Below are 60,948 nucleotides of genomic sequence, written 5' to 3'. Positions count from 1 at the left end.
ACTGCAGACAGGCCAGTATTAACTACAAACACAAGACGGGGCTTCAGTGCCAGGCATTACATCAGGATTCAGTGATTAACAGACTCTCTCCAAACCCACAGAGTGGAAATGACTGAGTGCCTTTGCCAAGCAGGACTGGATACTTTAGAAAGACTGTGGCATTATCTATCTCATGGACTCACTTCCAGATTAAATAAGAAATGTGAGTATATAGCCTGTGGAAAAATGTTGGTTTCAGAACTGCAAAAACAGAAAAGAAAGCATACAGTTGTATTTCATGTTAATACCACTGAAAAGAAGTTTACAAACATAAAGTACAGAGAAGAAATAAGACCTATTACTTCTGAATCATGAGCAACACACACTGTTTAAAAAGACTGAGATGGCCTCTTTCAAGAACTTGATTTGTGACTCACAAGTACAGTACACTATGTTTTTAGAGAAAGTTCCTTAAAATGGTTCAATGGAAGTGGGACTTTTTTCCTTACTGCTGAAATCATGGCCGTTGATGTGGAGGAACTGCTCTGCCTACTTTACATTATGGGTGCTAGCAATGGAGTAAAAAATTAAAAAAAGATCTTGCTGCTGATTACCAAGGCATTCAGTAAGACTTCCTGGCTTTGGAGGGCACCACTGAAAAATCTCTGTCTGAAGGGCAATGTGCCCCTCCTATTTCACCTTACCCCGTCATTCCTCCACGAGATGTACAGGAACAAAGCCTTGACGTTTTTCATATGCCCTTTTAATCATCATAAAAATGATAGATATGGGGATCTGACTTCACATTATTTGTAATAAACCATAACTTTACTAGAGCTTGGAATATGTTGTCTATCCATCTCTATTCTATATTTGTTTAGATGTGCCCAATTACAGCAGCGATAAGCTGCTTAGCATGCAGAATTGTGTTTTGCATGTTGGTATTGCTTACAGAAATGTGTAGTGGTGCAAATAAAAGCCAACATCATCACTGCAAATATTCTGTATTTAAAACACAAAGCCAAACAGTTGTTACATAGATCAGTATGCATGTCAAATTTATACACAATGGTTAACTAAAAGAACGGATGCAGAGAATAAATCTTTTTAAAGGAATTAAGTAAGATATGTAGTAGTTATGTTTTACAAATCTGTACAGAAGGCAATATATTTAAGACATAAAAGATGGCATTATGATGTTAACTGATTATATAACTCATTTATTTTACAGACCTCCTCTGGGATCAGGTATGGTCTGCTGGTTTGATTTAGCACCATTCTATCAGTACTTTAACATGTAACATTATGTTATGAATAACAGGCAAGCATAGTCTGCAGCATCCCTATAATCCTTGCATGAGCTATGAGTGTACTCTACAAAAAGCAATGTCATGAATGCATGTTTAAATTCAACACAAGTATAAGTTCAAAGTACAGTACATTTATAGAAATGTTTCTGACCTATTGTTTAAGTGGTGAGATTAAGAGGAACGTCTATTTACAGAGTGGATTACAGTAACAGCTGGTTAGATCAACGCTGACATGAATGGAGTACTCTCAGGATTTCTTGCAAGCCTTAAAATCTGCAAGGGAAAAGAAAGAAACTTATTAATATAAGAAAAGTTTGTTTTATATACACATTTAGACTTTCAATCATCCATCATTTATTATCTATGCTGCCTATGTCATTTGGGATTTAAAGGGGGGGAGGGTGTCAAAGTTTTTCAGGAGTGGAGAGAAATGTTTGAGTAGACACAAGTTAAATATATATATATAATTTACACTTTAATCCAGAGAACTCAAAATATTAGAGGCAACTGATTACATAAAATTCAAAATACACTGTGGAAACTTTCCCACATTTAAGAATTCTGTTTAAATCCAACTCAAAACAACATGTTCAAGTACTTTTCATCCAATGTAATTTCCTCTTATTCATATCACGTACTTTAATCTTGAACATTTATGTCACCCAAGGCAGACACACCGAAGGAAGTGACAACTACAAAAACATGCACCCTGAACCAGGAAGTCCACTTTTATCATGTTCAGAAAATAAATGAGTCAGTAACTTCACTCATGGTGCAAAAGTGTCTAGCGCCCAAAGGCAGTCTGGGAAAACTTTGCAGATTAAAGAACAATTGCCAAATAATTTGAGTGCAAATACAAAATAATAATACTTCAAGTGATTGAGTAATGTTTACTTAAAACTATAAAGTTATCCTTTCCATTCAGAAAAATAGAACTGATATAGCAGTTCAGGATTGTGATGTTACCAGAACTCGTTTTTTAGTCAACCTCAAACTGTTCAGTTGGACATTAAACGACTTAGAGGTGCAATTTATCCAAAAATTACTCTTCCATAGAATTAATTTATTTATCCAAGTCATGTTAAGGATGGTTCCCACAATCGGAACTTCTCTGAGTCAGTAACTTCACTCATGGTGCAAAAGAGTCTAATGCCTGAAGGCATTCTGTGAAAGCTATGCAGATTAACCGTTTAACTCCTAGCGCATCGACGGCGACACGCTGTTGAAGCACACTTTGCATGACCATAATTGTATGACTGTTTGTGTTATCGAAAAAATTCAAACAGTTTCTGAAAGCTTAGAAACTGTGCTTCACAGCCAGCATGTGGTTATTACTGTAATTTCCCCTTTTCTCACTAAGATTCTAGCATAAAATTCCCCAGTTTTTTGTGTTTTTTCATTTTAAACTGTTAAAACACTCTTAACATGCAGTAAAATGTGTTTTATCCATGTTAATTATTTTTCCATCGTCGAGTTATGATTATAATGGTTTTCTCCTTTTTTTAAACTTATTCGGCCGGCAGCTCCTCGTTTTAGCTGTCTACAGTCTCATCTACAAACCAGAAGTCCCAACATGCAATAAAATGTAAATAACTGCGATATATTAAAAGTTCTAAGTATTGTGGAAAAATGGGCTAAAGCACGTACTCACAGGACATTTTCTGGGCCTTTTATGGTTAAAATAAGAAAAGAGTCCAGAAACTCAGGTGTTAAAGGGTTAAGAAACTCAATAATTGAGTACAATCGCAAAAAATACTTAGAATGATTGAGTACTGTTTACTAAAAACAAAAAATGTATTCAATCAACTCAGAAAAAAAGTTGAAATTGCTAGTTTGGATTTTTAAGTATAAAAGTTAAGTAAACTCAACATAAATGTACGAGTAATGCTTACTCAAAAATGCTATTTCCACTACTTACAAACTTTGACGTGATCAATTTCAACAAAAATTTTGAGCAGTTTCAGCTTGTTCAGTTTCACAGTGTTGTGAGGTGACAGCACAAATCACTTTACCACTGAGCAGCCCCACATACAAACTTATTCTGTTAAAATGCATTGATGAAGAAATAAACTTACTGAAAAATTTAAGTGGCACATAATTACATACCATGCATATACAGAAGAAATGCACTGTACTCACATTGTACCGTAACTCGCAGGTCAAACCTCAGTGGTTTTTCCAACATTTGTGTTCTGAACCTGAATAATGAAATAAATATTCATGTATAATATTAAGGATAAACAGAAGAGCAGTCATTGTCAAAATGTTCAGTGCAAAAAGGACAGGCAAAATTTACTGAGCTATTGAGAAATAAGTCTGTGTGTAATTAGCTGAGTGTTTGGCTTAGATACTGTAAGTTGTCTTTCTAACTTTTAAACCATAAAAACACTTATTTAATCAGTGGTAATTGATATTTCCTGTACCTGGCCACAGGGCATTTCCTTGGCCTGGTGTTGTGGTTTTGGTGCCACTGGTGGTTGGGTTTTTTCTGGGGATCCTGCCAGAGCACTTGGTTTGTGGATGACTTCAGTAACATGAGCTGCTGCTGCCTCCTTCACAGCCATCGAGGAGGCGCAGAGAGAGGAGGTGTCCTCCACCTCTCCTCCTACTGCAGAGTGGTAGCTGTGACTGGAGCTGCTGAAGCCGCTCACACTCTCTCCTGATGACTCTGAGCTGTCCACTGCCACAGAGAGAAAACTTGATTCAACCATTGAAAAATAAAGGTATAGATGACATAAGGTTAGACAGATTTCTAAACTGAAATGAAAAGATCCAGCAATGAAATCTAAAAAAATCCTTGACCTTAACCTATGGCCTGTGATCTTAAAACTGTGAAACTGTTTTCAGGCTGTAACAGGATACCCAGCAGAGAAGAAAAAGAAGCAATTTAAAGCAAAGTGATATGGAAATGTTACAATACTGGCTTTGGCAGTGCACCTACAAGTGTAAGCAACCCTTCAGTCACACACAACATCACATAAAACTTACACAATAAGTTGTGACTCCCACTCTCATGGTCCAAATCATCCTCCTCCAAAACTCCATACCCTCCAAGGCCTCCTGACACTACCCTCCTCTTTGGCCCACACAGGTACCCAACTGGGGGAAGGGAGCCCCTTCCAGAGGAAGAGGACGAGGATGAACTGCTCCCTGAACCGACTGATTTAGGCCGTCCTTCGAGTCCATCCTGTGAACTGCATGACCCTGAAGAGGACATCACCTTGTTTTCTGCAGAAACCAGGGGAGGATTTGGTGAGGAAAGCCAAGGTGTGATTGAAAAGTAACACAATATGTACAGATAAAATTCAAAATGACAATTAAGTAAACCAGTCACCTCTTCCCATCAGAACATAGTTGACGGCTCTGTCATGGATAGCAGCATCACTTGGCTTGATGTCCATGAAAGGCTTGTTCCCAATACCCATGAATACTCGCTCCTGCATACGGACCTCTGAACATAGCACACAAAATCACTAGGCTGAAAATAAATCACATTAAAGATAGGACACTGAAGCACTTTGTAATTAAGATTGATTCTGTATTTTAAACTCTATTCTGCTCTTTCTGATTCTTCATATCAAACATAGAGGCACAAAAATCATGACATGTAAACTCTTTTAATATATTATCTTCTGCCATTGCCAGGAATAAACCTTTCAGAGTAATTATTTATTTTATTCTTACCAGGTTTTATCAGTGAACTACTCTTACAGCTACCTTACACATTTAAGTACCTTAGGGTGCTGTCACAACCAGTGTAAACAATGAAATAAAGTCCATGTAGCCTGTTCTCTGCAAACTAGTGTTTAATGGTTTTGTGTCCTAACATAAAGAAGCCTTAAGGTGCTTTTATTTATTCCTTTTCCTGTTTTTAACCGTTGCTGCCCATTTGGATTCTTGAAATCTCAACTTTATTTTTCTTAAAGCTTGTTTTCTTGTGATAATGATGTGATTTTCTGGTATTGGTATGACCTCTTTTAATCTTTTTCTTCAGTATAGATACATTTGTGTTTGTCTAAATACACAGGAGGAGGAGGAGGTACCTGTGTTTGCCCATATGTCTTGTTTCTTTAGACTCCTATTATCCAGTCCACCAAACAAGAGTCAATGACAGAATAAGTTGTTTGGGATTGGCAAAGAAGATCTGACAATTTTGTCATTGTTGCAACCCACATACTCAGCTCTGCTGCTCATCCCACAAATGCATGTTCCTTATAAATGTGGCACCATTTAAAAGGGAAATAAACAGGCTTTCCAACAGTAGATTTATTGCCAAGAAGCATTGTTACAATAAAGAAATCCTAACATTTTTGCTCAGTATCACAGAGCTGTTAGCTGCCTGGAGATTTAGTATTTGTATGTGTGTACATGTTAGTGTATATTTGCCAGTACCTCTGTTGTGTACTGCCTGATCCCAAAGGATCCTCTCCAGATCTTTGGTCCAGGCCTCCTTAACCTCTCTGCTAGCTGCTTGCAGCGTGTAGGTGTCCTGTGTTTTCCTCTTCCTGAACCAGATCTCAAAGCACAGGCCGCTGTCGCCGCTGTTTTGTGTCATGCCTATGTCTGATGTCTAAATAAAAAGGGAAAAACAACAATTGTATGCGTAATTATTCTTGTAGATAATCATGCAGTGTATCAGGAGGTTCACTTCACTTCTGGAGAGAACAGTAGGATAAAAATTAGTAAGTGTTCAGCAAAAAAGGGGATCAAATGGATAAAGTTTGGGCAGAAAAGCCATCTGGAGTAAAGTAAAAAAACCTGATCGGTGCCAAAGCAAAATTGTTACTGGCACTGGAGTATTTTACATTAAACTATAATTCAAAGCTCATTAAGGGCTGATTTGTTTTATTTTAATTTTGAAATAGGGATTTTGATGTATGACATGAAGTCAAAAGTTTAAGGCCAGTTTTCCTCCCCGGTCTTTTTATCCATCTTAACAGTTAAAAACTTTCCCCTATTGTAGCCAATAGTGGAAAAGTACTTTTTTTTCTACACAAGATGAGTAAATGTACAAACAGACAGCAGTAACTGACAGTTGCATCATGCACACGTATGTAGGAAGTGATCCTGCACTGACTTGTCATAAAGAGGGTGTGGTAACAATGCACAGACTTTCTATTGCTGCATTCACTGGTACTTCTGATCTCTACGTTTGCAGTTCACTAGAGTGCATTCATAAGTGTACCTTGAATGACTGCTTGTAGACATATGTGTCATTTCCTACATCCGTCCTCCTTGTCTTGCTAAAGAGGATGAGTTCTTGAAAGAGGAATATATGGCGGAGACACTTCTTCTTTCTGAATGTAACCAAGAACTCGTCCTGACGTATGATTTGCCCCTGCTCCTTCAGATTCACCTGCAAGTCAGAGAGCAAGAATTCACTGGAACTGGTAGGTGTAGTCCACATAGTTATCAGAAAGAGTCAAAGAACATTTGCAAGTCAATATTTTCAGAATTTCACTGTACTGTGATCTCTTTGAGACCACAAAATTTGTTGGATAGACATAAATTCCACATTTATCTTACGCCTCAAGATTAAAGCACTCCAAGCCCACCATCTTCCCATAAACACACCTCCCAGTTCATTCCATGGAAAAGATATAACAGTTACAGTGTTCTCTGGGCTGTTTCTTAATCTATCTTTGATTAATAATGATGACTAAACAAATTCAATGCCAAAAGTGCATGATAAATGTTTTATTCCTCTTTCTACTCGTCATCCTTTATTGAAAGATTTCTTGTCTGTGCCTGTTTCTTCATCACTGAAGAGATCCAGATGTGAAGCTCAGCTGGATAAGAGGCTAATAACTAATTCTTATCACAAAGTATTTGCACAAAGTCTATCTGTATTAGGATAACAAAGAGACAGAAGTTTAACAAACCAAACTCTCTTACATCACACTGGTGGATGGCATCCATGGCCAGCAGGTTGTTGCCATGACGAAGCTGGAAATGGATGACCTCCAGTGCAGCCTTAACCTCAGCCATCTCTCTGGTTTGTGCAGGTCCACATTCCCTCATCATGTCCTGCAGCAGCAAGCTGTACTTACTGATCCGCTGCACTGGCTTCAGCAGGTACGACCACAGATCCATCTTGTCTCCCAGCTTCTGCTGCTTTTGCTGATGGACGAGGAGAGGAGACAAAGCTTTGTGTTAACCTGCAGTTAGGTGAGATATGTGCTGATCATGCTAGCAGGATAAAGCTTAAGGCTGAGATGGAGAATAAGGGAATGAGGATGGGCAAGCATCCATTAGGTTCATTAGTGTTGTAAAGGATGCATTTTCTGAGCTAAGCTGATTTTTAAGGCTTTTTTTGATTGCATAAGTGAGGAGAGACAGAAAACATGGGAAAAGAGTAGGGGGAAGACAAGCACCAAACAGCGCTTAGACCGGGAATCTATCCTGCGTCCAGTGTGTTGAAGACTTTAGTCTCTGTATATGGGCACCTGCTCTATCCGAAGAGCTTAACTGGCACCACAGAAAGTAACAGAGAGCTTCAGTAGAGCTTGTAGTTTAGAGAACAACTTTGTTCTCTGAAGAACAAGCGTTGCTGGAGCTTTCTGTTCCCTTCAAGACTTTTTCATCCTCAATCCACCTTGGAAGTTGGTGAAGTTGTGCCAGATATCTAGCCTGCCCACAGAGATGGCTGGGCCCCTGAAAAACCCAGTGAATGAGCCCTCCTCAGTTGTGATTTATTAATGATATCAATACATGCATGTTGGATCAGTTGGATCGGTGATTATATCCTAGCTAACAGTTAATTCATCTTGGAGCTAAAACAGTATTACTACATTTTAAAATTCAGTATTTATTGGATGCCCTTATTTGCTGCTTCTCATCACTGTTTTCACATACTTTTGCCAAATTTGTTTCCCCATTTAACCAGCTTTTGCCTCTTTTAACAAATTTCTGCCAATCTTTGCCACTTTAACCCATTTTGCTACTTTTAACTGCTTTCACCATTTTCCACCTATTGTTTCTCATATTGTGCGATTTTAACCCATATTTGCAGCCTCCAACATATGTTTGCCACTTTTAACCCAGTGTTTTTCTACTTTTTAACTGCTTTCATCATGATCTGCCTATTTATGGCTCATCTTTTATTACCTTTTAATCCATATTTGCTGCTTTTAACCAATTTCTGCTATATATATATATATATATATATATATATATATATATATATATATACATATATATTTTTTTTTTTTTACTACTTTTCAACATTTTTGCCTCTTTCTGCCTTTTTTAACTCATATTTGTTGCCTTTTTTAGATTTATTTTTGGGCATTTTTGTGCCTTTATTTGATGGAGGACAGTGGATAGAGTCAGAAACAGGGACGGGGGGGGGGGGGTAGACATGCTGTGCCTCAGGCCACATTTGACCCCGGCTGTTTGCATACATGGGGCACGCCTTAAACCACTAGGCCATATGCGCCTCCATATTTGCTGCTTTTAACACATTTTGCTACTTTTTGACTGCTCACCATTTTATGCAAACAATTTTTTTTTTTGCCATTTTTAAACTATTTTGCCAATTTAGGTCTTAATTTTGCAATTATTTATTTAAATATTTCTCTCTTAAATTTGTTTAAATCCCTTCTACTTTACTTTCTGGTACCCTGATGTCTGTGCACACCATGGCCTAGCTATGAAGTCCGACATTATTTTCCAAATGGTAGTCAATGTGCTTATCAACATTGTTAACATTACACATTAAAATGTCCTTATGTTTCGGTAAAAAGGGTTTACATTTTGAAAATGCTTTATTGTACTACAGCATAAACAAATTAACACAATTTGTTTTGGTTTCTTTTGATAAGAGTGGTTCATATTCAGGTGAAATATAAAATATAATGATCACAACTTAAGTTTACAATGGACCATGATTTTCCTGACCTTCATGGGCCCCCCAGTTCGGCTGGGCCCCAATAAGCTCTCCCCTTTCCCTCCTTATGGGTGGCATAAATGCCTACTTCAAGTAAACCAGCACCCCATGAGGGATGCTTTAATTATAATTTTTTTCAGAAATTATCATGGACTACTTTTGGGTGCTGATTCACCACTAGAGAACCAGTGGCCTCAGGAGTGTTTCATGATGACTTGAATATATCTCTTTCATTGAAAAATTTGTGAAATTATGTGAAATACCTACAACTATAAATGACATGACATATGGTGCATACAGCCCTGTAGAAAGCTTAATTAGATGTAACCATTTCTGACTTCTTCTGCTGCCATCAAATGATTTTATGTGTTTGATGTTCAGTGCTTTTAATTATCACAGGATTTATGCAAAGCTAAAGACATTTGATTTAGTGTAGCTCTTGTTTTAATTTGCAAATGTTTACATTGCTGAGATTGAAATGAGATTCTGAACATGGCTAACAAAGTAACAAGCATCTGAATATTGCACAGTGAGTGTCTTTGCATGGCTAACTTTGCTGATTTGATTAGCCTACCTAAATGCTGCCTCACAAAGCTGCATAAAGAAACTCTAATATGGACAAAAAGAAAGTTTATGAAGTGGTTTTGAAATGAGAAGTTGAAGAATGAAGGAAAAAAAGCAAAAGGAGGCTGGCTACTGTTTCTCACCTTGAAGAACGCCTGCCCATGATTAATGAGAAGACTATCAGACTGTGGTTTGTTCTTGCTGTAAAGGGCATACAGAGCAAAGCTCTCTCTCTGAAATAGAAACAACAATGAAGACCATTAAAAACACAATTATCACAGACAGCAACAAACAAAGTTTGTGTCGCAAAAAGTGCAGACTAAACAGCTGTGTGAAATTAAGTTCACACTCATTTCTGCAGAACCTGCTCAATGAATCATAGGAGGCAAGGGCATAGCATCAGTCCTAGACAGACACATCTGGAGGAGATTAAAGTTACTAAGGATTTGGCCAAATTATCTCAGTGTTGGTCAAAACAGGAAACAATGCACCACATTAGACAGGCTCAAACCTGGTTTCATTATGAAAACAACAACTTCTCAGGCCTTACAGGAAGGTAAGTGAATCTTTAGTTTCTTTTTTTAGTCTTTTCATCAACTTTGTACCTCCCGTCATGGTACCTACATGTCTCAGGAAGCAGCGTCCCACCCTGAAGGGTTCATTCATGCAGCTCTCCAACTCATTCAAGAAATGATGTCTGTGGAAGTCGTGGAGTTTCTCTAAGTTACCAAAGATGCTTCCCCTCTGGCCTCTGAGATCCTGGGGGACGTCGGCCCTCTCCAGCTCAGGGAAGTAGTGCTCTCGAACATAGCCCAGAGCCTTTACGTACTCCCTCTCAGTGGAGAGCAGCTCCTCCATGATCATCCGCAGCTTCCTGAAGGAAAGAAGAAAGAACCATTTTATATACACAATACACAATGTTATTATTACAGCTAAGACCTGTACTGTTTGATATGAATGTGATCATATCCATCAATACAAGTCTGGACTGTTCCAACTGATCTGAAAACAATATTTACTTTAACACTCTTTATTTCAACAGGAGGTGCTGCTGTATGCTTTTGGCCACTCCTGTTTGATGTAGTAGAGGTGTACAGGCACGGCAGAAGCCAGTAAATGTTTTAAGGTTGAGGCTAAGGCTGCATTCATAGTGCCATCCTAAATGCTTGACTCTGATCTTTTGGTCACAGGAGACACCATCACACTGTGAAGTCAGAGCTAGTGAATCATACTTACACACAGTCAAACCTTATTTAAGTTTTGAAAAGATTTGTGTTTTATGAAAGTAAAAAAGGCACCATCTATGTTTATTCTGAGAGATTATCTCCTTTTGTTTTATGAACTGTATGTTTAAATATGATTTGAGATAAAAATCCTTTAAAAAAAACCCAAAAACATTCAATAAGATCTCCAGGATTCAAAGTTTGCTCATTTGTTTCATAAGACAGGTGAGTAGGAGAGCAGAAAATTCCCAGAAAACTCCCACACACGTTCCAACTTGTCTTCATTATTTGATCTATGAGTTTTCCATAGGCTGGTGAGTCCTAAGTTCTAGGCATATTTTGGACACATATGGAGTTAGCACACTAACAGTCAGCCTCCTTTTCTATTACCTACTAGCTTTTGAGAGAATTTAGATGTATATGACTTTACATTTTCGTTTTCTTAAAGGTAGGCTGAGTCTTATTTTTAGGGTTATTTGCAGGGACTTTTAGGGTGATAAACTAGAATTATTCCAAAATTACTAATTCACTCAGGAACACTCTCATCATACATTTAACCATTTATTGCAAAATTGATATACAGTTTAAATTGGCAAAGTAGGCTCTGTTTAAAGGATTCTCCCTGGGTCAGTCAAGCAGCATGCTTTGACTTTCCAGGGCGCACATAGCTTGAAACCCCCTGTATATAGTAACATTTATGACATTGCATATTGGATAAAATGAAGCAATTAGTCCACAAAAGCATGAATCTGATAAAGCAAGCTTTATGCTATGAAGGAGGTGGCTGGGGTGGAGGAGATTAAGCTTTGCCAGCAGCAGCAGCAGCAGCAGCAGCAGCAGCTTGGTGCATCCGCATTCATGCAAGCAGGGATCAGTGACAAGGGTGTCATATTAAAGGGGCCGCTGTGTGGAGGGAAAGAGCTGTGATTGGCTGTGGGAGCTGGGAGATGATAATAGGGATCAGCTGGCCATCAGCTGATGACAGCTGGAAGTATAACTTCCCATTGTATCATTTACTACTTTACATCGCAATTTATTTATTTTTTCTTGAGTACTTTGATTTAACTTTATAAATTGCAGATTTGTTTAAAATAGCCTTTGAGGGTTTTGTTTGTCCTTTATCATATTTGTTCTCTAAGACAGGAAGCTAATGTTTCTTAAATGTTTTTGTTTCACTGTAAGAGAGGTGAAGGTAGCTGAAAAAATAAGTTGTGTTACTGTATTTCAGCTCTATTTTTCTGAGTTGACTGAACACAGTTTTAGTTTTAAGTGAACAGTGCACAATCACTGAGTGTTTTTTGTTACTCAAATTATGTGACAATCATCTCTTGATCTGCAGAGGTTTCCCAGAATGACTTTGGGCATTAGACAAGTTTGCACCATGAATGAAGTTAATGACTCAGTTAGAGAAGTCCTGACTGAGAAACTATAATATACAGTGGGTGATATACTGAACATGATGGAAGAGGCTCTCCAGGTCAATGTGCACTTTTCACTTATTGCCACTCATAGTCCCTTAGGTTGGGCTGCCTTGGATGGAATTAATGTTCAAGTTTAAAGCATGTGATAGAAATAAGGGGAAAACTGAGTGAATGAAGAAAATGTAGCTTTATGAAAAGTACTTAAAATTGTTTTGGATTGGATTTAAACAGATTTTTTAAGTGTAGGACTGTTTCCACTTAGAAAGGTCAAGTTAATTTGATATAAATATACAAGTAAAATTTAATAAAAAAATCTATTTCCTCTACTTAAAAACTTTGACATCAGTTTCAGCAAAAATCTAGTGCAGCTTCATCTTGACTGGTTTGATGGTATGGTTTGTTAATTGATAAGAGCAACCCATCCTAAGTATGAAAACTGTACAGTTTAATGATATTAGGACCCAAATAGAAACCATCATAAAAAATGATGACTCTTCTGAACATGGACCTGCATCTCTCAGTCAGTCTGGACAAACTATCCCATCTTATCACCAAGGATGTCATAAACAATCATTATATACCTCATGTCTGTATTGTAACCATATTAAATGGGCTGGATCTTAAAGTTTGAAACTTTGTTGCAGTGTTAGCAAAAGAGAGAAGAATCTGTTAAAAGGCTGACAGACTCCTGCTGCCATTGAGCGATCGCTGGCTTAAAGTTAGTTGTAACAATACAGGCTGTGCCCAAAGCCATAGGGCTCTTCTTTAACACTCCTTTATCATTAGGAAATGAAAAACATAGCATAAAATATTACTTTTAACTTTTCTGAAGCACAAAATGCAACTCAACAGAGTTTAACATGTTGGTCCAACCTTTCTCAATCTGCTGACTGAGATCTGACATCATGATTATGATTGGTTGTTTGAAGATTTGTATCTACTTCCTATTTACAATGTTCTGCCTTTTATTAGCAAACTGTCTGATGTGTTGCAAATAAATCACTTTTACAACATGTTAGAAAGTGTGTTGGAGTTTTTTGTTTGTTTGTTTGTTTGTTTGTTTAACAGATTTGAAAAAAAAAATTCTTTCCATAAATTGACTTAAGTCTTGATTAAAGAAATATACAGTTGTGGAAATTATGATAAAATGATATCACTGACTGTATATTGAGATAGGTATTGTCTTTTAAGTTAAGTTCATTGTTACACCCCTAGTGTTTTATTCCCAATATTTGTTTGGATGATGTGTGACTGGTGAATAATTGTGCCATTCATGAGTGAAAACCTCTGCCATATGAAAGCCCTGGAAAGCATCTAAATGAGCTTCATTTTACAGAAAAAGGAGGGGATTTTACTCACAAAACATTATCGCCATTGTTCTCTGTTGGTGTGAGTAATGTCTCTGGAGTCCTCAAATCTGTAGAACCCTTGTTGAACTCTTTACTCCCTTCATCCGCCTCCTCATTGCTGTCTCCTTTTGCCTCCCAGTTCAGGTTTCCTGACCATAAACTCTTGTTCTGGGACGCTGGCAGGTTTTGGATGAAGTTGAGATTCTGTTCCAGTGGTTGTGTCCTGTTCTGACAGTGTCTGTGTCTCACATTCAAAGGGGAGAAGCTGGAGAGAATCGACAAGCGAGAGCTCACACATGAGCCCTCGCTCAGGGACCGACCCAAACGTTGGTGCGGGGGAAAACCATCGCCCCCCTCAGGTGGGCCTGGACTCCTCAGATCTGCCTCGCTGTGGTGCTCCCTTGGTTTTTGTTTGGTTTCTGGACTCCAGTGGTTGTTTTGTGGAGATATGGGAGTTATTTTCTCCTTTTCCACACTTTTTAAATAGTGGTTGATGGGTTCAGCAGTAGTGGTTACTCCTTCTCTTTCTGAGGTATTGACTCCCTCTGTTTGAGAGGTTAGCTGCTGGGTCACGGAGCATTCGTCCTCCCCCCTCTCTCTCCTCCTCTCCATCTTATCCGGTCCCCTGTTTTCCCCTTGAGGGTTCCCAGCTGCATTCTGCTGGATCTGGTTCTTATCTACGCCTTTCTTATTCTTCTGAATCTCCTCAAGATGCTGCCTGACTTCTTGGCACAGGACCCAGGCTGCATTCCACATTCTCATCGCCCCTGAGGCCCCCGATCCCACGGCACAGGCCTGAGCTCTCACAGCCTGGAAGTGTTGGGTGGAGAATTCACCACCTAATCTCTCCTCAAACATCTGGAGTGTGCTCAGGGTCTGAGCCGAGTAACACCCCGGCTCTACCTTCTCCAGAAAATGACTGCATTCTTTGGCCAGGGCAGAAGCCTTGAGGGAAAGAGAGACATTTATCTTACCAAATCTGATTTAAAAGTTTAGACATATTAGTCAGAAATATGTAAAGAGGCAAAAATAAAGGAGGAAAACAAAGAGAATTATCTGATCAGTGAAAACACATGGGCAAATACCTGTGCACAGAAGCGCTGCACATGCATCAGTGCATTCAGTTCTTTCTTTCTCTGCTCTGCCCGCAACATAAAATCCTCCATATTGGATTTGAAAGTGCTAATCAGGGTCCGAAAAATGTCTGTTGCAGGAGAGGAATCCCCGGTGGCAACTATCCCCTCTGCCTCCGTCACTAATGCCAAGGCCTGCTGCTGCTTCTCCTGTGACAAAAGAAAATATCTCAAGAGATCATTTTTTTTACTTTAGAAAGAGGGCTTGTGTCCACTGACAGAGTTTTCTGTGCTGATAGAATGTATTCTTAACCTATTCTTAAAATAAAACCAGTGCTGTTCAGTGCGTTCAGCACCCTGAGCATTAAAAGGGTCCTTAATGTCTACAGCTCTTTTAGTCACTACGCTCATACTTTTCTTGCCAACTTTTGGAATATTGCTGCTCTTATTTATTTTTCATCTACCCAAGCAGTCAAAATCAAGAAAAGCTGCCTTTTTTAAGTGTTCATAGCTTTTAGTCATGTGACCATGTGGAGGCAGAAGGCAAAAAAACAGCTAAGAACAGAGGCAGCTACCATCCAACACTATGTGGTGTTGCACCGGCCTTTAACTCTTAATCATTTAAGAACAATGCATGTTTATATCACCTGACAACTGAGGGAAAACTAATATGAATTTAAACTTTAAGCTTTTGTCCCTGTAGACCCTTAGAAATAAACTTTAACTGAATCTAAATCACTAAAATCAGGGAAGACTGAGCCAGAACTCAGATTCAGTATCGTTTAAGTACTATTGTATTTACAGTTATGGAGAAACCTTCTCCAATAAGGATGACCAATGGTGACCCCCTCGCTTTAAGATTATGCCAGCTAAGACCTACAAGTTATCTGCACTTACTGTCGATGTGAATTGAGTTACCTGGAGTTTGTTGAGTCTTAAATACCCCGTACCACTCACTTGCCAAGCACACCGCCAATGCAGAGAGCTGCCCCGCCCACCCATCCCTAGTCAAATGCAGGCCATGCTGGATTGTTTACAACAGAGATGCTCAGACAACTCTGAAAGCAAAAAACTTTCAACATTGGTTGCTAAATGGGTGGCTACAGATTGCAGGCCAATAATTATTGCAGAGGATGAGGTTCTACTGGAAATAATTTGCATCCAACAACTGCACTTATGAACTTTCTTCGAGAGCAGTTATTGGAAATACTGAAGGCTCTTTTGTCTTGTGTGCTCTCATTGGAGACTTGACTTCTCCCGGTAATCTATAGTGCAATCCTGTAACTGTTATCTCTTTTTGGCATCATCCTGTTGTTAGCCCTCTTGGTGTAAATGAATGTTTCTGTGAGCTTCTCCGCTTTAAGTGTGAAGGATCGAAGGAATGATCCTTAAGTGTTTTAAACTTAACTGACCGTGTACTTTAAGTGTTATGTGTTGTTATGTGTAAAGGTCACATGTTTTACTCCTTTAAGACAAGTTTATATTGGCCTCTGAGGTCCCCAAAACATGCCGGTGATGTTTGTTTCTGAAGAACAATCCAGTATTAGATTTTATTTACTGGATTACATCTAAAAACACTCTGTTTCACCACTACTCAGAGCAAGCTGTTTCTGTGTCTGTGGCTTTGAATGTTACTGAGCTGTCTGGCTCGGCCCCTGGTTGCACCCCTCTCAGGAAATGGATGTGGCTTCATGGATGTGGCTCTACTGATCCTCCTGTCAGGAAGATCAGGAGAGGAGGGCGGAACTTTCTTCCAAGCTGGGGGGGGCAACCGAATCTGGGGTCGGTGCTAACTCCGCACATGACATCATGAGGGGAAAATCTGAGAAAAGCCTGAGAAAGTGTATTTTATAAATTCTATAAGTCTTGATTAGAATGCTATATATCACTACAGTGTCAGTTTAGAAAAATGGTTGGTAAAAACATGATTCGAAAAGGAAGTGCTACAGGACTACCAGTGAAGAAAACCTGCAGTTCTTTTAATGTCCACTTGAGGCTTGCAGCAAAACCCTCCAAAGTCACATGCACAATCATATAAAAATACAAGTTCAAGCAGAAATAAACATGTGTACACTTTAGTTCTGGTCTGATTGGTTCATATCTTTATCAGCACACACTGCCGCAATTTAACTAATCCTTTCTGATGGTGTTAAAGCTGAGGGTTTTTTTCCCCCCGGTCTGACTGATCCGACTGGCATGGGGTGTGTTGTAGCTGTTTGTAAGGAGGCTTTAGGGCTGCCTCAGCTCCAAATTTAGCTCTAGACAACATTTCTGATATTGCAACCACCATCGACAGACTTTAAAAATCCTATTCTATGCTATGTCACCTAGCAACAGTAAGCGCCATTAAGAAGCACTTTGACACTGAGATTGTGGGCACTGCCAGTGGAAAAAAACATTGCCAGTTGACACAAGCCTTTATAAATGACAACTGTTGCTATGTAAAGAGAGACACATATTTCCACAGACACAGCAGCAGGACAAAAATGCACAAATTGTAATTTCTGATGATAATTATAAGAAGCTACGATGTCCTTTACTGTGTCGTTACTATAAATTGATAATAGACTAAACATTTATAAATGTATAAGAATATGGTCTGATTGTTGCCAGTGTGTTATTAAAGTCTAGATGAAAGGGTCCAAGGGACCACAGTGCCATTCCCAGTTTTCTTCTGCTGCTTGGTTGAATTACCTGGTAAGAGGTAAAATCATATTCTCTGTTGAAATTACAACCTAAACTAAAAATATAAGTTAATCTGCTGCATCATTTTGGATCCCACAGATGGACAAAGCTCATCCTCCCACCAGATGACCTCTGGCCACATTGTTCTCCTGCTGATCTTTGTGTTTTGGTTGGGTTAATGTAAAGCTAGAATAACGAAGGTCTGTAAGTGTCTTTGTATTGCAGAAAGCCACACAAAATCTTCTAAGCATTGGGGTTAACGGTCTGCTTTCATGAAGCTGATGTGACGTTTAGTGCATATTGTCTTGAGCCAACTGTATCTATACAAGGTTACCTTCTCTCACATCTAAACCACTCTTGTTAGATTCCTTTAATACCTTTGAGTCTTTGAGAAACAGATCAAAGTGCTGCATAGCCGTTTCAGTGCACACCAGGGTATCATCTGTTGCATAAGAGTCCTTCAGCCTCTGCTCCCCGTCTGCACTGAACCACATCCCAGCCTGAAAGATGTGATATAGAATTATGCAATGTTGATTTAATAGCTTGGCAAGCTCTGAGCGTCTCATTTTCCACATCGAGTAAACTAATGGATTTCAGCTGTTCTGACACATATTTCATATACAGTGAGCTGGATGAATGCAGTCGTACCGTGCTAAGTTTGGCCTCCATCTCTCGGAGTCTGAAGAGGAACTCCAGCTGCTGCAGCGACTCGTTTGATCTCATTACCAGCATGTGGAGTTTCTCCTCCACCTGGTTATACAGACTGGTCACTGAGTCAAGAGAATCTCTGCAACAAACATGGACAAATTTAAAGACAAAAACACCAGACATGACCATGTTATTTTACTTTAATAACACACTGGGAGGGAGTGCTTATTGTGTCACTAAAGCTAAATGTGTGACTTAAATAAAGCCACTCAATTAGGTGTTTTTTTTCTAGTCATCCATGCTTAAATGTTGGTGCACAACACAATATATGATGCAAGAATCACAAGAAAACCAGCTTGAAACATGTTGTGATACCTGTAGTCCTCAGACTGTGGGAACCTGAACTCCTCTTTTCTCATCCTGGCCAGTAAAGCCCCTCCCTCCCTCTGCAGAGTGACCAGCCGAGTGTCTTCCAGCACTTCTTTCATTGAAGCCCTCTGTTCATGAATGCACTGCTGCACCTCCTGTACAAACACCGGATAAAAGCCAACAAGTCTGACCATGTCCACTACATAGAAATGATTTAACATCACTCTGCTGTTTAATTTTACCTGTGCAGTGTCTAAGGTTTTACTGCCGTCCACCTTCTTGATGGCCCTCTGCAACAGGCAGTCAGCCCCCCGCAGGTCAGTCATGAATGAAACCAGCCTCTGAAATGATTCAATTCATGACTCAGTGGGAATGAACAATAAATATGACGCTTTGTTATGACCCCTGGAGCTCTAGGGAGAACAGACACTGCATATTTGCTCTCTGTATATGACAGAAAACACCACAGGTGGTCAGCCCTGAACCCAAGAGCAGATGAACTGAGATATGTTTTTTATTGGGGGCACTAATTTTCAAAAGTGGGGGTAAAAACCTCCCTGAAGGGTCACCAGGGGGTGCTGGAGGGGGTCATGGAAACTATAATGGGGAAGGGGGACAACATATCATTTTGGATGTGACTGATCTATGTGCTCATCATTCAGTTTAATTATGACACACACAGGAAGACGTGATGAAATTTAATGAATGTATAATGAGGAAAATCTAAGAACGTGTTGACTGTAACTCTTCTTTTTGATTATTGTTAAGACATAAATTATAGTACTGTTACCAGAAGAGACATTGAAAATGAAAAATTAACAAGATTATAAATTGTGGACAAAAATAAGTAAACAAATTAGAAAGCTGCATCCTTATTTTTTTGCCATTGTATTGTAGAAGAAATACCAACATTTTGCAATAGAGGGGTTGGCTCCCATCAAAGGTCCTTGGTGTGGTCCTTAGCACAAACTGAAAGTTCCTCACAGAAGACTTAAATGCAGCGAAAGCAAATTTAAATCTTGTCACATAAACTGGCTAACTGACAGATAAATTATTCTTTAAAACCAAATTTGTTTACATGACTCATGATCAGTGTATGATCATGCTTTTGCACTGCTGGACCTGAGCTTCTAAAATTAAAGGATCCATTGTTTTGACCATTTGCAGAATATCAACCTTCTTTGATTTGTCAGTAATTCTCATTATAGAGAATAATCTAATAAATCTTCTGATAGGATTGAGCTCTCTCTCCATATGACCACATCCTCCCCTGACTCACTCACAGATGATGGATGTTTGATGTGGGTGTGTTAAACAGCAGTCTTGGGGAAACTCCAAAGTAAAGTAAAGCGAGGGTGGGCTGTGCTATCACAGCTGCAGTGGCTCTGTAAACATTCATATATTACCTGATGGAACTGCAGCCAGTCGCTGTGACTGTAAGTGAACGTCCCACCCAGGTCAGACGTCAGCTGGGAGGCTTCCACCGTCTTATGGAGAGATTTCATAGACGTCACCATGTCCATCTTAAAGACAAAGGAAAATCTAGGCTTGAAAAATTCTTCTGTAGAGTCAAATAACTGTCGAAATGTTTTCTTCTAACCTGTAACCCTGGCTGTTTCTCTGGTCGGGGAGAAGTGTCTTTATCCACCAACATGATGATGCTGTGGACAGCATGGAGAGCTTGCTCCTGTATAAAGAAGTAAGACAGAACAGCAAAATCTAACATGTTAAGTAAAAAAATGGCACTGTTTACTGGATTAAGATAAACATGCTTTCTTATAGGCTTCATATAATGTGTGTGAAACCTGACCAGCATGACCCTACCACAGACTTCTGACCTCAACAAGTCTTGGCACACATCGCCATGAATAAAAAAATCTGCTATTTCATTTCAACTTTTTGATTTCTGAACCAAAATATGACTCAAGATGTAAGTTGACAACGTTTTTTATGAGGAAGACTGGACCTTAACAAGCTAAAAATAAATTTTGAGACTAAAACTCTGACAAAACAAACAAGCAGAGATGGAGAGAGCATTCAAGTTATTTCAATATTTTTATCACTATATTTTAGATTAATAAAAGTATGGTAGTCAATTGTTCTGAATGTTTTACAGTTAGAGTAATTATAAAATTTGTTTAATTAAATAACTGTAGTTCAGAGGGAAAAATATTTTGATTAAAAGTAATGACTAAAATGTTCTCATTTTAATGGGTTGATAATGGACTAAAATGATTTTGGGTTTTCAGTGACAAAATCTATTCTATAGCTGTAAAACAATTAATTTTAAAAATTAAGGTAAATCACAGATTTTTTTTTTTCATGTTTGAAGATAGTTTTAATTAATCTTGGGGGCTTTTTTCATTTATTAGAGAGGTAGAACAGTGGATAGAGGTGGAGAAAGTGATGAGAGAGTTGGGACATGCCATGAAAAAGCCACAGGCTGAACATTAACCCCGGCCACCCACGTACATGGGCTGCAACCTAATCAAGGCCATGTGTATGCCAGAATTTCTTTATTTAATCACATTTAATTTCCTTTTTTCTTTGGATGCAATTTGCAGTTCAACAATTTTATTTATTTGTTTTTAAAACTGCTCTTGTTACATCCTGGATTTTTAATATCTTAAAAAAATAAAAAAGGAAGAAATAAAAAAGAAACTTCGGGAGCAGTAGATTGACGATTCTGACATGAAGCTAACCACAAAAATAACTTATGTTTGACAACAAAAGGCCAAGGTGATTCCTGATGTGTCCACAAAGCTGTCCATGATTTTTTACTGAAGTGAAATGAGACATTTAGTAGCCGTGGTGGACTTATTTTACATCACTGTGACAGCCGGGAGACATTGCAGTGGCGTACCAAAGTGTACTGACAGGGACATTAAACAAGCCATTAATGGGACTGAAAACTGTATAGATTAAATTAACAATAATGTTGTATTTATAGACTTTAATTTCATTAATGTTTTGATGCTAACATTCCTAATCTAGTCTAAAATTTTGAGAAATGAAAGTGACAAAAATGAGACTAAAACTGATGAAAATTTTAATGGAAAGACAACACCCAAAACTAAATTTAAACCAGCTGCCATATTCACAACACCTTGTTTTTAAGGATCAATATTCTGTTATTTTTTACCTTGTTAAATGTACTATTCTTTTATTGATTAATAGTAAAGCTATATATATATATATATATTTTGGGAATATTCAAAGTTGTACTGTCGACGGTATATTATTTTAATCTTAACTTTATTACCCATGATGTAACAAACTGTGAAAATTGGTGTAATTTATATTTTAAAGACTGATGGTTGTATTCTTATTATCTATCATGTATTTACTAATCAATGTTAAATTCCCATCTTAGCTGTTATATTGTTTTTTATTGATTGTTTTCACTGATTGAAAGTTTGATTTAAAGTCTTTTTTTTTTTAAGATTTATTTTGGGCCTTTCATGCCTTTATTACATAGGAGGAGGACAGTGGATAGAATCAGAAATGGGAGAGAGACACGTGGTAAAGGGCCACAGGCCTGATTTAAACCTGGGCCGCCTGCGTATAAGGTTTTAACCTTGTTTTACTAAAGGATTATTTTATTATTGTCTTTCCCAATGCTATCCATTCAGGACTAAGCATGGTTGTCATTTTATAATTTCATCTTATGCATTGCCCTGCTAAATGTGTGTGCAAAATGGAGGCTGGCTTGGGAAGTAGATGGCCTACTGCAGAGGTGTCCAAACTATGGCCTGGGGGTCAGAAACGGCCCTTGGCCCATTTTGGCAGCAAATGCCAAAACATAAATGAAAAATGTGTTAACCTGGGGGCTCATCCAGGAAGGTAACATAAAACTATACTCGTCTGTCAATAAGAAAACACAGAAAAATTTTAATTTGTGAAGACGGCATTAATTAATTTAGATTAGTGTATATTTTACTTTCAGCACTAGGCAGTTCTACTATGACAATTCTGTAAACAAAAATATTAACAGGATTATTTATTGATGTGCTTTTTTCATGACTTAAACTGAGGCAGCACTGTTCATTCTCTGGTATGGAACAACATTCTCATTCTGACCAGGGTGGAGTTAGTGATAGCCAGAGCCAACCAGGGCCACCCTGAAATCTGACTAGCCTTATTAAAACCCAAGGTTATTTGCCTTGTCAGCTAGTAATAAGCCTATGCAATCATTTAGCACATCTTAACTAAAAGTAGACTGGATTTAGTGGCTTCAGTACTATAAAAGTGAGGTATAAGACAGTGCCCCCACCATCCATCCATCCATATTATTGTATGTGGCCCTTAGTGGAAAAGTCTGGGCCACCCTCCCCTAGTGCTAAGGTTGACCCCCATATATGCAGGCAGCCCAGGTCTGTGAATCTGATCACTTGCTGTGTGTATGAGTGCGTGTCCAGTATTGTTGATTCTGACGTGTGTGTGTGAAGGTTAACCTGGGCCATCAGCAGAGCTCTGTAGAAGTAAAGTGAAGGAGGCTTCTTCCTGGCATTGATGACTAAAGTCATTCCCAATTCTTGAACTTCTTTCCTACAAAAACAGAGTGTCGATTCCAGTTAAAACATGTTCCCTCTATCACTTTCAGCAGCACCCACTTATTCCACTTCTCTGATCTATATGTTTATCTTCTTCTGTCTTCATCACACACCCTCTTCCACACTTCAACGCCTTCACGCACTCCTCTTTATGGCCTTTTCTTGTGTCACTGTTTTGCGAGCCCTCATCAACAGACGTAGCTGCTAATTCTAGCGAGACTCTGCATACCAGACAGCTGGCAGCCAGCCTGGCTACAGCCTGTTGTGGTATGGCTCTTTGGTGGGGACAGGGAAATGCCAAAGTATTTGTTAAAATAGCTTTATTTGAACTTCAAAGACCCCATTAAACCCAGTACAAACAACAAAGCTATGAGCGTTTGTGAGTAGACCTGTGAGGTCTGAGTGCTGACACTGGTCTGGCAGAGGGTCGGCACAGGTCAGTGGAACTGCCGTCCATCTTGAAGTGGGACCTTTTTGGAAACATTTTTGTTGTAATATTGTAGTTTTATATTTGTTTAATCACAAGATATAAAAGAAATGAAATGTGATGTTCATATAGGCAGGACACAAGATATGAAGTTGTTCTCCTCTGGACAATGGAAGTATTTCAAACAGTCCTCTGTTGCCATCCTGTGGTCAAACCTTTCATTACATACCAGCATATATGGGAGTTATTGGGTAAGCCAACAACAATAGCTTCCTCTACTTGAAAACTAAAGAGCTCCCCAGTCAATACTTGAGTCAAATATCTCAAAAACCCATCTCAAATACAACATTTGATACAGGGAAATCATCTTTCTTTGTTTCAGTACCTTGGAATGGAGTGTAGGTAGAGCAGTAATTCACAAAGACTCTGGGCGGACACCAGAGGGGAATTCCACTCCTGTCTGCCAGCATGGACCTCCACGACCGCCCTGCCTGTCCTGTCCCTGCTGCCTGAAGACAGAGACAGGACAGAGAAAAAGTTAGTAATGAATAATGAATTTTTCAAATGCTTTTTAAAAATCATCTCTCTGACATTAAGACAATACCATTAGTATTGCACACCACTCTAAAACTCTGTTCCTTTTGACTCCTCTTTATTCAACTCTATGATGAGCAGATGTAGAGTACTTCTAAGTTCTAAGCCAAGTCTGACTCTGCTGCATTCCCAGTGGGATACAAGAATCTCTTTTACATGAGAGTCCTGAAAATATTATATCTGCATGTCCACTAGGTGGCAGCTTTAAAGAAGCAGGAAGTTCACCTAATGGTAGACATGACCTGACAATTCATGTTTAAACAGTACAAGTCTTGACAAATGAAGCAGTGGCCCAGTTTGAATTCAGTTTCAAGCGTTGTTTTAATATCTAGTATTTAGAGATCAGTTACTTAGACAATGTAACATGTTGGATAACGACTTTTCATGATACTGCATTACATACTGAAAAAGGTAACTCTTTGGAGTACTTTTGGATTGCATTATTTGCCACTACAACGTAGTTGCAGTTTAAGATTTTTAAAAACAAATTCAACATAATTCAAAAACAAAGTCTGACAGTTACATTCATGAAATAACCACATTGGAAACATTTTAGACCGAGAAATATTTAATACATAAAACAGAAATAAAAAAAGTTCAGAGGTCTTATCCAATGTGAGCTTTAGCAAACCTAACTTAGCTACACAGATAGCGTACCTACTTAGCTAATATAGCTGCTTTGTGAGCTCAGCTTTAGTTATATTAGCTATGGAGCTACGTTAGTTAACAGAGCTACAGAGCTAAGGTATGTGTGTAGCTAATGTAGCTCAGATAGCTAATGTAGCTCCATAGCTAACACACCTCTGTTAGCTAACGAGAGCTCTGTACCTAATCCAGCTCTGTTAGCTATGGCAAAATTAGCTGTAGCAGTGTGAGCTTTTGCAATCATCGCTAAAGCTAATGTAGCTATGCAGATCCTATCGATACATAGCCTGTGTAGCTGCTTTGTGAGCATTGCTATAGCTACATTATCTATAAAGCTCTAAAGCTACATTATCTATGTAGCTTATTCAGCTAATGAAGCTACGTAAGCTATGTTTTCTGCACTGGAATGATTTCATGGATGACAAGCTTTTTCCTCTAAACAGACTGTTTATTCCAGTCTATTAAATGTTTTGTAATCAGGTTTTGCAGGTCAGGTTTTTGACTCATAACTTTCAGTATCCTAACTCTCATTTCAACTCTTACCCTGACCCTAAACAGACAGAAGTTTAATCCCATTTTTTTTAGTTTTAGCATTCATTTCTGTTCTGAGATATACAGCGTCCCAGATGAACAGTCTGCAGCCGTATAGTCTTGAAATATTAGAACTCTGGGCAGAAGCATAAAGTATCACATAGAGGTTGTGACTAACAGTGATTCCTTTAGTACAGTGCTTATGATGTCCTCTCTGACATCTCACAAGCTAAATAAGCTAGGGACACTTACACTTTTTTTTCTTTTTTGTTTCCAACGAAGAATAGGATAGGATAGTAAGGAAGTGTTTTTGTAGATTTTTTTTCAAGACTGGGGTTAATTTGATTTAAAAAGTGTTCTAAAATTAGTTTGTGTGAGTTTCAAAATTCCTGTTACATTACTTTTTAAAACAAAAAAGTAACCCAAGGGCAAATTAATTGATTATTTTGTAATGCATTAACACTAACACTGACTGTGATCCTTACATTGATATCAGAGTCATATTTTTGGTATGGTGACAGCTCTAATACACACCAGTGATGCCTCAAGCAGAGGTTTTTGCATTAAGTTGATTGCTCAGGTTATTATGAATGAAATAGCCTACCTGGTAAACAGATAATGCCCAGTTCAAGCAGACCACTGATGCGGCTGAAACTTGATTCCTCTGTTTGAGTGGAGAGTGGCGTGTCAGAACTTGCAGACGGATGTGGAACTTGTGGAGAGGGTGGCTTTTCTATCTTTAAATTATGGAGCTGGTAGTCTGGTCCATCTGCAGTGGAAGGAGTCTCACTCTTAGGTGACTGAGAGTCTGCATGCAAACAACAAAAAACGTTGTTTAAAGGACAATCAAATGTAGAAAGTTATAATGAGAGCATTACATTATTGCTAATATTAAATCTTTAGGAGACTGTAAATCATGGAGACTTATATTAAACCACCAACTCTCAACAACTGTCTTTTCTGTCTAGTTGTAGTTGTTCTTTTTTTTTTCAATTTCTCTTAGTTGTCCTCTATCAACAAGGATGCAGCTGCACATCTGTGTGCAGATAGCCTCCAGACACTGGACACAAAACACTATGGTGGCCCAGCTACTAAGCCTGGCTTTGATTTCAGACGTCCTAATTGGCCTCTCCTTAGAGCTAACAAAGCCTTGTCTGTACTTTCCCCCTTCCTACCCTAATAGTCCATGACAAGCATGTCTCCAGTCAAGATCTCAGCGTGCCCCTCTGAGAGTACAAGGGAGCCTGCCAGTGGAGAGCAGGGGATGCAGAAACCTCCTTCTTGCATGTTATTCTGTCTTTTTTACAGTACAAGAATGTCCTGCTCTTCCCCTTTACACATTGAGTTCAGGCCCTTCCTTTCTTAGGGGTGCAGCATGATATTTCCGTTTACTCCCTGGGTAGAGGGGATAAAGTGCAGGAGAAAGCAGACAGCAGTGGGAGAATCCCTCGAGGAGGATCATACCCAACCCTGCTCTCTGAACTCTGAACCCTCTTTCCAGAGAGCCTTTATGATCTGCGTTCCCTGAAGCATGCGAGGTCATGGTCGAGTTTCAATCAGTCTGTCTGACTTGAATGTTCAGTGGCCCTTGAAGCATCAAACAACAGATCATGACAAACGACTGTGTGTGCAGCTAAAACAATACTCTGTGTGAGGATGGGATTCAAAGACTGTATAAAAAAGAATGACAGCTCCACAGAAGTGAAGCCAAATATTTAGAAGTTCCCCTGCTGACTGACAGTGTAGGTTTTAAGTTCTGCCTTCTCCATGTTAACAAATGGGACATGAATCTACACAGAAAATCCAAATACTGCCATTTTACTGAGCTCTTACCATGCTTAGTTATTCCTTTTGGTCCCTTTTTCGTAGAATTTTAGTATGAATCTGTTTCTGATGCTAATAAGAGCTCTATTGACATCCTAACCGACCATTGGTTGGCTCTCTGATCGCTCCACTGACCATTGTCAGAAAGTCCCTTCTTATGGCTACTTTTGCTAGGGTACTGCTAGTTAAACTTTTACTTGATCTAAGTCTTTGCTTCATGGGGAAATTGTGACTTTAACACTGTCACTTCAACATAGTTAGAAGTAATGTTAATAAACATTACTTCATGGTAAATTTATTCTTTATATTAGCATTAGCAAATAATAGCAAATAACATCATTTCAACATTTAATGACATCAATTTAATAATTTAATACATCAGAGACACAGTCTGTCAGAACTGAACTGCCATAATTTGCTGGTATAATGTAGTTCCAGTTTTTGAAAAAAAAATTAAATTAAATTAAAAAAAAAAGAATCCATGTTATTAAAAAAGAAGTCTGACAGTTACATTCATAAAATATTGACATTGCAAACATGACAGACTATGCAACATTTTATAAATGAAACAGGGAAAAGGTCAGAGGTCTAATCTGGGATTAAATGATGTATAGACTCATTTAGAAGTGGTCACACAAAAAGTCGCTTGCTTAAGTTATGTTAGCTTTAGCTGAAGCTAACATAGCTGGCTATGTAATAAGAAAATATAGCTAAGTTTGCTTTAGCAAGATAAGCTCAAGCAACGGAAGCTTTAGCAAATGTAGCTTAAGCTAACTTTGCTTTGAAAATGATATAGATAATGTAGATTGATAGCTTGTGTAGCAACTTTGTGACTAGCTTTAGCTGCATTAGCTACATAGCTAAAGCTTTTTTAGATACGTGGATAACTTTGATACACAGCTTACATAGCTTGCATAGCTAAGTTTAGTTCTCATTAAGGAGACCAAAACAAGTCTACAGTGTTAGTGCTGGACTGTTAGACATTCAAACTTCATTTCTGCACTGTGCATATAATCTGTGACAACACAAACAGTGGTGAATGGTGGTGATGGTGGAGGAGTGTCATCCTTAATCTTATCTAATCAATGTTTGGATTGAAAAGAAGAAAGAGAGGGATAAGATATTGTATCAAACAAGTAAAACTCTGGCTTGCTCACCTTTTTTTGCTGACTTTCTCTTCTCCAGTTTCTGAGTCACCTGATCCATCACTTCCCCTTTCTTACACTGCATCATGCTGCTTATTGTTTCAGGGCAGATGTCGCTGTGGCTCCTGTTGTTGAGTTTATAGAGAGGTGGACTCCCTTTAGAGGTTTCTGACACAGTGGACAGAGACCTGACCTTAACTTTGTGTTTCCCTGATGGCTTTACAACCTCTACATTTTCATGTGGCTTAAAGTCACCATGACAGTTCTCCAGAAAGTCTTCTGGTCCTGGATAAGCAGGAGGATTATGTCCAGATTGGTGGGAGATAAGTTTCATGTGAACCTTCTGGCTGTAACTCAAACCAGGGGTGGATTTTAAAACCATGGGTGGTTCCTTCATAAGGTTTTCTGTCGGATGTGGGTCTTGGAGCTGGGAGGCAAAGACTTCTGGTTTGGTTTCACATCCATGTCTGAGTCCATCACTCATCAGAGGTTTATTACAGTGGTTACAAAAGTGTCCAAGTTCATGCTTTTGTGCATCAAATGCACCTTTAGATCTTAACTCAACCTCTTCACAGAGGCCGACCTCCTCCAAAGCAGCCAGGAGGTCCATGCTCCCTCTCTCAAAAGCTACAGGGTTTTTCAGTGCTGCCACATATGAGTCTCTGTACCGACACTTCAAATCTTCTTCTGTTTGCTCATGTCCCAGCTTTGTGAGTCCACAAGGGTTCCCAAGTGGCACAGGTGGAGGAGGTCTGACTGGTTTGAACAAAACTGAACTGGGTGGATTTGATTGGTCCTTCTCTTTTGCGACATCCACCAGGTCTACGTAATCACCCTCAATCTCTCGATAGCTGGGTCTGTCCCAGGTGTTAGGAGAAACCCACCCCACTGGTTTGATTAAAGGTTTGGCGCAGGACTTTGGAAGTCGTCTTGCCTGGTCCATTTTGAGGAGTTTTGAAGAGTCTGCAGGTCTCAAAGAGGCGGACATCCTGTCTTTTGAAGGCAGAAATATGGCTTCCACAGGGAGGGTGGAGGAGTTAAAATGGGAGGGAGCTGAAGTCTGTTTTGGTTCAGGAGGAGATTCCCGATACATGTGCATCACTTTAGGCTTATCTAAGAACTCGGGGATGGCAATTTGAGCCCAGGGTAACTTGATAACTCCTTGATCTGTGCAAAGCAGGCAGCGTGACAGAGGAGTCCCATGCCGTCCTTCATTAATGTCCTGCAGCCATTCTTCAGTGAAAATGCATGGATAGGAAGTCTCAGGGACAGGGGTCTCCTCCACTTCTCGACAGCCCTCCTCCAGAAGACTTTTGAGGACAATACGAGCCGCTTGGTCTCCGAAAGGTTCCACCTGCAGGTAGAAGTCTCCTGGACGCAGTAGCAAAGGGTTCACAGGGGCCAACTGGATGACGGTTTTGTCATGGAGACACAGAGGCCAGCCTTCACAGCGGAAAACCACATCAGAGTATCCAGCCTGGAAAAATAATGTGAAAATGGTTTGAGTTTAATTTTCTGTGGTAATGCACTTAGATTGTCTGAAGAATGCATGGGTTTTCTCAATACACCTATTGAGACAATCAGGGCCTGTACTGCCTACAATGTCAGATGTTTTTCTTCAAGTGTTGCACATTTTTAATTTTAGGGTAGCACTTTATTTCAGTGGGTCCCAATTACCTTGTAATCTTAAAGTAATAAGTGGTAATTAGCTAGTAATTTCTCAAGAATAATTCAGTAATTACCTTGTAATAAGCTTTTATTTACTAATAAATAACTTGGTAATATTAAAGAAGTATTAACCAAGTAATAATGTATTATTTACCAAATAAGTCCTTGTAACAATTCTCTGGTAATTAGGTAGTATTTTACCCTAAACCTAACCCTAACCCTGGTAATATTGTTGCAGTTCTCTGGTATTTAAGTGGTATTTTACCAAATAATATCCTCTAAATAAGATGATAATTTTCTATTGAAGTTGATTGATAATTCCCAGGTAATTTCTTTATTTTGGCCCGCTGAATCAAGGTGAGTCTTGCCTGAATAATTTTTGAGTAATTTTTAGGGTTAGGGTGTTAAGGTAATGGAAGGTTAGGGGTTAAGGTAAAATACCATCTGATTACCAGAGAAAAGTGGCAATATTGCAAGGAAATACTTGGTAATCACTGCATTATTACTTAGGTAAATACATATTACCATAATACCAGGTAGTACTTGTAAAATTCAACTTATTACAGGGTAATTATCACTTTATTATGCCATATTCTTGTTAATTACAACTTATTACTATAAAATGACTAGGTAATTAGGGCCCACTCAAATATTAATTCTCTAACTGAACCATTCAGGCCTTCATTACACTATCACTGAGTCAGCGAAGACTCACTTGGACAAATTTACAAAATAATCTTTAATTTAACCTTAAAAAGACTTAAAAGCTTATTCAGCCTCCTTCATAATCACAAACTCAGGGGTTTTCCAGCATTGAAAACTTTGAGGCAGCTGCCTCCACCTTATTTCATTCTGTTCCTGGACTCTTCAAATGTTGCATGCGTATTTCCATGAACACAGTCTTCCAATGGCATCATTTGCTGCATTGCCATTTCTAACAGAAATTATGGCAACATGCTGATGTGGTAGTGGTAGGCTTCAAACATAATCAGCCTATCACACCAGAAGAAAACGGAATGTAGAAGACAGTAAAAGTCTCTATACAGTGCTTAAACAGGGTTTATCATTAAATGTCCTGTTTTTTTATTTCATTCAGCTTTTCTGTTCTTTTGCAAATACTCTGTTTTTCAGCCCAGCTTTCTCTGACACTATCAGCGACTTAATATTATAACAGTGTGTTCAGAAAGTATTTAGACCCTCTTTACTTTTTTAAATTTTGTTGTGTTGCAGCATCATGCTACAGTGAAAAATAAAATCATTTACATTCTCATTAATCTACACTCCGTACCCCATCAGGCCAAAGTGAAAACAGGATTTCAGACCCTTTGCAAAGACACTTGAAATTTAGCTCAAATTTCTTCAATTTCTCTTGATCTTTGCTGAGATGTCTACGCCTTGATAGGAGTCCATCAGGCCTCTCAGCTGGCAATGCATATGAGAGCAAAAACCAAGCCATGACATCAAAGGAACTGCTGGCAGAGCTCAGAGACAGGATTGTTTCAAGGTACAGATCTGGGGAAGGATACAAAAAAATTCTGTTGCGCTGTAGGTTCCCAAGAGCTCCATAATTGTCAAATGTCAGAAGTTTGGCACAACCAAGAGCTGGTAGCCCTGCAAAATCTGAGCAATCAGGGGGAAGGGCCTTACAAAGAGAGGTAACCAAGAACCTTATGGTCGCTCCAGAGATCCTGTGTGGAGATGGGACAAAGTACCAGAAGGACAACCATCACTGCAGCTTTATGGCAGAGTGGCTAGATGGATTATTCTACTCTGTGCAAAACACATGAAAGCTTGGCTTTATATGGAGTTATTGGCTAACTTAAAGCAGGTTTTCACATGCTTTGCACAACAGAGAATCATGTCCATTCAATTTCATTCACTCCAGGTGGACTCCCAACTAAGGTGCAGAAACACCTCAGCAACGATCAAGAAATATGTGAGAAGCCTGAGCTAAATTTCAAGTGCCAAGTACACAGCATAGGAATACTAGAAAAAAATTCAGACATAAAGCAAACAGAAATAAATAAACAACAAAACAAGCACATTAGGGGAAAGCCAACAACCAAAGATAAAAAAGAGAAAAAGAAAAAAAAAACCTGGTTAACTTGACCATGTTTGAGGTATTAGTAAAAAGAAAAAAAATAAGAGGGATAAACATGCATTTATAAGCTTCTACTGTTGGAGTGTTTTTGTTGGTGTAGAAAGGAAGGGGTCTCCAGAGGGATTTGGGTGGGGTTTAATGTGGATTTGGAATTTGGTGGAGACTAGAGACCAGAGCTCTTCAGCAGATGAAGAGAGGGTGTGTTTTTTAATCATTCTTAATCTGTCTTTATAAACTTTTACCCACTCAAGTGGATAGTGATAACCCACTCTAAATGTAAACATATGTGTATCGTGTCTGTGTGTCATAATATGACAAAGTGATGACTCAGAGAGAAAGTATGATTTCTGACTCCAGTGTTGACAGTTCAGAGCAGATATGCTCTGAAAAGTTGTATGTACTAGGAATGGGCGATATCCTATTGTTTGCAATATACCTCAAAAAAAAAACTTTCCACGATGAGAAAACGGCATTCAACGATAGTAATGGTAAGCTATGGTTGAGGACGTATGTGTCTGCGATTGTCGCGCACACATAAGTCATCAAGTGCGACGCACTCGTAACTCACACGCAGAAGTATATCAAACATGGTGGAAGGCGGAGATGAAACAGAGGAAGAGTTTGTTGCTAAACGAGGAGCTACCTCCATTATCTGGAAATGGTTTGGTTGCAGGAAATCAGACGTGGAGCAGACAACGGATTTTTGCACAGTGTGCTTTATTTTACGATCCCCTATTCCTCCGTTTCACAGCCGTGCAAATTACTCATGGCCCCACCATTTACACGAGGAAATGACGGAGCGCTTAGTCCAATATTTAGAAAGATATGAGTAATAAACTCACATCTCAATGTAGATTTTCTATAAAGTTAGCATAATATAATTTTTACAACAATATACACTGTACACAGTATGATAGATAACATGATGCATGTTTCTTTTTATCAGGGCTGTGGGTTCTGTCTTTTAGGTGCATAGGTGTCTATCTACAGTACTCACCTCACAGACACAGACAAATGGACAGAAGTGTATGGTGGAGGGACAGACAAATATTAAAGCACCACACTGTATGCACTATATCTGAAAATATGACTATGACAACTACTACTGACTCTACTTTCCTCAGTAGTATTCATATAGTTGTTTAGTTTTTTTTTTACTGAAATATACATGAATCAATATTGAACTGAATCGAGAACTGAATCGATTCATGCAATCAGTGGCAGTACCCAGCCCTAGTATATATGTAGCTAATGTAGTTAAGCAGCTTTTCTGAATAAATTTACCTACCTTTAATATTTGAAAATGAACTGCTCTTCATCAGCTTTCTGGATGATAAGTGTTCACAGGCAGGTAGTACACAGAGACAGCAGTAAAATCAGGGATACGTGCAGATTTAACTGTACTCACACAAGCTGCCTGTTGAACGCTCTCCAGCAGGTGTTTAGAGGGGATGAGGAAGTCCAGGAGGCACTGTAACGCATCACCGTGGTAACGTTCATCGATTGTGCGAAACAGCTGGCTGAGGACGATGGGAGCTGTGGCATCGAAGGGTGGGAAGAGGGCCGAGAGGGCGCTCTGGATGGACGAGTCCAGAGATTCTGGATTCTGAGGGGAAAGAGGAGAAGGGGGTCAGTGCAAGGGGGTCATGTTATAGAGCATTGTTATGCCTTTAGAGGGACAGTAGATAGAGCTGGGAAAAGAGGATGACATGCAGGAGAGGAGCCATGGGATTCGAACCCGGGCTGCCCACTTGGAGGACAACGGTATCTGTGCAGGGGACACATGGACAGAACCACTAGACTACCAGAGCCCCTTCTATTACATGTTTTGTATTTTTTGGGTCCAATAGCAGATTATTAGACATGCACATAGATTATGAGTTTGAATGCTCAAAATGTAAAATCTACGGGAGCTTCACCTGACCATAAAACTACACAGCAAAATCTTGAGTGTTAAATCTCTTACCCTTACAAGTAGATTTTAATTCCCAAAGTGTAATGTTAACTCCATTTTAAATTAAATGTTCTTTAGTTTTGGAGTTATCTGACAGTGTTGATGCATTAGTCCAACACTGGTAAATTAACTGATCTAAGCTCTGCCCACTGCCATTTCAAATCTGGGGGTTGGAGTTTTCCCATCATGCCCTTGTACAAAGTGTTTAGATGTTTTAAGATGTATTTATTTGTGTTTAGATTTGTTCAGATGTTGTTCAGTCAGTGATCACTACTGGTATTCTTTTGCTCTTGTTTCTGGTGGATTATTGTTGTTTTTAATGTTAGACACCTCTGCACCATGAGTGAAGTTAACCACTGAGTTACTAACTTGTCATATTTACACTGTATGATGTCAAAATAAGGATAACACTTTGAAAGTTTCAAATGATTCACTTAGAGAGTAAATTTCTACCGTTACAAAAAAGATTTGAGCTTAAATAACACTGACCAGTCTAAGAAAGAGTCTATTTAAAACTCCCAAAAGAGCCAATAATTACACATAATTAGTGTTAAGGTACCAACTTTCCAAAGACAAATCAACCCTCTTTAGTGAAACTGATACAGATCCTACAGATACTGTAAAAGTGCCAGTATTAACACTGATTACAGTATGCCAGTTTTGCTGTGTACAAATACAGACGTTTCATTTAAAAAACAAGTTTTGATCATGAAAACACAGCTGTAGTAAATAATAAAACAATAACTTCCAGCGTATTATGAAGGGTTGTGATCAGCTCACAAGAGAATTGTCCTTCCAACAATAAAATGTTCAATCTAGAGTAAATCTCTCTTTACAGACTACCCTGTCTCATATAATTAAAACTGCTGCCCTCAAACTGAAACTCTGGTTTTGCAGTTATTTAATAACCCTCACTGCCATCCAAATCTTTATTGAATGGCTTTTTAATGGCCTCTTTATTTCGCAGCTACATTAATTTTTATTTTACCAGAAATATGAATATGCTCTGACAAGGTTAACCAACCTGCCAGCATTTTAATGTGAGTGGAAAATGTTGGCCACAGTTGAAGAAGGGAAGAGTGCATAAAGAAACCCGTCGACAGCCAGGTACAGGCTAATTTTTTACAGGATGCATAGAGAAGCAAACCTGCTTTTGAAGCCATGTTTTTTTTTATACTGGCCTGTGCAATATTTGGTGTGTCAACGGTGGACCATTAAAGCCTTGCCTTGTTCTCACACCTTAAACATGGTCTACATGGTTAAAAACTCTTAATAACAAATGCACTACAATTACACAGAAACAGTACCAATATTTTTGGCCTTTGCTCATTTGGAGATCATTAAGGGGTTTTAGATCCGGGGGATTGAGAAGAGGAAAAAATGGTCCACTTTTTCTATCATCAAAGGCAGCATCATCTCTAACAGAAAAAGAGTTTATTTGCCAAAGTCTTAACATGGTGAACAAATTTGTGTTTTATCTAAGGCTTTGAGGGAAATCAAAAACTGTCATGTTCAGGCGATCAAGAGGTGGACTGTGGTTATGGCTTCACTAAAGTTTTTGAACTTGATCTGGAGATGATTAAGGTTGTCCTGCATGAGTGTGCACATCTTGTTTCATGTCTGGCCAGAGAATTCTTCATTTGAATTGTGCATTTGTAGCAGAAGAGGGTCAGCGTCTGATCTAACACAGTGTGACAAGAAGAAAAAAAGAGAGTAGAAACAGTCCCATCACAACTGCCCATTAGGATGCATTTGTGTAAAACGACACCATGTTGTGTCAAGAGGCATACTTAGTTCTGATTAGTGCATAAACAGATGTCTGCATGGGAGAGGCTTGAACCTTTTGAGCCATGAATGTCCACTTTAAAACACACCGGCTCCTTTCTGCTGATGAAAAGAGTTTGCTTATTCATTTATTTTTTGCAGAAATTTCATAAAAGGACCCCCTTTCTTTGCCTCTAAATTATATATTATAAACAGGCTTCACCATTATATGAGCTCATGTCTTTTTTTTTGTTGATCTTCCAACAGGAAAATGGTTTAATCTGTCTTCCTGCACAATAATTTCTACTGTGTTCAGTCCATAACATGCAATTTCCTTGCTGTGTAGCTCTTTCAGTGCCACAGACAGTTTGCGCCTTTGCTCGCTATGACACAGCAGTAAGCTGTTATCCTGCAGGGATTGCTACAAAGCTGACAAGTTGCCTCCTACTGTCTCTGATCATAAAATGTCTTTAATTGAGGAGTCTCTTCAATCAAACCAGCACTCTGCAAAGTTTCTATACTAATCAGTACACCCTTGTTTTCTTTAAATGCAGGATTATAACCTGATGAGGGGCCTGCATCGCCCACGCATGCATCGCTATGTATCCCAGCATGTTGTGAGCAGTAGAGTGACCACTCACGCAACACAATGAACGGGAGCAAACGTTTAATACAGTCTGGTTTGTTGTAATGTGTGTGATGTGATGAGCAGCTGCACTTGCAGACATGACAGCACTTAACATTGGTATAATGGTTGAGCCAGTATGTAAGTTTAGGATGAATTAAAAAATGTGCATAAAAAGTGCATCTCAAACACCAAATTTTATGGTAAATCCTTCCTGTGTCACTTTACTGTATTATGTTCAGGGATATTCAATACAAGTAAAAGGTAAATAGGGCAAACAAGCATATCCTGTTAAAAGACAGTACTCCTGTATTAACAAAAGACATGGGGCGACTTGATCCACATTAAAACAAGACAGCCTGGCTGCGACCGTACATCCACTGTCCACTGTCCACAGGATCCACTGTCCTTCATCTATCAAATAAAGGCACAAAAATGCCCAAAATAAATCTTAAAGAAAAAAAAAACCCAACAATGTTAGCCTCATGATGAAGTATCCTTTCTTATTTTAAATATTAGTCTCTGAGAATATGTGCACATGGATGAACAGCACGCTGTGTGCTTTACGACTTATCTTTTTTGTTATTTAGTTCTTGTACAGTGAATTTGAAAGTACAGTTTCATTCTTTTAGCCACATAGAGCAGGCTTATTGTCTAATAAATGTGTCTTTGTGATTACAGTAAAAGGTTAAATAAAGATGTTAAAAGAGACTTTAAACTTGTTTTGGATCCGGACAGGTCTTAGCCGCTAACCACAGCAGGCATGCTATTCATAAAATGAGTTCACAGTGGCCTGCTGTGTTGATCTCCCCTCCCCACAAAAGGGTCTGTTTTTAGCCCCGTCCTCATTTAGCTTGATGGCCTAACCAAGAGCAGAAACCAGCTCTGGATAAACACAAGTCCAGCAGCTTCAAAGACCACTCACTGGTTAGCTCTGGGACTGCTCTCACTGTTTAGCTAACAGAGACGTGTTAGCGCCTTGGACCGTCATGAAAGACGGAGAACAAAGGTCATGAAGCTGTTTCATGAATCATTAAACGTGAAGATGAATTTTTTTGTTTTACTGCCCAGCTCAGAACTTGTTCTTTTTGGCTACAAATAGTTTAGTCCAACTAATGTGTTAGCATGAAGCTAATGTTAATTACCATCAGTTAATGAGGAATGTTGGATATACATCAAAATCAATATTTGAAGACTTCAGCAGGGTTTTGTATCTCATGTAGACGTTGAATGTCTTCAGTGGAAAAGAATTCTTTCTTTCTCTGATTGTGCACATCTGTCACAACAGATTAGGAAATGGAGAGCAGAATACCTCGGAGGCTGGCTCTTGTGTGGTAATGCATCACAGCTGTTTTAGACTGACTGCAGCCATTCAAATCTGGCTTCTACTGTATCTCTCAGAGCAAACGATAAACCACAGGTCACGTTATGTTCAGCTCTGTGTTGTTACAGCACAGGCCTGAGACGTTCAATTTCCCTGAGAAAGAGCTGTTTAATATCGCTGGTTTTAGTGTCTGTGCTCAAACCAAGACCTTAAACCAAGACTTTAGTGACTTATTACTATAACACTACTCCAAAGACATTTGAAATTTAAACCTCTTTATGTTAACAATCCTACTGTTAAGGCAACTCTGACTCCTGGACAAACCTCTCAAATAAAGAAGGTTAAAGCGTGAGAAGGTTTCCTTGCCCTGACTTTAACTCTGATCTGTGGGTGGTTTGGCTGGTGATGTTCATATGAGCAGGAGCCTCTTAGGATTTAACAAAGCACAGCTCAGCTCAGGCATGCCAGGATGCCAAATAAACTGGGGGGCAAGGAGGGTGGCCGCTAGTGATGTGAGTTCATGTGCACAGAATTCATTACCTTTAATAAAATATAAGATAACATGCCAAACAGGACTCAGCTGCTAATGAAGGTTCTGAGAAAGGAGACATGTTCTGAATATGTTTTATTGCTTTAATAATAGCTATGGGTACAACTATAATAACTGGCAGATTTGGTGGCAAAGGGTGGCAAATCTTTCTGGGGTCCAGCCAAATGGGGGGGCCAATGGAGGTCAGCAAACTCATGGTCCATTCAAATTAAACTGTGATAACCACATATATATTTTAACGGAATAAGGATCACTCTTATCACAATCTTTAATTTATAAAGCCTTCTTTGAAATTTAAACCTATTTTCTTAAAACAGATTTATACTGGGTTACAAGTGGCAAAAAGGGGTCAAAACGGAAAAAAATGGTTAACAGGGGTAAAAAATGGCAGAAAGTGGCAGAAAGCTCAGTGGTTATATCCCTGACATTGTCTAATCCCAGTCAGGGTCCACAATGAATACTCACTGTGCACTGACCACAAACCTTTTTGGGGGCTGTAAGAATTAAGCTAAGAAGACTTATCATGTTTTGATTCTGTAGAGCTGCTTTTTTAAAACCTGAACTGTCAGTAGTAGACACCTGCCAATCATTTTGCAAGAAGTTTGAAACATAGCATAGGCATATTACTGTACATAGCAACATGTCATTTGCAACAGAAGCACAAAATACACACTACTGGTAACAAACAATGATGTTATGGTTTAAAATGTGACTGTTTACTGGCAACTTTCAGCTGAATACATGTGAAAAACTAAAAGAATACTCACAAATGCCTCTTTGAGTATTGTTTTAATTTAATACAAAAAGCAGATTTCCACATTTTACTGACAAACTAAACAAAGAGGTATCAATGACACCTCAATGATGACAGCTACATACGCATCAAGGTCTCTGTATGCTTTCAGATCACTGCCTGTGTACAGAGAAAGATTCTGGGCTTTAACTACATCTATAGAGATCCCAGGAGGCATCATACATACTCTCTCTCAGTCTTCATAAGTTTCTCTGATTGTGAGGGCCCTCAAGGTGACTCACCTCATCTGTCAGAGTCACTGACAGTAGTGTACTACTTATACTATATTGCTTCCTATTACTTATGTAGCTCCAAAATACACTATGAACATAATCAATAATTAAAATGTACAGTGGTCCAATACAACACCAGGGCTTCTGCTTTCTACTTTACTGAGTGAGAACTTGGAAGTCACATGATCAAGAAACATCAGTTAACAAAGGATGGATATTTGTGTCCTAGTTGTTGAAAGTAGATAGGGCTAGAATAAGAAATCAATGCCAATAAAAAGTATTCACCCCCATGGATATAGTACCCTTTGGCTAATTCTATAAATCAATCAGAGTCAAAGTAATTTGGCTTTTTGACAAAAAAAAAAAAAAATCAGTATTTAGTAGATGCACCTTTGGCGGCAATAACAGCACTGAGTCTGTGTGGATAGATCTCAATCAGGCTTGCACATCTGAACAGAGCAATTTTATTCCATTCTTCTTTGCAAGTCCAGACACAAGTTCTCTATTCGACTGAGGTCTGGACTGTGACTCAGCACCTTGTTCTCTTTAAACCATTTCTGTGTAGCTTTCACTGTATGCTTCATTCATTGTCTCACAGACTGAATAAGATTGTGCACCCAGATTTTCCTATATTCTGCCACATTCATATTACCCTCTACCTTCACAAGCCCTCTAGAGCTGGCTACAAAGACGCATCCCCACAGCCTGATGCTGCCACCACCGCTGTGCTTCATAGCAGGGATGGTGTCTTTGTGGTGATGTACAGTGTTTGCTGTCCACTTAACATAGTGTGTTGTCTGCTGGCCAAAAAGTACCATTTTGGTCTCATCAGACCAAATGACTTTCTCCCACTTGACCATGGAGTCTCCTACATGCTTTTTAGAGAACTGCAGTCCAGATTTAATCTGAGTTTTCTTCAACAGTGGATTTCTCTTTGCTACTCTTTTCTCTGAGCTTGGAGTAGCTTGAGTGTTCTTTTGTCCTCATGGTGTAATGGTAGCCAGGAATACTGATTTACCAGTGACTGGACCTTCCAGACACAGGTGTCTTTATACTGCAATCAGCTGACTTACATTCACAGTACTCAGGTGATCCACATTTCACTAATTGTGAAACTACTAGCACCAATCGGCTGGACCCTTTTGAATGAGGTCAGTCACTTTAAAAGAAGGTGAATACTTATCCAGTTATGTATTTTACCTTACATATTTTTATTTAATAAACATAACTTTGTAGAAATCTGTTTTCACCTTGACATTGTTGATTTGTCAAAAAAGCCAGCTTACTCTGATGATGATTGATGTATAAAATTGATAAAAGGATAAACCATTCAAAGGATGGAAAGCTTTTTATAGGCACTGTGGGTGCGAACGTCATCCTACTTCTTTCAAGCATTTACTTTTGTTTGTGTTAACATGGCAGTTGGTATTGTTTGAATTCTCTTTCCACATCCTCTCTTCACTTTCCTGTTTATTTGTCTTTGTTAAAAAGATCAATGAAATAAAGACATCAATAAATCAAACCATGAAAAATGACATCATTTTTCTGTGTTAATATTTCAGTCCTGCTGGTTGAGATACCAGGCAGCTGTAACATGTGTGAAGTGTGTATTGTGACTATTATGCTCCATTAAACTGAGTGTTGAAGGTTTAGTCTCTCTTTGTGTTTGTAAAAGCTCCCCCCATCACAAAATCTCCTGGTTAACAGCAATTTGTTCACAGACACAATCACTCCCCTACATCATTATGATAACAGTATATATAACAGTATATCAATGCACAGATCTGATTTGTTCTTCCTTATGATGACAGAGATAGAGCTGCTACTTGTTCAGGTATTCCACACCCAGGACCAGCCAGTTAGGAACATTCAATAAAACATAAATCCTGAATTCTATCTTGGCGAGCAGAGACGCTGGTTTTGATTGCTGTCCAACTGACGATCACATTCCACCGCCGCCTGCTCAACATGGTCCACACAAGGGGATTCCCTCTCTGCCTTCCCAGCCTGTGATTTAACCCAAGAAATATCTCCAGTCTCAAACAAAGGTCATTGTTTGACCTGAATTGGCATGCCAGGCTGGACAAGAGGCATTTGTTATAAAAATGGACTCCCTCTTTGTCTTGTCTCGCCCCCTGGGAGTGTTAGGAGTGTTGGGTCTTAAGCAGATAATTACAGGTTTCTCCATGTTGCCTCGGGCTTTGGCTAAAGAAAGTCAGGCCCAGACTTTGGCCACAGTATAAACAAGATGTCAGTGTATATAAAGGTGTGTCATCTGTGAGAAAAGCCTCAAAAGATTAGAGCTGGCCAGGATGTCTTCATGAAGGAGATTAACTAAACAGACAGAGCTCCTTATGGGACATGCTGGATGTTACAGGTCTGTCTGAGCACCTCCAGGGTTAAAACCAAAACATGTGCAGAAATGAACATTTCAGTCATGAGCTGCTGGTTAATCCTGAAGTCAAAAGCTGAAATCTGCATGTTTGGGCTTGCAAAAATGTGCCAGAGTCTCATATGACACATCAAAAATCCAGCAAGAACAATAGCCAATCTTTGTGCTGTCAAATAATCATCACAGGGAGAGGAAAGAGTGTATTTCAAATGTGTTTTTATCCTAAATTGCTTCATTGAATTAATCGGAGGCCCGTTTTCTACAACTCTCAAACAAGAAAAACAATGCTGGCTCTTGGATTAATCATATCATGAGGAAAAAAACCTTCAGTTAATACTCATCCCTCTCCACGTTTTCCTCCTTTATCATTCAGTGTCTCTTGTTTGGCAGCGAGACAGTGCTTCCTTTGTGTTCAATCCACTCTTGTAAAACTCAGCAGAGGGGCTCTCCATTCAGTTAAGCCATCCTAAACTCTTTTAACCAAAAAAAAAAAAAGGCCTCAACAAGACCAAACTCCTACATCGTTTGAAGAGTCACTCCTGGCAGAAGTAAACAGGGTATCTGTGTGCTCGGGAACAGATCTTTAATCTTGCGCAGCTCTTCAGGATTCGTTGATGCTTTCATTCATTCATCTTGATCTGGAGCTCAAATGTGTTTAAATAAAAGACCTCACATGAATACTGTTGTGTTTCAGGGTCTCTGATTTGGTTCATCGTGATTTTACTGCACAAACTCTGAACTTTCACATTGTTCTGAGTCAGAGCATGCTGTTTCCTTAGTGACTCAGTAAGCAGTGAATGATGAAAAACAAAGGCTGTGCTTGAGATCCAATATCTATCTTTCATGATCTCAATGAACAATCATTCAAGTGTGCCCGCATGCTACATAAATCTCTGCTGTCTTCTCTTTGTAAACAAAACCCCTGACTCACAGCTGCTCAGACAATGTGTTACGAAATGTTACATTTACTAACCTGTTCTGTCTGAATGTTTTGCTTCTGTGAACTGAAGATGCATTCAACAAAAAGACTGATTATCTCACTTCCCATCATGCCAGATGAGCACATTTGCTAAAGGGTAACTCAGGATCACACAGGTGCAGTTAGAGAAAGAAGTTGCCAAATCCTTGATGGAGTGATAAGAAAGGAAGAAAAAGCAGAAAGCATTTTTGAAGACACTCATAAGGTTATGAAATGGAAATTAAAAAAATTAAAACAAATAAAAATAAAAATAACTAATACATATGTGTATGGTGGTTATGATCACTATGTTCTTAGCTTTTTTTTCTCTTATTTAGGATGTGTTTCAGTGGATCTTGTGCAATATCGGTAGCCCAGTTTTTGTCATACAGACTATAGTACACACTAGTATTATGTCGTATACTTACTGTTACGTCCGCCAAGGAGGTTATGTGATCAGCAGGGTTTGTTAGTTAGTTAGTTAGTTTGTTTGTTTGTTAGCAACATAACTCAAAAAGTTATGGACGGATTTTGATGAAATTTTCAGGAAATGTCAGAAATGGCATAAGGAAGAACTGATTGGATTTTGGGAGTGATCCAGATCACTGTCTGGATCAAGGAATTTTTAAAAGGATTCTTTACTATTGGGAGATAGGGCTAATGGCTGAGGTCTGCACTCCCCGAGTGCTTTTCTAGTTTCCTGTAATTTTGTTTCATATCCTTTTGTTTCATATTATTTGGTTTAATAGAGTATCAAACAGTATAATTTAATCTCACATTTAACGATTTTATTGTGTCACGTTATCATAATGCACCATTCTGTATCACTTGTATCATACATTTCATATCTTATCTCATTGTTTCACATTGCATAGTATTATGTGATATCATAAGGTGTTGTAACAAATCAGCTGGTATTATATTTTATGGTATGACATATTATTTTGTATTGTAATGCACCATATCGTATCATGATCTAATGTGACATAACTTGACATAACGTGAGTAATGTAAAGTGGCGTAACGCTAGGTGAAGTGATGTGAAGTATTGATTGTATCATATTGTATTGTATAGTAACATAATGGATCAGCTGGTATTATATCTTATGGTAGGGCATATTGTATTTTGGATTGTATCATGATATTTTGTATCGTAACTCATCATAATGTATCATGATCTAACGTAATATGGCGTAGCATAAGATGATGTAATGTAATGTATCTGATTAACCTTGCAAAGCAGATAGATTCGCCCATTTCCATGTTTCTCACTGGCGAATCCATCTTGCAAAGTTCCCATCTGAACAGTCAGGGCCCAGTTAGAAAGTGACAGGACCAATCAGGAGTCAGAGGCAGTACTTTAGGGTGTGGTGAAGTCGGGGCGTAAGCAAGCAGCAACAAGATTGCGATTATGGCGGGAGAGATTAGCGTGGATGCTGCTAAAGCTAGTTTTATCAGAACGTGGCGACATTTCTTCAATAAAAGAACAAAGAACATTGTTGAGTTGTTTTCTTTTCGAAAACAACAAAAGTCGTGTACTGACATGTCTACAGTTGCCATGGTTTGCATTATGCAGTTCTCTATGGAGTTTACTCCTCAGTAGCAGCCCACACCTACAACGTCACATGATTTGTTGCTCTGATTGGCCTGCAAAGATGTGACAGACACATTATATAGCTTGGCATTTTAGTGTATGTAACAGATGATCTGGTATTATATCATGTGTTTTGTATCCCATCACACTGTTTCATTATGTATCATACAGTATCATATTATGTTGTTACCTATTGTAACATTGCTTCTTTTCATCCCATCTTGTGTCATATTGTACTGTATTGTGTATTTTTTACAGTATTATTCTGATTGTTTTCATTTGTATCGTATCACACTGCACTCTTGTATCGTGTCATAAAATCTCATTTTGTTATCAAATGCTATGTTATGGCGGGGTATTGTGTGGTTACTTATGGTATCATATCATATGGTATCATATCTTATTGGATGGCATCATTTGTGACTGATACACAAAACACTGTCATTTACAATGACAGCACACATTTTTCTGGATCTTATCTTAAACCGTAGTAAATCTTTTAGAAAGGACTGCAATTGTATGACTTTTAGAGAGGGTTAAACACCATTATAAATTAAATTATAAATTACATCATAACACATAATTTTAGATTGAGAAATTGGAACGAGTCATAGACTTTTTCAGTCTTAGCACAAGGAATTTACAGATGGTCAGAGTGTTAGTTTTCACAGGGTGTGTACCAAAACTGATACATGCTGCTCATCTTACCAAAGCTTTGCAAAGTTTTCTATGAGTCCATGCATGACATTGCCTATGAAAGTACTGTATATAAGATGGAAACATAACTCATCTTTAAAATAGAAATCCTTCGATGTGATCTTAGAGTAGCAAGTAAATGTTAGACAGATGTCCTGTCATGTTCTGCCAAACAGGTTTTGACTGAAGCTGTTCAGCAAGTTTAGGATTTAAGCAAGACAAAACTTATCTTAAGTCTGGAGACCAGTATCTTTTTAAACAAAGTCTGGGAAGGAAATGACAGTGTTGTAGTCACTGTGATTCCAGAAACAATGCTCACTGAAAGCACTCACAGACAGCCTATAGCTGCACAGACATTTCCCCTCAAATGCTTGGCAGGGACTCTGTTTTGAAAATACACTGCCGAGCCTCTGTTGAATTTGACCCACTTTTGTGAAACAGAGATAATAAACATAGTGAAATATGGCTTAAAGCTCCACGACAGCTTTAAGAACGCTGGTTTGCTGACTAGAGGAAAATAGATGTGATTTTGTTAATACAGTTCATTGAAGCAGATGTCTGCAATTATAGATATTTTTTCTATAAATCAAATCAGATTATTGTGCAGATTGTCCCTGATTGTCTGTTGAAATGCTCACAGCGAGTGGAGCAGGGTGCAGGATGTCTGGTTAAAGGAGCACAGATGCTGGTATTGTAAAAATGTGTTGATTTGCTGCAGGCAAAGGAAGGAGCTACTGAAGACTGAGCCATGGCTGTTAAGGAGAAAGAGACACAGATGTGACCCTCAAAAGCACAGTCAGGACCTCTACTGTCAGCCAGTTGAAATCAGGATGCTCTCACATAGTGTGTGAGAGTGTGTGTCCACATATAGTTTGTATGAAATGGTCTATAATTAAAGTTTTAATATAATGCAACATTTAAACCTGAATATAGCAGGTATTTCATTTAAGTGATGCCTATCCAAAGAGAAAGTGAAGTAAAACTCCTTTGAGGTTTGTTGTTCCCAGCTCTGTGTTCACACTGATGCGACGGCGCTTCCTTCAGTTTGATATTTTATGCTCTGGAGCTCAAACATGCTTCATTCATGCTTTTCTGGCACTAACCTGTTTCTCTCTAACAGTCATTCCTGCCATCAGTTGAGGGAAGAGACACTGCACCACCTACTCAGACACATTGTAGTGGCACAATGGTGAAGTTTCATTGAAAGAGCGCAACTGAAGGAGAACCAGAAGACTTTCCACAGAGAGAGACTTTGTTTGGTCTAAAATAATTCAAACATGAATGAATCATCTTTGGGCTGCATATTTGAATGGAGATCAGTCTTACAGATAGTTGTACTTGGCTGGAACACAGGGGGACTGGTAGAGAGCTTTGTTTTAGTTTAAGATACAGGTAGGTGACTGTATATTGTATATTAGCTTATTATATCTTAGAGATGAACTTAAAGGGAGATTTTAAGCAGATTTAGTATCTTTTAGCTTCTTGTTTTGGTTTTATGTCAAGTGCCTAAAATGTATATTTTTTGTGTCAGCCCTTAATTTGTACCGTTTCATTTAACCCTTAATAGGGCACTTAGGGAAATATAATTTTATATAAAATATTTAAATATAATTTCTCAGGGCACTTAGGGAAATATAATTTATATAAAATATTTAAATATAATTTCACTGGTGGACCTCAAAACTTTTCTACATTTGTCACTTACAAATAGAGTATCAATAACCAGTATCAATACTGTCACCGGTAAATATTTTGCCACGGAATGGATTTCTGCTACACCTTCATCACTGGTTTAAATGCCTATGTTTTGCTGTGATGCACGCGCCAGGCATATGCGCTCCCACAGCTGGCGGAGAGAGTGATTTGTGACACACAGCACAGGCTGAGTCCAGTCAATAGCACATTTAGCTCTAGCATTACATGTAGCCAGGTAACCAAAGTTGAGTAGTTGAGGTTGTTGAGCATTGACAGTTCTGTCAGGCTGACCCCATTATGTGATGGTCTCTCTGGAGGAGAGAGTCCCAGGTGTAGGAGAGAATGAATTTCCATCGTGGACGGGGACAACGCAAGAATTATTGGATCTGAGAATAGCACACACAAGCGCCGGATCAAAGAGGCCAGGAATCGGGATAAGGGAGCTTTCATGCTCTCTTATACCTGGGACTCTCTCCTCCAGAGACCTTCAGGCAGCAGAGCGGCATGGTCAGCCTGATAGACCTGTCGGTCTATCACCTGGGACCACACCTGGGAAGAACAGCTGATAAGGGCATGTCACAGCAGGTGAGGTGACGCTTCTGAAGAAGACTGCAGATGACAGTTGAAACATGTCAAACACACTGATTTGTCTAAAAAGAGAAAGAAGAAAAATGATACACTATAGAGTACAATTTTTCTACATTATAAAGAGTTAGTTGTTCAGAAATGACCTTAAGTATGGTTGCTAAAGGAAATAGCTATATGTCTTAATACAGACATCATCATACTTATCTAAATAGGCATATGTCCAAATATGGGGCCTCTATTTTTCACACTAAAATTTTAGTAAAACTACACATAACATCTATATGACAGAAAGCACTACTGTACACCTTTATAATGTGTGAGTCTCATCAGCTTTATGTAAAACTGCATTTCGCAAGTTCTGGATGAAACAGGAAGTCTGAGACACTCTGGGCCACTGCTGTTTGATCGGGTGGTGTGATGTCAAATTCCATGGCTTGCACTAATTGGCTAATACAAAGATTCTGGTTCTATTGTATCACAAATAGTAGGGGGAGGGCAAAGTGACCACATGGTTTCTTGCCCATAGGGTTGCTGGGAAAATGTCCACTGACTGCCATGTACTCCACAGCAAACAATGGACAGACAAAATTAGCAACTAGCTGGTGAATTCTACTGGAGCGTTGAGCAGCTTTGGCTGAATATTTCTGCTGGTAGTTAGTGGAGAGAAAATAAAGATAAATGGAGTCAACTTTGGACTGACATTCATCAGGTCGACACAAACATAACACCAAACAAAAGGGAATGCCATCCAGTGGCTTGATGTTGAAACACATTGGTCGTTTAATCTTTGTACGGAGATTCTGTAGTAATGTCTTTTGTGGTGCTTTTAAGACTTGCCTGGACGGCTGCAAAACCAGTCAATTCTGCTTGTGATGAATTGACAAATGTTATAAGTACACTTTTCACCTCATAAAAACTAAATCTACCATTTTGTTTCTATTCTTCTTGAACATAATTGCTAATTACTGTTTTACTGTATCTGCTGAATCACTGAAGAAAGAGACAACCACATCCAAACCCCAACAACAACCCTCATGGGCTTTCTGGTGATTTGCATTCACTTTGAATAACTTTGACTATTGCAACAGACTGAAAAACACAGCATGCATGCATGCAGCACATTGCCTTGTTTACAGTAGAAAAGACGAAGACTTTCTACTAAGAAAAATGCACTTCACCTTGCTGGTGAATAAATGACTCCCAGTTGTACTTGTCACACAGTAACCAAATGCAAACACGATTCACTTCAGCAAGCAAGGGCTCTGGATTTGGTATTATTGCTGAGTGTTTACCCAAGATAGACACATACGGTCACACACGGTGCAGTAATCTAATAATTTAGACTCTGCAGGCTCCTGACTGGAAGTTGGAGGGTGGTCAGGGAAAACAACATCAGTCTGGTAATAAGTTAAACAAACATCTGAGGCTGTAAAAGCTGCTCAAACAAGTGCTGCTAGGAAGGACAAAGTACAGTGGTGGCCATCTCTAGACGTCTTTAAACATCCGTCCTGCTCTCCCTAAATTAATATGACATGCCTGGGAAGATTTTACGAGTCTAACCGCTGTCCATATAAAGAAGAAAGATGCAACGAGTAAACAGAAAGTTACAAAAGCCCTGAGGACATACATTTATTGACTCAGTTCTCCTGTGTTTTCTCCAGATCTCAGCTTATTTACCCCACATCCATAGAGTTGTGAAAGCACAAAAATAAAAACTAAAAAGATGAGTCACAATAAAACAACTGGAATTCACTTATCACAGGAGAACTAAACGAAAAAAATGCATGGTTACTAGGAGTGTGACGAGACGCTTATCAAACGAGAGGAGATTTGAGTCCACGAGACACGAGAGGAGTCACGATTTTAGACTTTTTTTTAATTTGGGAAAAAATTACATAATTGCAAAGCATTCAGGTCTATTCAGAAATGTTTAAATTAACTCCTCTTGTACTGAATAGGCTATCAATGCTTACAAACAGTTTTTCTTGTGTAACTCTGACTCAAACTGTTCATTTTAATGCTCTTCAAATCAGACCTTTCATTTTAATAGTCTACCACATCTTTTATTTACTACACTATGCACTCATTGCTACAATTACAATACTAATAATAATAACAATAATAATAATAATAATAATAATAATAACAATAATAGCATTTAGATTATTTTGAAAGTACTTCAAAAACTATTTACAACAGACTGAAATATAAAGAGCTGCATCAGTAAAATAAAATTTTTTCTCATCCTCTTTAAGGACATCCATATTTAAAACACTCAACAAAATATTTCTGTCAATAACACATTTGCTGAAATTTAGAGAAATTGATTAAATTATCGTTTTGTGGTCTTTTTTTCTCAGATGAGCTTTGACAGTGTTGGACACGATCCACAGATAAGCGTGTGTGTTAATGTGGGGGTGTGTTGGTGAGCGAGTGTGTGTCTCTGCTCTGTCTGCTGTCAGACAACAAACAGGGCACATTTAACTGGAGCTAGAACTTCTTTTTTGGAGCTAACAGTGGACTCTATTGCCTCAAACCGAGTTAGTTCAGCTAAGTTTACCGCTGTAGCATTCAACGACCCATCATGCTACACATGTTAAGCTTCTGATTGATGATATGCACAGCCGACAGCTGATGGATGTGTGACTGACAGACGGTGAGACGAGAGGAAGACATGACAATGCAGTGACTGAATTAAAGTTATTAAGTAAACATATAGCGGCACTATGAGCGAGACTGTGCGCATACACGAACTCGTGGAGACTGCACAGTTTTACAGCAGCAGAATTTCATCATTTCTATTATAACCCTATAATGCATTTGTGGATCATGTGTGGCCCTGAGTAGCGCACACAGAGGAGGGGGTGGGGGTTGAAGTGGTGATCGAATGGGTCACGGATCAGCTCCATTACTTCATTAGCTCTCCCACCAACAGTTTTAAAATGTCCAGGGCATCTTCGTAAACTTTTATAATTTCGAGGTTGGTATTGTTTTGTGTAAGGAGAGCTGCTGCTGATCCTGGTGTCTGGCCAATATTGATCTCGTGGGATGATTTTCACCTCCACCAGAAGTCTTTGATCTCACGAGATCTCGTCACACCCCTAATGGTTACAGGTTCATTAAAGGCTTCCATGTAAAACAACAGGAGTTAGACGATACATTCAAAAATGTGATTCTTGCAAGTCTGTTAGAGTACTACAGAAGCTGTAAATGGATGCAGGGGTTTCTGTTAGCCAGTATTCACAAATCTTTGGCTGGTTTCACAGGTGGATGTCCAGCAGATAAGAATATTAACAGCAAAAATGTCCGGCTGAAATACTTGCCAATTACCAAATAAGTAAGACGTTAATAATTACAGTTTTAATTTCACGCTGAAGATACTGTATGTTGCAAGAATTCTTTAAAATAAACTCAAAGAAAAATAAAGTCAAAGTAATTTTGCTACGACCGACTGCAAGGGTTGTTTGTCCATGCAAGACAGCAATATGCTAATTTAGGTGGCAGATATTGAAGAAGGGGTATTATATTTCCAGTTTTTAAACATCAATATAAAGTCACAGTGTTGGGTGTCCATACTCCACGTATGCAAATTTTCAAACAGTAATCTTGGAATTAGCGTGTAAACTGATGAAAACGGTTCGTTGAAAATCTCTCTGAGAGTCTCCCGAGATAAGATTTCAATGGAGCAAACTGATGAGGTCATCGCAATAGGATCTCCTGACTGGTTCGTGGTTCGTCCGTGCTGCCGGCAAAGCGGAACAGACTGCCCCCACAAGGCCTTCTAGCCATTTAGCAACACAGTAATTAACCACTTACCGAACCGATACGTCCTGCTCTATCCTTTGCTGCTGCTGGTTTTCTTCCCCCGTCTCTCCAAACTATCAGGGTCAGACTCCGGGTCTAACACGTACGGATGTATATCAAAATTCGCCATATTTTCCGGACTGGTTCATTCAAAGTTTTCAGCTACTAGCATAACAACATTAGCCACATTGGAGGGAGCGGGCACAAAACACTGAGTCCTGCCGCCAGCCAGCCTCCGGAAAATCAGCCATTCGGAGGAAAGCAGGTCCGTGGAGCGGGGGATGTTAAAGAGACAGCAGTGAAAACGAATCCTTTCAGACGGAGGTTAAAATAAGGGTTTTTCTGGACGCCAGTGTGAGAAACATGGGTTTTTTGAGCTGTAAACCATGTAATGCTACTATGTTGGTATCAGAGAGATGGCATAAAGCCTTGAAAAAAGGCATAATACCCCCACTTTAATGTGCAGTATGAAAGGATTCTGAATTAGGCAATCGCTGCAGGTAATAAAGAAGTCAAAACAAAGGGAAGTGCAGATAGCTGAGCAGTATGATGCAACAGCCAAAACAAGGACGGGCCTGGGCCGAGCAGAGAGTTGTAGTGGACTTCGAAGAGTACAAATCTACCAATGTCCAATTCTCTGATGACATGGAACTGTACAGTATTCAACACAGAATCCTGTCATGCAGAAAGGCACAGACTGTTAGTGCTGGTGGCGAGAGCACCATCTCACTTCTTCAAAGCTGTGAGCATTTGCCCATGGTGTCCTGGCTAATCAGCAGCAGCAGTATTGGAAGAGCCATTGATATGTGTTAAATGGAGGCATATATTATACAACTGACAGCATGTGTGTAAGGAAAAACTTGTAATTTTTATTGCTTGTGTAGACGCATTACTCAAAACGAATGAAATAATATAATTCTACTGTCATTTTTACAAAGATGTGCTTAGTGACAGACTTAAATGGCTAGTTAATAGCTGACAAGGCAAATAGCCAGTCATTTCAAGGATTTTAAGGAGGCCAGATTTCATGGTGGCCCTGGCTTTCACTGGCTCCACCCTGGTCAGAATGAGAAAACCGACATATACACTAATCCATATAAATGCATACCGTCTTCACAAACTAAACTTTTTTCTGAGCTATCTTATTGATGGTTGAGTATAGTTTTATGTTATTATCCCGGATGAGCCCCCAAGGTAACACATTTTTCATTTAGAATTTGCTGTGGGCCAATTGAAAATGGGTCAAGGGTTGGACACTCTTGCTCTAACTGAATAAACATCTCTACATTTGAAACAAATATGTCAGTTGTTTCTCAGGATTTTGGCTTGTCTTCTTTTCTTAAAACAACAAAGCTGGTTTTCCTCTGCTAAGAGTTAATTTTTCAAGACAAAACAACTGATGTGAGCTCAGTATCACAGGAAATCAAGCACTGGTATCCCAAGATAACCAGATAAATAATAATAAAAAGATCTCAAAAAATATCAGATTTACTTGTTAGCATGGGAAAATGGAGTAAAATAAAATGTACAGCTGTATAAGCTCTTATAGCTTATGCAGAGTAAACTTTAAACCTTGTTCTACCTCTTATCTGTGTTTATTTGACCATTTCCTTGAAGCTTTGACCAGTGAATAAAAGTTCAAAGCAGCCACATCCTTTACACAAATCCATTGTCAAAGTCCTCTTGTTCCCATTTTACGGCTCACTCACTGTCATTAATTAGTTTCTGTTGTCTCCAGGATAAGCCCAGCCCTCTTGAATTGTAAAACCCTCTGGTTTGAGCCTTGTAGAGTTCTGAATGCTGAACTGGAGAATTCCTTTATGCACATATGCAAAGTAGTCAAATGCTTCATACACCAAAACCCGCTCCTCTCATTGAAGTATGTGTGCCATCTGCATCAATGAAAGCACCAATGAAAGAACTTAAAAAGAGGCAAAACTAAAGACAAAGTGCCTCTAGCTGTCTCTCTCTCTTTGTCAGTATAAACACTCAAGAAGCTTGAGATGCTGTGATGGGAAACAGTCCCACCAACTGTGCTAACAAAAGGTTTATGTTGTGCAGTAATGTTAGCTTTGTATGTCACAGTGATAAGGTTTCATAAAAGAGGACAAAGAATGGGCATCAAATAATCATGCATGAGAAAATGTAGCAAAGGGGAGGGAATCACTTCTGTTTTCAGGCTTGTAAAACTTCAATCACACATGGCTGGCAGAGCTACAGAGACAAAACAAAGTCACTTGTCCAAGCCGGAGGCTCACGCTCTCAGTTACTGGGTCAGTGGAGCACTTTAACCCCTAAAGCAGGGAGTAACAGCAGATGTAAACAAAGAGGAGCAAAACTTTGACTTTACCATCTTTGCAGGAGTTTCTTCCTTCTCACGCAGAAAGTTTTTCCATTTTCTGGTCCTGATAATCCTCTACAGACAGCCTCCCCAGGCTCTGTGCTGACGGTTTTGCCATGTTTACAGCTTTAACAGCAGGAGTTGACTGCAGTTCATCCACATGACAGTTAGCCATCCTGATAGAAAAGTAACTGGAGTCACTTCCATTCTTCAAAGACTTTCCAAAAGTCCGAGAGTGTTGCAGAGAAAGCAGCAGAATGCCTGTCAGACTGCCTGTTGATCCTCAAGCTCCTCTTTCACTTCTCTTTTTGCGTCTCTGGCAACTTAGTGCAACTTGGAGTGTTTGGGAGTGAGAGAGAGGGAGGGAGGACAGAAAGGGGGAGGAGAAAAGCTTTCCCTTTTTGGGGGGAAATCCCCCTCAGGGCTTTTCATTTCTTCTCTCTCTCTCTCTCTCTCTCTCTCTCTCTCTCTCTCTTACACACACAAGGCTTTATCCCATACCTAGCACACTCACAGACACAATGTGGATGCACAAAAGCGTGCCAGTCTGCACACACTGACTGGGTTTGTTACAGTAGGTAATGTAAGACTCCCAACATCCCACTTTGTCATGCATGTAAACTCATATATGCATATACACTCCTTTGGCCCACCATCAGAGAGCCACACAAATCCAGCCCCCTCGTTTGTGGCCCCCTTTCTTTCTATTTTTAATCACTAGAGGCTTTTAAAGCCTAAGTCTGTCTTTCTCTGCTCTTCTGTCCCACGTAGACCTCCACTGTCTGCTCTGGGGCTTTCTCATTTCCTCTCTTCAGCAATTGTCTTCCGGCAGACTGCCCAGTCTTTGAGTCATATCAAAGAGAGAGGCAACAGAGGGGCTTCCCTGCCAGAGGTCCAAGCCAAACATCAGGCCTGTGAGAAGTGCAGCTATACCTCCACATTAGGCCTGAAGGAATGATGGGTTATAACCCCTGGTCTGCCTTTTTTACATCTGGAGTTGGAGGACACATGGAGTAAGAAACCCAAAACCTGCTGCTGCAAGAACGAGGCTTCATCACCGAGACATTCCTTGAGTAAAATGATTGACATGAATCGTTTATTTCTGGCAGCTATAGGCTGGAAAGGAGCGTGAGTGAGGTGGTTTAACATACCGCTCACAGCTGGCCTCAACCTCTGTCTGTTTATTCCATCAAATTCCAGAAATTACAGGAGGGTGCATGAATATTTCCATCACACAAAGAAGGCACAGAGTATATTTCCTTTAATCAGAAGCTTATCTCAATTCAGCAGGTGAAGTTTTGGTTAAACATTTGAAATTTAAGCCCCAGTCAGTCTCTTTGTCTAACTCTGCGGTTTCCCACTCTGCAGACTGCCGTCTCTTGAGCATTCCTTGCATGTTTTTCTTTCACAGAAAGAAAGCTATCCTAATTTGTCTTTTTGCTCTAAACCTAGAGCCTAATCTGTACAACCTGTGTATAAAGCAGATATATCAGACATATCAGCTCAAACCCAGACTACCGTGCACAACATTAAAGTTCTTTTCCTGGACACCTGAAAAATGTCTGCTGGTGGATTCTGGAGCTCCATGGGATCTAAGGTCCAGCTGATGTCTGCCCTATATTCTGTGTGCCGTGAAGTGTGGTGGATCCATCTCTGACTTCTTCCCAGTTGCTTCTGGGTGAGGCAGGGGTGCGTCTTAGCCAGAGGTGTCAAGTAACTAAGTACAAATACTTTGTTACTTTACTTAAGTAGAAATTTTGGGTATCTATACTTTACTGGAGTAATTATTTTTCAGCCTACTTTTTACTTCTACTCCTTACATTTTCAAGCAATTATCTGTACTTTCTACTCCTTACATCTTAAAAATAGCCTCGTTACTGCTATTTCATTTCAGCTTGTTTTCATTCCGGCTTGGCATCGTTCAAAAAAACACAAATAAAACACCCCAAAACCTATCCAGATAAATCGTGCCATCCTGATAGAGTGAATTTGATTGTGGTTGGATGAGAAGTATAACATAATACCATTCTGACTCCCTATTGGTTTGTACACAAGCCATTGCACCGGACATGACACAAATCACGTCACACTCCAGCAAGGAAATAGCAGACGTATGTAGCCCTGTACGAAGATGTCCGTGGCAGAGACTCAAGAGAACCTGAGCGAAATGTCCCAACCAAGCACCAGCGAGGAGGTTGGTAGTACACATATATGGTTCTTGAATGTATTTGCAATGTACTCAAATGCATGTATTTATTATGGGCATGAATAAGGCTGAAAAAGGTGCATCCCAAATGTTTCAATATTAACATTTTAATATAACATCATAGTCATTATGGCCTTTAGAAAAATGTTTTTTTTGGGGAGTTGTGGTAGTGCACTATGGTAGAATGGAATGCAATGGAATGGTAGAATGGAATGGAATGTAGAATGCAATGGAATGGAATGGTAGAATGAAATAGTAGAATGGAATGGTAGAATGGAATGGAAAGTATAATGGATTGGAATGGTGGAATGGAATGGTAGAATGGAATTGGCCCCTGTGGTGCGGCCTAAGCTTTTGTCCTTAATGGAATTTTTTCCCCTTTACATTACTTTTAATTTTATAGTTTGAGTAGTTTTGAAACCAGTACTTTTATACTTTTACTAGAGTAAAAAGCTTGAGTTGATACTTCAACTTCTACAGAAGTTTTTTTAAAGCCTAGTATCTATACTTCTACCTGAGTAATGAACGTGAAAACTTTTGACACCTCTGGTATTAGCTCCTACACTCTTTAGTACCTATATTAACTAGATAATCTGGCACAGTAACGGGGGCAGCAAACTGTGTAGTGCCATTTGGCAATGTCTAGATCACTGATTTGGATTTTGATGATGCTGTGATCGTTGCAGAGCCTGGTGATGTCCTTGTGGCGACTCTTAACCTGTAGAGTGATGATGCTGAAGCATTGGGAATGCAACCTCTCCTGGGCCAAAAAAAAAGATCCAGGCAATTGGGGTTGCCTTGGATACTGCCATTAAATCTGTGTCTGTGAATGGTGACAGTGTTAAAGTTGTAGCAGTGACCTGACCTGGCCAATGCAAGCGCAGTATTTCATTTGCTTTTTCCTCCTTTTTTTGGTCACCACCAACCCTTAAAAGAATATAACCTTACAGCTACAAGTTTTTTGTCAACATGCCAGACTATCATTGTATTTTTTTATTTTATAGGTCAGATAAGGTGGGCTACAGCTGCTTCATCACAGCTATTTTTCTCAGCTTCTTCAAGAAGTATTACAGAAGCCTTGTGAGGGAGCTAAAATGGTAAAGCTGCACAATGTGAAGCCAAAACAACAGGTTAAGGCCACCCTAATCTCTATAATGCATGGTTCTGCAGGAAGCAGGAATCTGCACAACAGGATTTTAGCTCTGGAAGGGTTCATGTTTCCATTTGTAGCTCAAGTATTATCAAGCATTTCTGCAGGTGTTGGCTGTACAAAGAAAACAGTCCATGTGGAGTGTAAAAGAGGTGAAAGATGTCTGTCATTGCGCAATCTGATCACCCATAGATAGTCATCTAACAGTGATTTAGCTATTATTAAGTTAAAATCAATCCAGATGAAATCCAAGTACAGCCAACAATAAGCTCTCAGATACCTGTAACTACCAACTCAATTATCACTTTTGAAGTTGCGGCAAAGAATAGAAAAATGGAAAGGTCATGTTTGGAATCGGGCAGTTTTAGAACCAGAACTTTGAGGGTGCTCAGCTCCCAAGGATAATGGGACAGGTTGTCATTTGCCATTTTAACCAGATATAGCCTAACTTTATCTCCATTTTCTATACTGAAACACTGACAAACCATGCTGCTCCTACAAGATGCTAACTGTTCACTGTGCTTATTTAAATCCCAGTAGTAGAGAATTATGGCAGATGCCATTAACAAATCTACAACCCTGGCTAGTGATGGCAGCGACATAACAGTTTAGACATAACCTCTGACAAGCATTGCAGGCCTGTATCTATTAGATAAGTGCAACACCAATTCCATAAAATATTTGGGAGTTTGCACAATCTAAATACAGAACAGAATGTTTGCAAGTCTCTCATAAAACCATATTTAGTCACTTGAAACCTGCAATTAATAATTTTACGTGACTCACAAGGACTTTGCAGGTCAAATACAGTATACAACGTGTACAAATGATTTTGTATCTCAGACACTTTCACTCTGCTTTACGGTTCTACACATCTCTTTGTATAGAATTGCCTTAAAATCAGTAGGTAGAGTTGGTTGTCCTGCAATCGGAAGGTTGTTGGTTCAATCCCCAACTCCTCCAATCATATGTTGATGTATCTTTGGACAAGAAACTTAACTCCAGTTTGCTTCCACTGCCTCGTCGGTAGCATGCAAATGGGTATGGACACACTGGAATTGGATTAGCTGATGCTGATGGTATAAATGGGTAGGTGTGACCTGTGGTGTAAAAGTGCTTTGGCTAGTCAGATGACTCCAAAAGCACTTTACCATTTAGTTGCTGCAGTTTTGGGAGAGGAATGTTGTCCCATTCTTGTATGATGTAGTATTCCAGCTGGTCAACAGTCCCAGGTGTTCTTTGCCAGATTTTTTATTTTGGAAAATGTTTTCTATTGGTGAAAGGTCTGGACTAACAACAGGCCAAAACCTGGACTCTTACTGTGAAGCCATGCTGTTGTGATGGATGCAGTTGTGGTTTAGCACTGTCTTGCTGACATATACATTGAAAGAAACATAGGCTGAATGAGCTCATACCTTGCTGTAAAACCTCTGTATATGTCTATATACACCTTTTCCAGATGTGTAAGCTGCCCATGCCATTAGAAATTGAGGCTTTTGAGCTGAGCTGGAGTGTCCCTCTCTTTTGTAGTCTGCAAGGCACAGAATCCATGGTTTCAAAAAAGAATTTCAAATTAGATTCATGTGACCACAGAACAGTTTTCCGTTTTGCCTCAGGCTTTTTTAAACAAACGGTGGCCCAGAGAAGATGGCAGATTTTCTTGATCATGTTCACATATGGCTTCTTCTTTGCATGCTACAGCTTTCACTTGTATTTGTGGATGAACTGTGTTGTCAGTCATTCGTGATAGTGTGCTGGAGCCCATGCAGTGATTTCCAGTACAGAATTTTGCCTGTTTTTCGTGCTGTGCTGCCTGATGTCCTGAAGATTATCTAGTATCAACCTTTGGCCTTGTATCTTGTACACAGAGATTTCCCGGAATGTATCAATCTTTGACTATATTATGTACAGAGGATGGTGGGATATTCACAATCAAAATTATTGCGATTTTACACTAAGGAACATTTCTCTGCAATTATTCCAATGTTTTGAATTAACCTTATTATCCGCAAAATGCTCCTTCAGCTATTTTTTATTGGTACCACTTACTTTTTCCAGACTTTTCTTCCCCTGTCCCTACTTTTTTGAGATCTGTTGCTGTAATCAAATTCAAATTGAGTTAATGTTTTTCATGAAATGGTCAAATGTGTCAGTTTCAACATCTGATAAGTTGTTTATGATGTTCTGTGAATCATCAAATTCATTGCCTTCTATTTTTATTTACATTTTACATAGTTCCCCAACTTTTTTGAATATAAATTATTTTATCTGCAGTGTCGTTATGTTTAATTGCAGCAGGTTTCAAGTGGTGATAATCTAGGCAGAATCCATAGCGCAAAGCATGTATGATTTTTCTTTTCAAATGTATACACAGAACATAAAAAGATCAAATAAACTTGAATCATGGCTAAGATAAATACTGAGCATGACGTTTCACAGTGCAGAGCAAACTGTGTAACGGTATCCTTGTTTCTAGGTGACCTTAATATTTGTTCTGCCTATGCACCAACGGACTCCATCTGTGACTCCATCTGATTTACGACAAAGCGAGCCAGTCCACTTTTATTTTTCTTTAAACTCATTGTCAAGGTCTAGACAGGTCCGGGCCGTCTCCTCGGTAGAAACGTGACAGTGGAACCGAGGGCAGGGAGGATGAAAGCGGGCCACAGCAGGCTAACACTCAGATCTGATCCCTGCTTCATGAAAACCAGATGGGCTGTCCATCCAGATCAACATAGAGTGGGGTTGGAGAGGGTGAAGGGGGGGGCTGCTGTGTGCTCTGTGAATGTGGAGATTTGATAGGGTAGAAAAAAGCAGACATAAACACTCATACTGTAGCTATACACAGCCAGAACCAGACACAACCAGACAGAGAAGTGTACACAGAGATTGAGAGCGAGAGTTTCCGGAGATATGGCTAAAAAGTTGGGGAAGTTTGCTGGGCACGCCCATATCGGTTCATTAAGCAAAAATAAACATGCTCACACACTTTATTTCTTAGCTACAGACATAAACACATCCATACACTAACATGCAAACACAGCCTGAGAGCTATGACTCCCCGTTCTCCCTCCCTCTTCATCTAATTCCTTTCCAGTGAGTGGGAGACCCCTGAAGCAAGCTGGCCGGACCCCTTCAGAGATTTTCAAACTAACACATTACCTCCCATGTACACTAATCCACAGCAGCCTAGTCTTGACAGTTTATAAAGCATGACTCACAGTGAGTGTAGACACTTATAATGCCATTAAAAGCATGGAAAAATGCCAGGCAATCTACCCCCTGCATCATTTCTTGGATCAATTACTGGACTCCATTTGTCCGCCAAGCCTATATTCATTAACTTTATGTGTCGTTTTCATTTAACACAGGAGGAGAGGAGTGATCTCAGCACTGATCATTCATCAAGGTTATCCTGCTCTTGGATCAGGCCCAAACTCTTTAAGTATGTCTGTGTGACATTATTATGAAGTGTACTGTCTCAGTGACGGATGTCGGAGCAGCTCTCGGCTGTAATCGGTCTCGTCTTGATGGGACTACATGAAAGAAGAAGAAAAGAAAGACAAAGAGCTCGCCTGTCCCTGCCTTGTTATACTTTCCCAGAATGACCTTATCAGCGTCTGGAGATCTGCTGCTGTGATGGTGACATCATTTCCTGCTTGACCCCATCCTGTCAAGATTAGGGGCGCCCCGGCTTGTAATTTTGACTTTCAACAAACAGTAGGGATAAAAGTCCAGGCATCTTCCCTGCTCATATCTGTCTACACCACAGATGTTTTTCTCCGTGTGTGTGGTATTTCTTCGTCTTTTAAGGGAGGATTTAAGGTATGTTTTGAGTTGTGTGTCGGTCTGTGTCATACTACAGAGAAAATGAGGGTCTTGGGAAGAAAACATCCACATTCAAGGACATTCCTGCAGGGTCAGCAGGACATGTGTGAGCATGTGTGTCTTTCATTAGTCATTCAGGTGCCGTCGCGCGATACATCTTGGCATTAAATGTTCCCAAATGTTCCCTTCCCTTGTAATTGTAAATCCATCAGTCCATCCAGTTCTACATGTCATGCTCCATTTTAATGGCTAATAAAAGACAGGGCAGAGGCGCCTCCAGCATTTTAAATTTCTCTCCATCTGTTCCACTTTAAAAGCATTTCTCCCGCTGAGATTTCAGAGTGAGACATCACATTTTAACACAATGAGGAGATCTCAATGGGGTACAAATACATCTTTTCATTAATGGAGCAAGATTTTTTTTTTAGATGGGCTACAAAGACGTTGTTATTGAAA

The 60,948-nt window shown here is 39.3% G+C and overlaps 1 protein-coding gene across 1 annotated transcript; it reads right to left on the bottom strand.

Annotated features, from left to right (window-relative positions):
- Positions 1-967: 967 nt before the first annotated feature.
- Positions 968-53,607, bottom strand: quo (quattro). Its single transcript, XM_041783319.1, has 24 exons — positions 53,318-53,607; positions 33,406-33,603; positions 28,241-29,705; positions 25,864-26,067; positions 23,875-23,998; positions 22,964-23,057; positions 20,110-20,196; positions 19,916-20,032; positions 18,752-18,850; positions 18,516-18,664; positions 18,141-18,279; positions 17,870-17,992; positions 14,820-15,017; positions 13,745-14,679; positions 10,366-10,615; positions 9,885-9,974; positions 7,185-7,409; positions 6,475-6,645; positions 5,682-5,859; positions 4,624-4,740; positions 4,278-4,517; positions 3,713-3,969; positions 3,429-3,487; positions 968-1,562 (listed from the first exon to the last, which is right to left on the bottom strand). Exons 1-23 carry the CDS (start codon positions 53,318-53,320, stop codon positions 3,449-3,451), a joined length of 5,502 nt encoding a protein of 1,833 aa, XP_041639253.1. The 5' UTR covers positions 53,321-53,607; the 3' UTR covers positions 968-1,562; positions 3,429-3,448.
- Between the last annotated feature and the right edge of the window lie 7,341 nt (positions 53,608-60,948).

This window comes from Cheilinus undulatus, linkage group 3 (genome assembly GCF_018320785.1).
Source record: "Cheilinus undulatus linkage group 3, ASM1832078v1, whole genome shotgun sequence".
In the NCBI taxonomy this organism is placed as follows: Eukaryota; Metazoa; Chordata; class Actinopteri; order Labriformes; family Labridae; genus Cheilinus; species Cheilinus undulatus.
This window is presented reverse-complemented; position numbering and strand designations above follow the sequence as displayed.

What these genes read in the sequence shown, in the direction of transcription:
- quo (XM_041783319.1), bottom strand. An exon ending in TGTTTCTCAAAGACTCAAAG is followed by an intron (nt 15,018 to 17,869) that starts GTATTAAAGGAA and finishes CTTTTGTCACAG; the next exon opens with GAGAAGCAGCAGCAGGCCTT. An exon ending in AGGAAATGCCCTGTGGCCAG is followed by an intron (nt 3,488 to 3,712) that starts GTACAGGAAATA and finishes TTCATTATTCAG; the next exon opens with GTTCAGAACACAAATGTTGG.